A 72,089-nucleotide genomic window follows, 5' to 3' on the forward strand; every position below is an offset into this window, starting at 1 on the left:
GCGCGTCATAAGGACCTCCATCCACAAATTACATTACATTTCAGCTCTCATGGGCATTATGCATCCTTCTTATTCCATGTTTTCTTCAGGGTAATCTGTAGGATCAATATGAGATTGGTCGGGGTCCGACCTTCAGCTCCTCTAACAATCAGCTGTCATTTGGTCCTTCAGCGGCCGGATGTGAGTTATGTATGTAGAGGAATACATTGTGTAGTGGCCGCTGCTGAGTACTGCTGTTTATATTCCATTTGGCCACTACCGGAGGAGATAGCAACAGATTAGTGGGGGTGCTGGGTATCGGACCGGCTCCGATCTCATATTGATGACCTATCCCAAGGATAGGTCATCAATATGTCAGTCCCATGCAACATCCCCCTTTTAGTGGTTCATTGACAGATTAGTAGACAATGTTCACTGTGTCTTAAAACAATGGGGACTTTAACTGATGTGGATCAATAATGACATGGGATTACTTGATAAAACTTTATCTATATGACTATAAGGTCAGGGTCACAAGGAGAACCTTTGAGTCAGTTGGTGATCCTTGTATGTGGCTTTAGTACATACACCTGGTTGATAAATAGCAGTGCTATCTGACACTGAATAACCCCTATTGCTGACTGTATAAACTAGAGTCCCCCATACATGATAGATGGCCAACGATAGTCCTGCCGACAGCTATTGCCACTGACTCCCCCATACACGGGAGCTCTCGGCTCGGCTCCTGTGTTCTCCATAGGTGGCCGCTGTCTGACTCCTCTAGCAATGAACCTATAATGAGAATAAAAACACAGGGCACTCCATAATACAGAAATCCTTAATAAAGTGAAGATAGTGAGGTCTGACAGAAAGGGCACATGGTGGTACGCTCACCTTGGAGGGATGTGCAAATACCAGACACAACCCTGTTTCAAATCCAGAAAGGGAAGGAATCAGCTGCGGCTTGCGCCAGGTGATGGACCGATCCGGAAACCAAAATGTGTCGGAAAAAATGTTTTAAAAATTGAAATAAAAAAATGGGGTGATAAAAGTGCTGCTGAGTGCAACAGACAGGCAGGTAACACCTTCATAAGAATTTATTCAAAGAATAAGGGCTACACATTTCAACATCGGACAGATGTCTTCCTCAGGCTAGGCATACTCCTCCTAGCAGCAGCTTAACTCACCAAAAACAAAAGTATCAGCAATCCGAAATCTGACACTCTGGATTCTTATTGCCCTCGACATTATCTGTTGGGGAGAAGTCGGGAAGCCCCCATACACACGATTTTGTCAAAATCCTAGGCATTTCTAATGTGTATGGGGATAACCACATGTCTGTGGTTAAGGGAATCGGATCCAACCTACCCATGTTAAGGTTGCTCCAAAAGTTTTTGGCAGCTATTTATCCCCCCACCTTCATTGAAATATATTGCCTATTACTAGCATAAAAATGAACCTGAAAAATGGAAAATAAGTAAATGTAAAGAAAATACTCGATAAGAAAACAGGAAGAATACCTTTTTCATTACTTTTTCTTTATTACCTTTTTTAATATTTATTAATTCATTTCTAGGTTTAGCTTACACTCTGAATCTCCTTGTCTTCAATGATAGTGGACAGCTACACAGATCTTTTATATTCTGATTTAGATATATTATCGTGCAGCATTCAGAATTCTAAAATATATAACTCAATTTTCTCCTTCCCCCATGACGGCTCCATGGAGAGAGGGGATCCGCCCTTCAAGGACAGATAAAAAGGGCGGCACCTCTCTCCCGCATCAGTTGGTTTCCTGTCCTTGACGGGGACCTACAGAAAGAAGAAGAAGGAAAGAAAGAAAGGAAAAAGAAAGAAAGATAAAAGATGGACTTACCGGGCCCGGCCAGACCAGTTCAGGCATCGGGGGTTCCCTGCCTTGGCTGGTGCGGTGTCCTGTAGTGCCACCGCTGGGGTCAGTGGGCCTCTAGGGTGGCTGGGAGGCGCAGCGCAGGAGTAGACTGGAGCCGCCGCGTTCTCCAGTGGTGTCGGGGCCCAGGTGGGGAGTATGCCTGGGCTTCCGGGCCCAGGTCAGAGAGTATGCCTGGGCTTCCGGGGCCCAGGTCAGTGAGTATGCCTGGGCTTCCGGGGCCCAGGTCAGTGAGTATGCCTGGGCTTCCGGGGGCCATTGCGGAAGCGCGCGCGCCGAACGCCTCCCCGGTGTCTGGGGAGTCGGCGTGTCTGGGCGCATGCGCTCGCTGACACCTTCCCTCTGACGCGAGCCGCAATGTACCACTGGGTGTCGGTGGTCTGGGCGCGAGCGCACCGGAAGTGACACACACCGCGGTGCCCTCTGGGAGCGGCGCGTTTGAACGCGCGCGCAGGAACCGGGATGCCCAGCAAAAGAAAGCGTTAGGGGGAGGGATGGACTCCCCTGTGGGGGGGGCATCCCCCATGCTGGAAGGTGCACAGGTGGACAAGCCATGTGAGGGGGGCGGAGCCCTATAGGGGTTAAATTGCCGGGAATGTACAAGGGAAGTGCTTCCTGGCACACTCTGGCACCTTTTTGGCTATGAGCGAGCAGGAGCTACAGGAAGTGCATACCCTGCACCCCCACTCACCACCACCTCCACAACATGGGAAGCGTACGAAAGGACCCACCAGTGACCGCCAACACAGCCAAGGTGACGGTGGAAGCGGGCGGTCTGGCAGGTCTTCGCAACGCGACAAGGACTCCAGCGTGGCGTCAACCTCGAGGAAAGACACAGCTACTGGAACGGGTTCCTCCTCAAATCCGGTATTTCCTCTTACAGCGGGACGGTAAGTGATCTTCGTGAAAGCTCACTTGTAACTTGGGACCCCCCCCTCTCTTTTCTTCTCTCATCAGGGAAGGAGAGTACGGGCAAGTCCAAACACAGGACCTGCGCGCTTTGCGCAGAGGATCTGCCCACCACGTGGCAAAAAAGACTATGCAACTCGTGCATTGAACAAACAATCTGCGAGGAGACCCCTAAGTTTGCCTCAGAGCTCAGATCCCTGATTAAATCCCAGGTTGAGGATACCTTCAAGTCCCTGCAGAAGTGGGGGAAGAAACAAGAAAAAAACAGGAACCTATCCCCTGTATCAGGATCTAGCAGTTCGGACGGGGAGGTGGTAGACTCAGATTCATCCTGCTTATCTTCGTCCTCGTCATCTTCTGAGGGTGGGGATCGTAGCTGTTTCCCTATAGAGGGTACGGATAATTTAATTGAGGCAGTTAGGTCCACTATGGGGTTGGTAGATCCTCGCCCTAAGAAATCAATCCAGGATATGATGTTTAGTGGCCTGGAACAAAAGAAAAGGAGATCTTTCCCTCTTAATGATAAAGTCCACTCCCTTATTAAGAGGGAATGGAAAAAGCCAGAAAGGAAGGGCTTGTTGTCACCTAAGAGAAAATACCCCTTCAAAGACCCGGTATACTCCTTCTGGGGGAAGGCGCCAAAGTTAGATGTAGCAATAGCTAAAGCCTCTAAAAAATTTTCCCTGCCATTTGAAGACATGGGGGTGCTAAAAGACCCAATGAACAAAAAAGTGGACTCCTTCCTGAAAGGAGCTTGGGAGGCGGCAGGAGGAGGGTTAAAACCCGCAGTGGCAGCCACATGCACAGCCAGATCTTTAATGGTCTGGCTAGATCAGCTAGAAGCGCAACCTAAAAAAAAAACGTCAAGGGATAACATACTAGGCTCCATCCCAGTAATGAAGGGCGCAGCATCTTTTTTGGCTGATGCATCAGCCGATTCCATCAGGCTGGCAGCCAGTGTTGCGAGTTTTTCTAACGCAGCCAGGCGGGCCCTCTGGCTTAAATGCTGGCCGGGTGACCACCAAACAAAATCTAGGCTGTGTTTCATTCCTTGCGAGGGTGAGTTCCTATTCGGATCTACTCTGGATGATATCTTTGACAAAGCCGGGGATAACAAGAAACGCTTCCCGGTCCTCTCCGGTACTTCATACAGGAAGTCCTTTCGGAGCAGGAAATTTCTGCGCAGAAAATCCCCCAAAGACCAGGATAGGTAGGAGGAAAAAGGCCAAAGGGTTTATGTTTAACAGGCCCCCCTGCGACAACAGGAAACCCGCCCAATGGGAGTCAGCCCCAGGTGGGGGGGGGGAATTCTTCATTTCCTCCCAGCCTGGGAAAAATATCGAACAGTTTTTGGATTTTAGACCTGATAAAAACAGGACTAAAATTCCAGTTTCACTCCATTCCCCGTCCGAACTTCGTCAAAACCCCCATGAGGTCATCAGGGGTAGAACAACTAGCACTAGAACAAGAGATTCTAGGCCTAATGGGGAAAGCAGCCCTTCAGGAAGTCCCTGCACAGGAGGAAGGCAAAGGATTCTACTCCCCACTGTTCCTCAGGGAAAAAACAGACGGGACATTCAGGACAATTGTAAACCTGAAAAAATTGAACAAATTTCTAAAGGTGCAATCCTTCAAGATGGAGTCAATAAAATCGTCAGTGAAATTGTTGTTCCCAGACTGTTTTATGGCCGTCCTGGATCTCAAGGATGCCTATTATCACATCCCCATACACAGAGACTACCGGAAATTCCTGAGAGTAGCGATATTGCTAAAAGGTATAGTCAAACACTACCAATATATGGCCCTTTACTTCAGTCTAGCGATAGCCCCAAGGGTTTTCACAAAAATAGTGGCAGAGGTAATGGCCCATCTGAGGGAGCAAAACATCCTGATCACCCCGTACCTGGACGATCTGCTAATAATAGGCAACTCGTTCAACCATTGCAAGGACCATCTAGCAAGGGTCATGGGTTCCTTGACGAATTTAGGCTGGCTTCTGAACCTAAAAAAGTCCAAGTTGGAGCCGGATCAAGTACAAGAGTATTTAGGTATCCTATCAGATTTGAGGAATTAGAAATGCCGTCTCCCAGCAGGGAACATCCAGAATATGATAGCCCGGATATCTCATGTGAAAGACCATCCCTCTATGACTCTGCGGGGAGCAATGTCCCTTCTAGGTTCCATGACTGCCTGCATCCCGGGGGTCCGCTGGGCTCAGTTGCACACCAGGGACTTGCAATGGGAAATCTTGGGGGCAGAAAAGTCACTAAAAGGGCGCTTAGAAGGTCGGCTAATTTTGTCATCAAAAACCTTGCTTTCCCTAACATGGTGGACGGAGGTGGACAATTTAACCAGAGGCGTTCCATGGACAATCTCAGTGTCGCAGGTCCTAACTACAGATGCAAGCCCCAGGGGATGGGGGGCTCACCTAAACGACCAAATAGCTCAGGAGGTCTGGTCAGAGGATTTGGAAGGGGTATCTTCCAACATGAAGGAACTTCTGGCAGTAAAATTCGCTCTCTCAAAATTCCTAAACACCCTACGGGAACACCATGTAAGAGTTTTATCAGACAACAGGGTAGTAGTGGCATACTTAAATCGCCAGGGGGGGACCCGGTCCCATTCTCCACTACAGGTGTCAAAATCCATCCTCCAGGTAGCAGAGAACAATCTAGAGTCCCTGTCTGCAATCCACATAAAAGGAACAGAAAATATCACAGCAGACTTTCTGAGCAGGACCCAGCTGAGACAGGGCGAATGGGAGCTGAATCAGTTGGTGTTCAACCAAATCACTGAGTTTTGGGGGAACCCTTCCATAGACCTATTCGCCAACTGGCAGAACAAAAAAGTGGACATATTCTGCTCAATCAACCCCAAGGGGAACCCAGTGGCATTAGATGCCTTCTCAATTCCATGGAACCACCAGCTAGCCTATGCCTTTCCTCCGATCACTCTGATTCCGGCGGTTCTGAGGAAAGTCAGGGAAGACAAGGCAAACATAATTCTGATAGCCCCCTTCTGGCCAAAGAGGCCCTGGTTTTCCTGGCTGAGGATAATGTCCACTTCCGACCCCTGGGTTCTTCCGGAGATTCCGGATCTCCTTTTCCAGGGACCGGTCCTCCACCCTCAGGTAGCAAATCTACATTTGACAGCCTGGATTTTGAGAGGGTGCTCTTAAGGGATAGAGGGTTTTCCCCGAATTTAATCTCCACTCTACTACAGAGTAGGAAACCCGTAACCACCAGACTTTACAGTAAAACCTGGAAAAAATTCCTCTCATTTGCGGGTTCGAAGGTACTAGGGGAGGCCCCCATTACTTCCATCTTAGAGTTCCTGCAAAAGGGGTTGGAGCGGGGTCTGGCCACAAGCACTCTAAAGGTTCAGGTTGCGGCACTAGGAGCCCTATACAACTGCGACCTGGCCAAAAATAGGTGGATTTCTAGGTTCATCAAGGCATCACACAGGTCTAGGCCCATCCCCTCCCGGAATACTCCTCCTTGGGACTTAAATTTAGTTCTTTCAGCCCTAACCAAACATCCCTTTGAACCTTTAGCGAATGCATCTCTAAAAATCCTATCTCTTAAGACGTCTCTCCTAGTAGCCCTCACATCGGCACGTAGAGTTAGCGACATACAAGCCTTATCAGCAGGGCCCCCCTTTATGCAAATTCTAGAGGACAGGGTGACACTTCGGACTGACCCAGCATACCTTCCTAAGGTGGGATCACACTTCCACAGATCGCAGGAGGTCACCCTCCCTTCCTTTTCCTCAAATCCTAAAAACAGGGGGGAAGAAGACCTATACACCTTAGACGTCAGAAGGTGCATTATCCAGTACTTAGAGGCCACACGGGAGTATAGGAAGGACAGGTCTCTCTTTGTGTGCTTCCAGGGACCTCGGAAGGGACAGAAAGCTTCCAAGGGCACACTGGCAAGGCGGATAAGGGACGCCATCTCCCTGGCATACTCATTAAGCGGGGAGACCGCCCCAGAGGATTTAAAGGCTCATTCGACTAGGGCAGTGGCAGCCTCCTGGGCGGAGAAAGCCGGTGCTTCAGTTGAACAGATATGTAGAGCTGCAACCTGGTCTTCCCCTTCTACATTCTTTAAGCACTACCGGCTGGATCTAACCTTTTCTTCAGACCTTACCTTTGGTAGAAGGGTTCTGGAAGCGGTGGTCCCTCCCTAAACGACACTTCTCTGCAATTCTCTCCGTGGTGCCGTCATGGGGGAAGGAGAAAGACGTAGTTACTTACCGGTAACGGGATTTCTCAGAGCCCATGACGGCACCTGTACATTCCCTCCCTTCACGCATGGGTGTGCACATTTATTTATTACCTATGTTTAGTCACAGGGTGTGTCTGGTAAGCTCCTTAAAAATGTTAAAATTTGTGTTACTAACCTGGGGGTCCTCTCTGTGCTCTGTAAACAACTGATGCGGGAGAGAGGTGCCCCCCTTTTTATCTGTAGGTTTCCTGTCCTTGAAGGGCGGATCCCCTCTCTCCGTGGTGCCGTCATGGGCTCTGAGAAATCCCGTTACCGGTAAGTAACTACGTCTTTTTTTTACATTTATTAACAATTTCTGTTATTTTTTTCTTTCTAATAGGGTTATTTCTTTGATTGGTTCCAATGTATTTTTTTTTTTTTTAAATTTCAACAACTTTTATTTTGTTTTTAGGAAAATTAATTAACCATTTCATGCTAGAAAATGTATTGTGTCATCTCAGGCTTAAGATAGCTTTCAGCTGAATGATCTTAAAACTGATAGTTATCATTCCTGACTCCTCTATACACCAGAATGCTTGGTTTGCCCGAGCACATTTGTGTTCTTTATGACAGAGAACAAATGGATCAGTCATTGAAAATCCAACATGTTGGATCCTTCGCTCCCCAGACGTCATTTTTCAGGGGAGCATTAGGAGACACCCATATACATTAGACTCTCGTTAGATGTCACTGATATCGGTGAGTTTGGCCGACTAACTTTTGTCGAACGTGTATGGGGGACATTACTTACTGGTAAGCAAATGATGCAAATGATTTTAAAATGTTCTCCCCTTTGTTATTAAGTTCTCTATATTTCAGGTCAAGGTCAGCACCAGGTAAAGTTGGGAAGATGCCAGGAACTCCGAGGCTTGACGGTATGGGGGTACGGTGATCTGGGCACACAGGCATACCAACTCTAGTCAAGCAAAGAAAAGGTGAACACAGAATATGCTGTGACTTTGTTACATACTGTCTGTATATAATATATTTTTTATTTTACCTGTTTAGTATTCTTGAGTGTCACAGGCCTTCTGGATAATAATCCCCAATGCACCTCGGCTAGACGGCAGCTCGCGGTACACTATACTGAAGTCCACCGCGATCTGCCGGCAAGGGAAGACAAGCACACCGGGGGCCATCAGAAGGTAAATATAATATTTATTATTTATTTTATTCTTTTTTTTACAGGTTCTATGGTACCCGGGTCCGGAGGAGAGTCTCCTCCCCTCCAGACCCGGGTACCATCCGCACATTGAAACGCATGGATTCCGCATGTACAGATGCAGTGATGCGGATTCCATGCGTTCCAATGCAAGTCAATGGCAGCGAAAATGCAGCGCTTCCGCAAAATAATTGGTAGTGCTGCGTTTTTTTCCGCAATGATAACCCGCAGCGGAAATTTCCACAGCATGTGCACAGCAGATGCGGATTATCATTGGGGAACATGGCAGACCTTCTACCAAGCGTCTTTTAAGAGTTTCTGCGTCGGAATTGCCGCTGCGGAAACGCTTAAAAAGCGCATAGTGGGCACACAGCCTTATTCTGTACAGAGGCTCCAGTAAGCGTATATTCTTCAGGCTCACTTTTTTTAAAGCCAAAAGATTTGTGTAAGAGAAACTTGTGTGCTGTTTGATCCCTTCTTTTATTGATCAATGTTGCTTCTTTTTCAGCAGTCTCAAAGAATTCTGTGATCTTGCAAAGGTGAACAACATCTTGTCATATTGAGTTTGGTAAGTATTTGGGGATATTTTTAGATGCCTCTATAGGTTGCTTCAAAATCTGATACCCATGGAAGAAACCAGGCCACTTAGATTTTCTTTTGTTGTAGATTGTGAAAGCGAATGTTTAAGGAGGATTTTACTGCTGAAGATAGTGGTATAGTTATATAGGTTCTAATACAACAATAAAAATGATACCTGTCTTTTAGTAATCCGAAATGTCAACGCTGAGAAATCGAGCTTAAGCCACAGGCAAATTAGACTGTAAGTGCAATGGGGGCGTGGTGATGTAGTGAATGCACTGACACGCCCCCAATGCACTTCTAGACTAAGTTACATGCAGTTTCAAAGGTTGATTTCTCAGCACTCTCACATCGGATTGCTAGGTGTCATTTTTAGGCCACGGCCCCACTATCAGTATTTGGTCAGTATTCGGTCAGTATTTTTTCTCTGGAGTGGGAGCCAAAACCAGGAGTGGGTGATAAATGCAGAATTGGTGACTTGTTTCTATTATACCTTTTCTCTAATTGTTCCTCACCTGGTTTTGGCTCCCACTCCTGAGAAAAAAATACTGACCGAATACTGATAGTGGGGTGGTGGCCTTATTGTTGTACTAGGACCTATAAGGCTATGCCACTAGTTTCATCCTCCTGATGGGTTCTCTTGAAGTCTTAAGAATTGGCTTTAAAGAGGTGACATAGATTGAATGCAAGTGCAACAAATAACTTTTTGAGTTACTTGGAGTATTCGACTTTAAAGTATAACCATTGTTTTAATTTTTATTTTTATAAATCAATAGTATATATGAAAACAAGCAACTTTGTAATATATTTTATCAAGGGAATCTGCTTCTTTCTCCTTCTGGATTAATTTTCCACTCTCTATTCTAGGGTAAAAGCTGTATTCAGTGAAGACAGATTTTCCCATTATTTAGATAGGAGATGACAGTTGGTGCTCATAAGATTCTTTGAAGAGGGGAGGGGGAAGAAGGAAGGAGGAGCTAAAGGCAGACACAGACATTCCACTGCAAGTTCTTCTGAAATGACAGTTACACTTTATTTTTTTTACCATAGATTTAAAGTATAACTGTCATTCCAGGAGAACTTGCAGCATAATGTCTGTGTCTGTCTCTAGCTTCTGCCTCTCCTCTCTCCATAGAATTTTATGAGCACCAAAGGCCATCTCTTATCTCAGTAATGGGAAAATCTGTGTTCGCTTAATACAGATTTTACCAGTAAATTGAGAATATTGAGGGCAAAAGATCAGGCCAGGAGGAGAAAGAAGCAAATTTTTTTGGATAAGATATATTAGAAGGCTGCTTATTTTTATGTGTACTATTTGATTTATAAAATAAAAATGAAAACGATGGTTAGTCCAAGGGTTGTTTACTTTATGTCATCTATAAGGCATATAAAATAGATATGTCATAACAGACATAGAATATCCAAACTGATCCTAAGAACACAACATTTCTGTGTATCTTTGGCCTTTTGCTCTCCATTTTGAGTAATAGCAGACAAGTATTTTCTGAGCGCTGGGCCAACTTTTCTCGCAGTACATTATCTCTGTATGTGAATGCGGAGCATAGACTAGTTACTTCCACTGGAATCTAACCCTTGTGGTAGGATTGCTATATGGAAAATGTATAGTAGTGTTGTATGACTGGCAGCATAGCACGGTCCCCAACCTGTTCCACAACCATTGTGCAAAGTGTATAACTTTTGCATGTATTACTGTAAATTAATTGCCCACAAAGCCAAGGTTTAAAAATAGGATGACAGAACAGTTTAAAATATATATATATATCTAAGTCTAAGTCATTGTAGTATGGCAACAGCTGGGGGATACAGGTTAGGAGTCACTCATGTATAGCACTGAAGAGCTTATTTTAGACTTTGATGACACCAATGTCCAATACCTGTATGATGGGACGGCTTGTAAACTGTGCCATGCACATGTGTGAATATTATTATTTTTTCGTTATTTTCCATGTTGCATCATAGATCTATATCTATGATACTTGTGTTCATCTGTCGAACAACACATGGAAGATAAAGGAGTAACAAAGGCTGCAAGTCAGTAGCCGCTACTATGTGGAAATTATATTGCAACGGCAAATCTAGCACTTACAAAACTTGTTACTCATGGAGTCGTCACTTGCCATAATATGTCATGGCATAAATGCCGGTGTTCCCTAAATCCGGCATAGTTTTTCTTTTGTTCCTGCTCCTCTCTGTTCCTTAGATATGGCCTCCTCTTCCCTGTATATAAATCTAGTCTGTTTAGCCAAGCGGGCGTGATTATCAGTAAGACTTCCATAAAGAAGAGTTGGGGAGCTCGCCCACTTGTCTAAAAAGACTAAGGAAGAGAAGGCCATATTTCTCTCATTAGTAGATACCTATTAGGGGGGGTAATCCAGCACCTTTCCCTACTACATGAGAAGATGAGAGCGGCTGCTGACATTGCCATTTGCCATGTATTGATTGGTGTCAGGCACATGTCCTACTCTAATGTGACAGAAGCACGGGATCTGGCAAGCAGCTGACAGGCGCCACATCAGCAGTGCCTCGCCTACCGATACAGAAGGGAGAGGTGCTGAAAAAGACTCTCCTTTTTTATTGCGCTTTCCATATAAAAAAAATTTCAAAACCCATTGCCTCTTTGGATAAAGTTGTACACCTGGTATTGATGTTTCCATGAGTGTGATTAATTAGTAGAAAGAAAAACAAATTCCCTTGTGTTTTTGTATCAATCAAAAGACATTAATACAAGTGATGGCGTTATAACCATGTCAATAAATATGTCCATAAACAAATACATAAATTCCCATCAGCCTCCCCTTTCCCTCCCACCAAACACACATTGCATACCCTCCATTACCACCCGTTACCCATCCTTCGCCCCACTCCCTTTATGCACTTAGATTGAATAAAAAAGAGACATCCCAGAAATTCTCACGCACCCCGTCCTCCCCACCCACACCCACCCGCCAAGTCCTTTCGTCAGTGACATCTCTATAAAAGGGACATTTCTTTGTTTTAAAAAAGAAAGCTATGGTCTTTCAATTCGATGTTTTTGTGTTTTCCCTCGTAGCATGGTCCATCAGAACGATTCCTTCATCATCGGCATGCCGCGTTGGCCTCTTAAATCCACCACGATCGATCTCCCAATCACTGAGGTTAATGTGAGGTTGGGAGTGAAATGGTTTCCCTTTTTTTTCACATCACACAGTAAGGCTCCCTGGGTAACAAGGCTTTCGTCCTCCAGCAGGGGATGTGGAGCTGCAGACAACTTTTCAGGTCTTTATTGAGTAGGAAACACATTATAGGGTTTACCCCAGCCTGAGTGAAAGTCATCCACACCGCGGTGGACAAGTAGCGATGAGGGATGCTACAGGTTTTGACAAACACCCTCCAGTAACAGGCCACAATATAGGGTGACCAAAGCACCAAAAAGCTCAGGGTTATTCCATAAAACATCCGACCCAACCTCTTCTCACTTTTAAATTCATCCATCCCCAATAGACGCCTGTTGGCAGTGTGGGTGTTTTGACGTATACCCAGTAAAGTTGGTGGCATTGGCCCCCTTCCAAATCCAGCAATCCAGTTGGCAGCAGCCTGCCCTGTAGCTCCTGGCCCGTGGAATGTCCAGTTTTGGCTGATGGCTGGCACCATCTGCACAGGCTTCATTTTACGATGGCGGTACTCAAAGAGGAGTAGTTTGGCATAGACAATATGAGTGGCAACGATGAGTACCGCCAGCATGAGCATAAATCCAAGGGTATCATTCGCTTTGAAGTATCGATGCTCAAATATGCACTGGTCCTCTTCACGGATAAATTTGTAAGTGCCCACGTCAAAGACTGGTGGAAAGGCCATAGCGACTGAAAGTGTCCAGACCATGCAGATAACTGCAATGCACGTCCAAAGGGTCATTCTCTTGGAATAGAATCGGTGATGGGCAATGGCCATGTAGCGTGTAACACTGATGCAGAAAAGCATGAATGAGGCATGAAAGCAAAAAAGGACGGCCATGAATGCCACAACCTTGCAGCTTAATAGGCTGTAGGCCCAGGCTGAACCGTTGCGGATGGAAAGTAGGACAAATGGAAAACAGGCAGATGATCTGACGGCATCAGCAAGACAGAGATCCAACAAGAAGTAGTAAGGAGCCTTGTGCAAGGAGCGGTCTTTTAGCACTAGCAGTGAAACCAGTAGGTTGCCCGCCAGACTGGCACATATAATGAAACCCAGTAACACTAGTTTGAGATGGGTAGAGATTGCTGTTGACTGGGTAAGAGAGCCAGACAGCTCCTCAGACTCACTGCCATTAGCCATGTTGGAGGCCGGCTCCAACTAGCCTTTGGTCAGCACCTCCTTCTCCTTCTGTGATGCTCCATTTCCAATAAGTGTGACTTTTTGAGGGGCCAGGCTTGATGGATATTTAGGTGGCAGGGTGAGAAACAGATATGGAGGGGAGAAGGTGCGAAAAGGATTGTATGGGAAGACCGAAATGTGGATATGACTGTTCAACGTGTGGTAATTTAATGACAGAACAATGGAGGAACAAAATTAGGAACGGGGGCAAGAGAGGAGAAAAGAATGGTTATTAATATATCACAACATTCAAAAACAAAGAAAAACATTGGTTAAATACATTGGTTATAAAACATGAAGCACAAGTCAAAAAATGTGTTGTGTAAGTTACATCTGCAGTATTAAACACCAAGACCTACTTAATAATAGCTGCCTTATGAGGAGCACCTGGTCTATACACTTTGGGAGTGGTGGCCCATTTTTCTCCTCAATGCAATTTCTGTCTTATTTACCGTTAGGTTGTACGCCCGGTTTATTTTTCTTTAGGGCTGCCCTAATGGGGTTGATTGAGTGTGGTGCTGCTTTCCAGGAGGTATCAGGAGGATTATGTGACACACAAGAGATTTTCCTGCTCTTTTAGTGGTCTTCCTCTTCTTATCAGAGCCTTCTGAATAGTTCAGAACAGTTTGCAAATTTGGCCCCACAAGCCTCCTATGTGGCAGCCCCTCCCCCGAAAGCCAGGCCTTCCATCTGACTGGTAACTGACTCTTAAGTTCTGCTTATATCTTTTGTACCACTACTAGTGTGTTTGCATCTCTGACCATTATGTATGTATAACCCTTATGTATATAGTGTAATGTTCAGTGTGCCCTTACGGCAATTAAATATATAATTTAACCTTGGGCTGCTCATTTATCTCGATCCACAAACTCTCGCATCCGTTGTTCGGTCCGATGAACACACTACCGGGCTGATTGCTAGCCCAATATAAGTCCGTTATATCTAATAGAAACTGGTGGCTGCTCTCCCAGGCCGACAAGGTTCTGCTTCACTGGAGCTAGTGAAGGAGCCTCTCAGCCCTGGTGCCTTCCTGTACCCGTGTGGACAGGGGGTGTCTGTGTAGAACTGTACCAATCTGACCTTACATGTCCTCGAGGGAGTGCGGGACGTCACATTGGTGCAAAGCGCAGATCCGTATCACGTGATCCGTCTGATGTAATAGTGATGTAAGGTGGGTGGCGGGGTGTGGATCCATCACATTGGTGGCAGCGGTGGGATTCTATGGGGTCTCTCTGCTGCCATTTCATCACAGATGGACTCAAATTCTCAGAGGTGATGGAATCCAGGTGCACTGCTAGTGGTGGAGAAGAATTCCTAGTGCTAGGGAAGTTAGCAAGAGGAATGCTCTACCTATACCGAGAACCAGGGCTGAAGTTATGTCTGGTACCTGTGGGAAAGACCAGAACTTGTTTAGCCCTATCCTATATGCCTGATTGTAAAGACTGCAAACTGTCAAGTAAAAGTTTGAATGTTTTTACGAATTCTGTCTCCCCTGGATTGTTTGCTACAAAGGTTCTGGAAGAGGAAAGCCTGGAGCCAATGGAGGCCTATAGGCCAAAAGTAAATGTGATGCACCCCACCCACAGCAGCACATCGAGACTGGGACAAATTTTGTCTATAGGGTACCGGAGCGAGCAGAAGCAGCAGCTTGCCCACTACTACCTCACTCAGGCACCTTACAGTATGGGAGCAGATTTATTTATTTTAATAAGGTGTTTTATGTGCCATACTAATTCTCCATTATAATCTGCAGTGTCACCTATGCAAAATGAGGCTGTCTAGTCCATTGGGGTGTTACTTCTCCCAGACTAGTCCTTCTAATCATTCTTCCCTGGGCATGATTGACAGTCGGCATAACGGTGCCATCATGCTGGCGATTCTATTAAGAATGTCCATTACTCTCAAGGATTAGAAGACTGCAGACTTGTGAATCCTCACAGTTCGCACTGTCAGGATCCTCCGTTCTGGGAGCAGCAGGCATGTGACCGCAAGAATGCAATTTGTATAGAGGCGGTCACGTGCTGATTAGACATTTGCAGCCTTATGCCATGCAAGTGAATTGAGCGAAGCAGGACACGTCTAGTAGGAATGTGGATGAAAATACGCAAATTACAATGAACGCCTACTCCCGGCACCAGAGGATCCTCACAGCGCGCAGTAAGTCTGCAGTCACATAAAGAGACTGCAGGGTTGTATCCCAAAGCCAGACTTTAGGAATATGAGCTACTACTATTTTGTGATTTCATTGAAACAATTCATGTGAATTAAACGTTTGATGGATTATTTCTCAATAAACAAAACAAATTAAACGTTTGATGGATTTCTATCGGGCTGACTGGCTGGGTAAATAAAAGGAGCAGCTACGCCGGATATCCTCACCACTTTATTTTGAGATCCTGGTAATCTGCTTTTCTTTAAATCCTTTCACCTTCGCTACAGCACTAAGATCACAGCACTATTACAGATGTCTGCATTTTACCAGGCTGCTTGTCATGAAAGTTGAAATGGATTTTAATTGATGGGTGGGACGTTCACAGACAAATTTTAGCATGCAATGTTCATAAATACAGGACGGGACTGCGGACATCGACATGCAGGAATGCAAAGGGTTGAGGGTTTATTCTCTTGCAGTGATCCCCAAACTGTGCGCCAAAATGTGCATGGTGGTGCGGTGCATAGCCATTGTTTGTACCAATCTCCATTCTATAGAGATTCTCTGGATCATTAAGAAAAGAGTAGTTTTCAACATTATTCATACCATAGAAGAAAAACATTGAGCTGATGGAAGCCTGATGGCTCATTATAAGTAAATGAAATACATCAGTCTTCAATGGGATCTGGTTGAAAAAGGATGTGTCAGAGCTGTCATAGCGCCATTGAATAGACTCCATACTAATGTGAAGGTGACATTGACTTCACCTGACTATTTTATTAGTATTAGTCCAATTACAAATCAGCTCAATTCACAATTGTGAAATCTGAGGTTGTTCTGTGCTGGGATGTCACAATACTTTATTTGCGATCTGCAAAAAATCTGCCAGATGTGCAGGTACATTAAAGAGAACATGTGAGCTCTCCTGTTAGGGCGCAGTCAGACTGCTGTATTACTTGCACGAGGATCACATTGCAATGCACGGCCTGGCTGGCGGCTGCATAGAAATACACGCTATCATGCTCGGGTCAAGAGACCCGTCGGCCAGTCCATGCACTGTGATGCGATCCTCGCAGGAGTAATACAGCAGTCTGACTGCGCCCTAGAGCTACGATTGCATGATGAGTTTTTGGTGAGTTTTTGACGCTGTGTATGTTAGAAAAAATGCAAGTAACATATTTTACTTAATGGGTGCAGAAATGCTGCAGAAAATCTACAACATCAAAAGCTCACCAAAAAGCTCATCGTTGGAACGTAGCCTTAGATATAGCAAATACATGCATTCCTCCAAAAATAATAGTGCTTAGAAATCGGCGTTGTGCTGTCCCTCCTTTATTTTGCCTGAAATGTGTGAATAAATTGACCAGACAGGGCTCTAAGAAAAGATAATGGGGGGGCAGCACTGCTGTTTCATGGGGGAATAGGAGTATTTACTAAATCAGGCATGTCAGGAGAGATGGAAGGCCTTTTTAATGAGTTGTTTAGCTTTAAAAAAAAACAAAAATATAATATTTATATAGTTTTAACATAGAGAAGGGGGAAAACTTTTAAGCCTATATACTTGCCAGAATTCCCCCGAATTGAAAGTTATCCCCAATCCATAGAATAAGGGATAACTCACTGATCACTGGGGTCCGATTGATCCGATGGATCCCAAAAGCTAGGCTCTGTTGAGCCCTTTCTTAATTCAATCACAACTCCCTTTATCGACAAAAATAGTAGAGAGCTGTGCTTAGCGTTCTCCGGCAGTCCCAAAAACAATGAATGGAGAGGGTGTCGAGTCTGCTTATTCTCTGGATCGCTCAGGGTCCCAACAGTCGGAATCCAATCAGTAATTTATCACCTGCCCCATCGTATTTTAATCCTATGAAAACTCTCAATTGTGGAGCTACCAAGATGGCCCTAACTTGAGAAATCAGTACCAGTTCTAGTTCCTGCCACTTTCAGCTTTGTTTTAACACAGGATAGACTTTCCTGTGCTGACCCTTTACGTGTCTGGAAAAGAGGCTGACTGGTTTATTATAATAGCTAAGCCAGCCCCCTTCTCTGTCATGGCAGATGCTGAAATACAAATGGGGGATGACTTAGCCCCCTTCACACACAACTCTCGTGTGGACCCAGGAAAATCTCTCCTGAGTCAAAACAAAGCCAAAAGTGGAGGGGCCAGTGCTGAAATCTTGAGATTGGGGCAACTTTCTTCATTTTAATATATCAGAGTTTGGTCCTTTTTTCCACATTACACACATTAAAGCAATTTATTTTAAGCTTGACTGCTCCTTTCATCGAGTATTTGTAATTTTAGAAAAATTAACAGCCAAGAAGGAGCATGTTTTATGAGTCCTGGTCAAGGCGGCTTCTGGTAAAGTCTGGAATGAAAAAAGGTAGCCATCAGATAACACATACGAGAAGGAAGCGAGGCACCAAATCATATTGTCTCTTTCTTATACCATGTGTACCTCTGAATCGCTCCATGTCTTGCTCCATGTTACGGATCATTTTCTCCCGCACTTGGTTTTTGAGAATTATCACATTCTTTATTATGTAGCTGACAACGCTGGTTAGAAAAGAATCACTTGACCTTTTCTTCTGTACAAGTCTTATGGCGCTATTATTTTTGGAATAGTTAGGCTGTAAAAGAGGTCTAATGCAATTCACATTCCTCGGATATTTCGTTTTTATTCTTGGATATATTTTTTTGTGTAGAATTGTAAATTTACAACATTGTCGTCAATCTACTTATACAAATATATAATTTGTATTTGATTGGATCTTGTCTAAAAATGTTAGATTCAGGCCGCTTTCACACGTCCGAGATTAATGGTCCGTGTATGGAGCGTGATTACAAGATCAGCCGAGTTCCTCTAACCTAAACTCAAGAGCTTCATATACAGTCAGGGGCGTAACTACCGCAGTTGTAGCAGTTGCCACCGCAACCAGGCCTAACAGGTGAGGGGCCCACTGACGTCAACAAGTACTGGCGGCGCAGTGTATTGTGGCGCAGAGACCAGTTGGGTTCGTGCATGGCAGTACACGCTGCCGACCAATCGGAGGCCAGCAGCTGACATCGGCGTGCACATGACTGGTGGCGCATGCCAGGGACGTCATGCGCTCCTGTCGTTTGCATGCTGAAGTCAACTGTCGGCTTCAGAAGAGGACGCCGCTCAGCTGCGGAGCAGATGGGAGCTGAGTATTTCTTTTTTTTTTCAAATCAGTGAGTATATGGTGGCCATACTACTACATGGATGACTATGGGCTGTGCATTATACTATATAAAGGACTATGGGCTGTGCATTATACTATATAAAGGACTATGGGCTGTGCATTATATCATATGAAGGATATGGGCTGTGCATTATACTAATATAGAAGACTATGGCTTGTGCATTATACTATATGAAGGACTATGGGCTGTGCATTATGTTATATGAAGGATATGGGCTGTGCATTATACTAATTTGGAGGACTATGGGCTGTGCATTATATATGGAGGTGCATTATATTATATGCAGGATGATGGGGGTGCATTATACTGTATGGAAGACTACAAGGGTGCATTATACTATATGGCGGACTATGGGGGTGCATTATATTATAGGGAGGACTATGAGCTGTGCATTATACTATATGGAGAACTATGGGCTGTGCATTATATTATATGAAGGACTATGGGGGGTGCATTATGCTGTATGGAAGACTATGGGGGTGCATTATACTATATGGAGGACTATGGGGATGCATTATATTATAGGGAGGACTATGGGCTGTCCATTATACTATATTGAGGACTATGGGGAATGCATTATACTTCTGCTATGGGGCCCCATGACTTCTATGTACGCCCCTGGTGAGTATAATGGTTTATTTTTTTCTATACATTAAAGAACAGCGACAGAATGGGGGACATATACCAGGATGTGGGATATATATACCAGGATGGGGCTCAGGATAAGTGACATATACCAGGATGGGGGATATAGATACCAGGATGGGGCCAGAATTAGGAACATAAATACCAGGATGGAGGGCATATGTGTATACCAGGATGAGGGACATATATACCAGGATGGAGGACATATATATATATATATATATATGCATATATATATATATATATATATATATATATATATATATATATATATATATTGTAAGGCAGCACTAGTCATCATAATGGGGGATACTCGCTTCGCTGCGACAATCAATGCACACGTGCAATGTGTAATGTCTTTCCGTTTTTAAACAATGCTGCAGTTTATTGCACTTCATAAACCGCATATGACCGGGTCCAACTCAGTGGCACGCCGACACACATATATATAATATTCACGAGCCAAGTGACACACCGGCCCACTTGCTCCAGGTACAGCCTTCAGCAAGGTAATAACATAGCAATGTCCCTATTAATGTCCATATAACACAGGGTATTACCTTTGCCGGGTTTAGCTGTCTCAGTCCATTACTCCGCCACCCCTGTGGCTTTGCGGCTTCCCAGGTGGGGGTCTCCAGCCGTCGTTCCCTCAAAGGCCACTGACATCCACACAGGATCCAGGCTCTGCCTTTCAGGACTCTTCCTCAAACCTCTGCCTTCCAAGGCCACTAGCATCCACACAGGATCCAGGCTCTGCCTTTCAGGCACCAGGCTTCACTCGACCTCACTAGGCCTCACACAGTCGGTGTCCCACACACACGGGAACAGGCCTTACGCCTCTCTCACAGAACACAACTGTCTCCCATCAAGCAGGGTTTATATATGCATCCCGTGCACACACACACATACTGACAGGACCTTGCTGATGTCACAGTCATGTGATCAGACAGACATTCTGTGCGCGCAGGACCTGTGCTATGTCTCAGTCATGTGACCACTCACCTGAGGGGGAAGGTACATGGTCAGGTAAAACACATCCTGGACCATTACCGTAATGCCAGCAAGTCACTGCATTACAATATATATATATATATATATATATATATATATACATATATATATATATATATACATATATATATATATATATATATAGTATATATAAATATATATATATATATACATATATATATATATGCTGTATTTTCCCAAACCTTCTTACATATGAAAAAAATAGTAGAAACAGCACTCCATAGATAGATGATTTATTAGCTCAGCAAGAGCTGTGGCAATGTTTCGGCTGAATACAGCCTTATTCCAGCAAAAAAAGGCAGTATTCAGCCGAAACGTTGCCACAGCTCTTGCTGAGCTAATAAATCATCTATCTATGGAGTGCTGTTTCTACTATTTTTTTCTTATATATACATATATATATCAGGATGGGGGATATATATACCAGGATGGGGCTCAGGATAAGGGACATATACCAGGATGGGGGATATAAATACCAGGATGGAGGGCATATATATTTACCAGGATGAAGAGGAACATATATACCGGGATGGTGGGCATATGTATATACCAGGATGAGGGACATATATACCAGGATGGAGGACATATATATATGTATATATATATATATATCAGGATGGAAGCTCCCCGGTCCAAATCTTGCATCGGGGCCCATCAAACTCTAGTTACGCCACTGTATACAATATGCCTATTATGGGACTGTTGAGTTTGGGTCAGGAGACCCATGGCCAGTCTGGAATGTCCACATCCGGACCGTGAAGCTCGGACGTGTGAAACCAACCTTTGAGTACATGTATTTACACTGTTATCCACCAGTTCCAAAATTTGGGCATCTATCCAAGAAGGAATGATGCTACCTAAAAGATTTTTTTTCATGATGACAACCCTTGTCTATTTGCCATATTAGGACTTAATAGATGGTACAACATCAGTTCTGGCAGCTGTTGTTGCAAAATATAAATAGCCTTTCATCTGGCTGACTGTCTGGAGATCAGTGGGATTCCCCGTAGTCAGACCCCCAGCAATCTTGCGGATATGTAAGGAGATGGACTTAATGCACATGTTCCCCCTTGAAGACACGCGTAATGTTTTAATGTGAATTGTGACATACTTAATTAGTGAAAGTGTTGTAGTTTGCCCGACAGTAGGGAGAGTTAGGGTTAATGTTTGGGACTAGCCCATAGTGAAGGGACAGAGACAGTTTCCTGTCAGGAAGCTAGATATAGCCCAGCCTGCAGCAGAAGCAGATCTATTATCTGAACAGGAAGCAGCGTTGCATGTCATGGGTGTCCCAATAGCGAGATGCAGAAAAGAGGCAAGAGAAAGTGACCGAAGGTGTGAGTGATTCTACAGACGGGACCTAGGGCAGGAAGCCTAGTTACGCAGTACCCAGCTTGCAAGTCCAGGAGGTAACGGAGCGGTTCAGTGCAGGGAACGTGAGACGAAGAGAGTGCCCCAGGTGGTAATTCCAAGGTGTCGGTCAGCAGAGAAACTGAGCAACGGTCATAGTGGCCAAGTAGCTCCCCTAAGGTTACTAGCACGTGGAAAGGCATGATGAAGTGCAGGACTCTCACTTACTGACCGTAGTACCGTTTTTTGGGGACCAATGAAGTTCCCGAATTTCGGTGTTGGGTGATGGTGAAAACTGAGGACTAAATAAGAAAGAATAGAGAAAATGTGTATGAAGATGTTCCATGTAGGAAGAGAAACGTTCACGAAGTCATGCAACTGCTGTCTGTTGTATAAAATTCCCACCAAGTTGTTGTTCAGTAAAAGACAGTTCCTTTTTAGGTGGTGGTCTCTCTCAGTGAACTTTGTAAGACTTGATCCTGGCCAGCTGATGTCACCGGTATCATGCTGCCTGCAAGGGCGTAGCGTCCCCATAGACAAAGTTCACACACCCAGCCAGGACCCCCATCTACATGTAACGTGCTGGTGTCACCTACGGCTACCGCCCTACGCCATGTTACAGATAGGTGGTAAAAGTATTGGAAAAAACCCTTTAAAGAAGACAGTGGACAGTTTTTGCTCTTATTTTATTCTTTCTGCTCCCCTGATGATGATGGTTTTTGTTTTATCTTAAATAAACCATACGGTTCCAGAGATATGTTTTTAAAATTAGTTCTAATTCTAAGGGAATTTTGCTGAGCAGCCTAAAGTCACGCCCCAGAGGATCCTATGAGCAGCGCCCCTTTGATAACACAGAAAGTAGCACTAAATTAAAATGCCCATACGTCTGGAACTGTATGGTAGATTTAAAAAGAACAAAAAACTGAATATTCAGGGGAGCAGCAGGAATAAAAGACGAGCAAAAACTGTCCAATTTGGAATTGGAGGCAAGTCTACCTTAAGGCATTATACAGTTGTCGGGATCAACAAAATAATAAGCCAAGGGGAAAAATTGCCATAAAATAATAAAACAGCGTTACTCACTTGATAAACCTTCTGGTTCTCCTCATCTTTGTAAACTTGGCTTCAGCGATGATGTCCTGTCTACAAACTTGACCACTGTAGCCCATCAATGGCCTTAGCAGTGTGACCACTGAGGACAATGATTGGCTGTGGCAGCCACATGGCTTGATGTCTCATCATCGCTGCTGCACAGTAAACAAAGATGGTCACGGAGCACCAGATCCGTGGCACTAAATTTGCCAAGTAATATTTCTTCTGCTTTATGGCATTTTCCCCACACGGTTTTCTGTGACGATCAGTCAGAAAAAAAATAGTGACTTGTTCCATCGCAAGCAATTTTACAAACTGCATTGTTTATGGGCAAAAATAACCTATTGAAAGACCAGAAACTTGTTTTTTTTGTGTATTTACTGTATATGAGCTGTAGCAACTCTTTACAGGCGCTGAGAAAACAGCAGTGCCACTCTGATACTGGCTCATCAGAGGATCTACCATTGGACCCAGCGGCTGCCTCAACCAAGGACCCCAAAGGTCCAGCAGAAGATAATAACCCTATTGGTGCAGATTCACCATTTAGGATCTATCATATGGGTTGATTTACAACTAATGCCGGACCATCGTTCGGCCATTAGCTACCTAAAATATATGAGTGACTCAACACTGTTCATACAATCTCTTGAGTGTTGGATTTTAGGAAGAATTGTTATATATCAATAGGCTAAATAATCCAATCCAAAGGATGTGATCACCATAGAACCCAAATAATAATTCCTCTCCGGACTGGTATAAATTGTACTGTATAAATGGTGATTAGGAGAAAATCCTGTTACGAATCACAGGGATTTATTTTGGGACAATTGGAACAATTTTTTCCATCAATGCATTAGTAAAATATTCATGTGTGGAATTGGCCAAATCTCCCAAAAATTATCAAGACGCACATCTGATGGCGGCCAAAATCGGAGTGACTAAGCCCAGGTTTACCGAGCCAATGAAAGCCTAAGTGGCTTTGCCTTCCTCATTATGTAATTATTTCTCCTGCTGGCTGTAAGTGGATTAAAAGAGCGTGCTATTGTCTCCTCTGAAATCCATGTGCATTGCTTCTATGTATACTGTACGCCTGCTGCATGTGATTTCTTCCAGAATAAATAGGTATTCACCTGCAATCATCGCTATAGCGAGAATTACACATTTGGAACGCGGCTTAGTGGAAAGATATTATTGTACCAAGATGGGAAGACACAGCTATGGCCTTTTCTTCGCTATTGTATTATCTCCTGCTTATTAAATTACACGTCAGTTCAGCGTCTTGGGGGCCTATATAATGACAGTAAGACTGGCCATACACATTAGGGACCTGTCAGTCAAACTCATGTTCGACCGTTCCCAATCCCTCCGATACCTCAGTGCACGTGCATCTGTTTCTTATGGGAAATCTGGTGTAAGTAGCGGCTTACTGCTCAACTAAAGAGTTGTCTCATCTTGGTAAATGGGTAAAATTGCTAAATATTTGTAAAAACAAGCAACTTTGCAATTTGCCTCTTATTAAAAATCTTTAGAACTGAGAGGATTTTTTATTCTATAGTTTACTGCTCGATGCATAGGTCTCCTAGGAAAGGAGCACAGCGCTTTCAAGCTCTTAGCTTTAGAGTTTGTAAGCGCTGCTCTGAAGCTGAATTCAATCCCCCTGAGCTCATCTAGTGCTGTAGAGCCAAAGCTGCCTCACATAGCAACACCGGAGAACGCACAGCTCGGGCCAACAGTGTAACCATTAAGCTGACCAGAACTGTCAATCTTCAAGAGTACACCACAGAAAGACGGGAGGCATGGGAGCAATATGTCCTCGAAGAAAGGAACGCGAGAACACCCTTGTAGAATCTGATTAACCGATCCTTCTCCACCCTGACATCTGCCATCGGGAGAGAGTCAGGACTCCACATGATGGACGTCTAGTCCTGCTGAAATGGGAGGGTTCGGCCATTGTTAAAAATAAATTGTTGAGCTTGAAAAGAAGTATTAAGGCTATGTTCATACATCATGGTTCTTTTGCGTCACAAATCTGCAGCAAAACCTTATCTCTCAAGGGAGGTTTGCTGCAGATTTTTCTTGCAGTTTTGGTGCGTTTTTGTTGTGTTTTTGGTGCGTTTTTTTCACTGTCCTTCTGTCTCTTTTTATGCATGTACATAAAGTTCTGTGAAAAAAAGAACCCCATTCTATTTTGGCATCAAAAGCGCTGAAACAAATTTTGATGCGTTTTTTATGCGTTTTTTCAGCGTTTTTTTCACCACCCATTACTTTCTATGGGTGTAAAAACGCTGAAAGAAGTGACCTGCTCTATTTAAAAAAAAAAAAACATTCAAAGCACAAAATCCTGAACAAAAAAACATGATGTGTGAACTAAGAATTTTGGAATCTCATAGACTTTGCTGGTACTGCAAAGGGCAGCAGAAAATTTGCATAAAAAAAGCATCAAAGAACGCTGAAAAAAACATGATGTGTGAACATTGCCTTATAGTTTATGTGTTATAGACCAGGAAGAGCTGAGCAGAATGAAATATATATGGATGCATAGGAAAATATTCAATGTAACCAGTATTTTATTCATTAATATCTCTTCTCCCTTTATGCTTAGATGTCCAGTGGGCGGTCCTAATCAGTGATCGACAGCTTTCTTGTGTAGGTACAGATACAGAAATAGCTGTCAATTAGTGATTAGAACCACCCACTGTATTCCTAAGCATAAAATAGAAGTAATCAATGAATATAATACAAGTTATGCTAAATATTTTCCTATAAACCTATATATTACTGAACTTAGCACGCCCTGGCACTTTGATTGACAGCTCACTCTGCACAGATGTGCTGCAGAGCTGACAGAAAGGCAGCAGCTCCCATGTAGATAGATAGATAGATAGATAGATAGATAGATAGATAGATAGATAGATAGATAGATAGATAGATAGATAGATAGATAGATAGAGTGGGGAAAATAAATATTTGATACGCTGCAAATTTTGCAAGTTTTCCCACCTACAAAGAATGAAGAGGTCTGTAATTTTTATCGTAGGTACACTTCAACTGTGAGAGACAGAATTTAAAAAAGAAAAACCAGAAAATCACATTGTATGATTTTTAAATAATTACATTGCATTTTATTGCATAAAATATGTATTTGATCACCTACCAATCAGTAAGAATTCTGGCTTTCCCAGACTTGTTAGTTTTTCTTTAAGAAGCCCTCCTACTCTGCACTCATTACCTGTATTAATTGCACTTGTTTGAACTCATTACCTGAATAACAGACACTTGTCCACACACTCAATCGACCTCTCCACCATGGCCAAGACCAAAGAGCTGTCTAAGGACACCAGGGACAAAATTGGAGACCTGCACAAGGCTGAGATGGGCTACAGGAAAATAGGCAATCAGCTTGTTGAGGAGCAACAACTGTTGGCACAATTATTAGAAAATGGAAGAAACACAAGATAACTGTCAGTCTTTCTCCGTCTGGAGCTCCATGCAAGATCTCGCCTCCTGCTATAAGGATGATTCAGAGAAAAGCTCAGGCATCAGCCCAGAACTACACGGGAGGACCTGGTCAATGACCTGAAGAGAGCTGGGATCGCAGTCTCAAACATTACCATTAGTAACACATTACGCCGTTATGGACTAAAATCCTGCAGGGCACGCAAGGTCCCCCTGCTCACGCCAGAACATGTCCAGGCCCGTTTGAAATTCACCATTGACCATCTGGATGATCCAGAGAAGGCATGGGAGAAGGTCATGAGGTCGGATGAGACCAAAATAGAACTTTTTGGTATCAACTCTACTCGCCATGTTTGGAAGGATGAATACAACCCCAATAACTCCTTCCCAACCGTGAAGCATGGTGGGGGAAACGTCATACTTTGGGGGTTCTTTTCTGCAAAGGGGGCAGGATGACTGCACCGTATTGAAGGGAGGATGGATGGGGTCATGTATCACAAGATTTTGGCGAACAACCTCCTTCCCTCAGTAAGAGCATTGAAGATGGGTCGTGGCTGGGTCTTCCAGCATGACAATGACCCGAAACACAAAGACAGGGCAACTAAGGAGTGGCTCCGCAAGAAGCATTTCAAGGTCCTGGAGTGGCCTAGCCAGCCTCCAGACCTGAACCCAATAGAAAATCTTTGGAGGGAGCTGAAACTTAATGTTGCCCAGTGACAGCCCCGAAACCTGAAAGATCTGGAGAAGATCTGTATGGAGGAGTGGGCCAAAATCCCTGCTGCACTGTGTGCAAACCTGGTCAAGAACTACAGGAAGTATCTGATCTCTATAATTGCAAACACAGGTTTCTGGACCAAATATTAAGTTCTGTTTTTCTATTGTATCAAATACTTATTTCATTGAATAAAATGCAAATTAATTATGTAAAAATCATAGAATGTGATTTTCTGGATTTTTTTTTAGATTCTGTCTCTCACAGGTGAAGTGTACCTACATTAAAAATTACAGACCTCTCCATTCTTTTAGGTGGGAAAACTTGCAAAATCGGCAGAGTATCAAATACTTATTTTCTCCACTGTAAATAGATCAATCTCAAATCAATCAATCTATCTATCTGAGACAGACAAATTATATAGATAGATAGATAGATAAATAGATAATGCTATAAAATTACACCAAGTACACCTAATTTTATGTATATTCCTTATTAGGAAACCGAATTGTAAAGTTAAATTATTCCAGTATCCATTCAGACATTTCCTTTCCGATGTCTTATTTCTGCAGTATTGATCGCAGCTCGCTGTTGATTGATTGCTTGGGTTATTGCACCTTTCTACTTTCTATGTATACAAGCGGCCATCTGATGCACAATGTTTGCAAATCTAGTTGAAAAAGTATCGATGTCTAAAAATCTGTGAAGTACGTGTTTTATTCCGTAGCATCATTAGTAGCATCATTACTAGCATTATTAGTGATGATGATGATATATTTTTTTGTTGACCTCATCACTATAGTTGTTATACTTTGATGCCCAAACTCTCTAACCTATAGAAGTACTTTTTATTACTTTAGATAAGTTCTAAAAATGTATTTAATTGATGATCGTAGCATTAATTTACAGTCATGATAAATTATCTTCTGTTCAGTACAAGGGAATGATTCTATCATAGATCAACTAGATTAAAGGGGTTGTCCACCTTTGGAGACAGTTGTTTTATTCATTTTTTTTTTACTTATATGCATGTATTTTGGGGTAAAAATCATTTTTGCAATTGGGTTTCATTAAAAAGTTTGCACTGTTTGGCTTTTAAAGTTTTTGCTTCACAGCACAAGCAACTTTCATGTGGTCATAAATCAGCTGCGAAGATCTCAGAAAAGACAGATAAAAGGGTTACAAACTCCCCATTGGACTGTCATAGCGGAGCTGACTGATGGATTCTCAGTTAACTCATTCTGCAGCCAGAAATATATACAGTGAAACACAGAGGATATAGAAGACAAACGGTGCAATATTTTTAATGAAACCCATTTGCAAAAATGATTTTTAGCCCCAATTACACTTGAAGTTTATAAAAACAAAAAAAATGTCCCTTATGGTGGACAACCACTTTAAATCATTTGCACTGTATTGAGATATTTGGCTACTCTTTAGATAAGATATTGGACATCCTTTGGAGTGAAGTTTGTCCCTGGAGCTCTTGGAGAATGACCAAAATCTGAGGAGCTTTATGTTTATGCAAACCCCACCCCGATTTTGCTCTGGGACAGGGCCGGCGTCAGCACCCGGCGCACCTGGGCAAGTGCCGGGGCCCTGAGCAGGCAGGGGGGCCCACTGGCGGCCGTGCACCCCGCTGGGCTATGGGCGGAGGAGAGCGGTGTCAGCGCCCGCCCTTCTCCGCCACTTGCTCAGGGCCCCAGCAGCCGGATACTTACCTCTCCCCGTGCCTCCGCAGATCCGCTGTCTTCCTGCTCTGCGCTCCCTTGACATCTCAGGTCAGAGGGCGCGGTGACGTCCTTCCACCGCGCGCTCCCCTGAGCCGTCACAGGGAGTGCAGAGCGGGACGACGCCGGCAACGCTGGAGTCCGGACCCGAGCAGCGGGCAGCAGGTGAGGAGGAGGGAGGTGAGTATTTGATTTTTTATTTTTTTTTTAATGTGGGGGGTGACATCCTGCATGGGGCATTATATAGAGAGGGGAGGGGGGGGGTAATCATCCTGCATGGGGCATTATAAAGAGAGGGGGGGTGACATCCTAGATGGGGCATTATAAAGAGAGGGGGGGTGACATCCTGCATGGGGCATTATAAAGAGAGGAGGGGGGTGACATCCTGCATGGGGCATTATAAAGAGAGGGGGGGTGACATCCTGCATGGGGCATTATAGAGAGAGGGGGTGACAGCCTGCATGGGGCCTTATAAAGAGGGGGGGTACATCAGGCATGGGGCATTATAAAGAGGGGGGGTGTGACATCCTGCATGGGGTATTATAAAGAGAGGGGGGTAATCATCCTGCATGGGGCATTATAAAGAGAGGGGGGGTGACATCCTAGATGGGGCATTATAAAGAGAGGGGGTGACATCCTGCATGGGGCATTATAAAGAGAGGAGGGGGGTGACATCCTGCATGGGGCATTATAAAGAGAGGGGGGGTGACATCCTGCATGGGGCATTATAGAGAGAGGGGGTAACAGCCTGCATGGGGCCTTATAAAGAGGGGGGGTATATTCTGCATGGGGCATTATAAAGAGAGGGGGGTGTGACATCCTGCATGGGGTATTATAAAGAGAGGGGGGTGACATCCTGCATGGGGCATTATAAAGAGGAGGGGTGACAGCCTGCATGGGGCATTATAAGGTGGGGAACAGCCTGCATGGGGCATTATAAGGGGGGGGGCAGGGCCGGCGTCAGCACCCGGGCAAGTGCCGGGGTCCTGAGCAGGCGGGGAGGCCCACTGGCAGTCGTGCACCTCGCTGGGCTATGGGCGGAGGAGAGCGGTGTCAGCGCCGGCCCTTCTCCGCCGCTTGCTCAGGGCCCGGCAGCCGGATACTTACCTCTACCCGTGCCTCCGCAGATCCGCTGTCTTCCTGCTCTGCGCTCCCTGTGACGTCTCAGGTCAGAGGGCGCAGTGACGTCTTTCCACCGCGCCCTCCCCTGAGCCGTCACAGGGAGCGCAGAGCGGGACGACGCCGGCAACGCTGGAGTCCGGACCCAAGCAGCGGGCAGCAGGTGAGGAGGAGGGAGGTGAGTATTTGATTTTTTTTTTTTTTAATGTGGGGGGTGACATCCTTCATGGGGCATTATAAAGAGAGGGGAGGGGGGGTAATCATCCTGCATGGGGCATTATAAATAGAGGGGGGGTGACATCTTAGATGGGGCATTATAAAGAGAGTGGGGGTGACATCCTGCATGAGGCATTATAAAGAGTGGAGGGGGGTGACATCCTGCATGGGGCATTATAAAGAGAGGGGGGGTGACATCCTGCATGGGGCATTATAGAGAGAGGGTGTGACAGCCTGCATGGGGCCTTATAAAGAGGGGGGGTACATCCTGCATGGGGCATTATAAAGAGAGGGGTGTGTGACATCCTGCATGGGGCATTATAAAGAGAGGTGGGGTGACATCCTGCATGGGGCATTATAAAGAGAGGGGGGGGTGACATCCTGCATGAGGCCTTATAAAGAGGGGGGGTACATCCTGCATGGGGCATTATAAAGAGGAGGGGTGACAGCCTGCATGGGGCATTATAAGGTGGGGAACAGCCTGCATGGGGCATTATAAGGGGGGGGGGGACAGACTGCATAGTGCATTATGTGGGGGGAACAGCCTGCATGGAGCATTATAAGGGGGGGGACAGCCTGTATGGGGCATTATGTGGGGGGAACAGCCTGCATGGAGCATTGTAAGGGGGGGGACAGCCTGTATGGGGCATTATGTGGGGGGTAACAGCCTGCATGGAGCATTATAAGGGGGGGGACAGCCTGTATGGGGCATTATGTGGGGGGTAACAGCCTGCATGCAGTATTAAATGGGGGCCAGTATCCTGTATGGAGCGTTATATGGGGGCAGTATCCTGTATGGAGCTTTATAAGGGGACCAGTATCCTGTATGGAGTGTTATATGGGGGCCAGTATTCTGTATGGAGCCTTATATGGGGGCCAGTATTCCGTATGGAGCCTTATATGGAGGCCAGTATTCAGTATGATGCCTTATATGGGGGCCAAGTATTCCGTATGGAGCCTTATATGGGGGCCAGTATTCCGTATGGGGCCTTATATGGGGGCCAGTATTCCGTATGGGGCCTTATATGGGGGCCAGTATTCCATATGGAGCGTTATATGGGGGCCAGTATTCCGTATGGAGCATTATATGGGGGCCAGTATCCCGCATGGAGAGATATATGGGGGCCAGTATTCCGTATGGAGCGTTATATGGGGGCCAGTATACTGTGTGGAGCGATTCGCCGGTTTCTGAGCTATTGTGGAAGTTACAATAGATATCACTCATGTAATGTAAGAAGTGAAATCTTTGCATTGTATTATATATATATATTTCTCTGCGGTATCTGTGCATCATGAATCATGGTATGTATTAAAGGGGCCCACTGAGACTCTTTCGCCCGGGGCCCAGAAAAACCTGGAGCCGGCCCTGGGGGGGGGACAACCTGCATAGTGCATTATGTGGGGGGAACAGCCTGCATGGAGCATTATAAGGGGGGGGGCAGCCTGTATGGGGCATTATGTGGGGGGAACAGCCTGCATGGAGCATTATAAGGGGGGGGGGACAGCCTGTATGGGGCATTATGTGGGGAGTAACAGCCTGCATGGAGCATTATAAGGGGGGGGGGCAGCCTGTATGGGGCATTATGTGGGGGGTAATCAGCCTGCATGCAGCATTATATGGGGGCCAGTATCCTGTATGGAGCGTTATATGGGGGCCAGTATCCTGTATGGAACTTTATAAGGGGACCAGTGTCCTGTATGGAGCATTATATGGGGGCCAGTATCCTGTATGGAGCTTTATAAGGGGACCAGTATCCTGTATGGAGCGTTATATGGGGGCCAGTATTCTGTAAGGAGCCTTATATGGGGGCCAGTATACCATATGGAGCCTTATATGGAGGCCAGTATTCAGTATGAAGCCTTATATGGGGCCAAGTATTCCGTATGGAGCCTTATATGGGGGCCAGTATTCCGTATGGGGCCTTATATGGGGGCCAGTATTCCGTATGGAGCGTTATATGGGGGCCAGTATTCTGTATGGAGCCTTATATGGGGGCCAGTATACCGTATGGAGCCTTATATGGAGGCCAGTATTCAGTATGGAGCGTTATATGGGGGCCAGTATTCCGTATGGAGCGTTATATGGGGGCCAGTATTCCGTATGGAGCATTATATGGGGGCCAGTATTCCGTATGGAGCGTTATATGGGGGCCAGTATACTGTGTGGAGCGATTTGCCGGTTTCTGAGCTATTGTGGAATTTACAATAGATATCACTCATGTAATGTAAGAAGTGAAATCTTTGCATGTACTCTATATATATATATATTTCTCTGCGGTATCTGTGCATCATGAATCGTGGTATGTATTAAAGGGGCGCACTGAGACTCTTTCGCCCGGGGCCCAGAAAAACCTGGAGCCGGCCCTGCTCTGGGCCATGTCCATGGATTGTATCAAGAAATTCAGGACAGTCCCGGAAAAATTGGGAATAGTGAGTGAGCCTGAGTGGCAAGCACAACGTGCAGCGACAAAGACGCTACACCACAACGTTGCGAGGGGTGGTGCTGGAGATACTATTTTAGGGATTGGTGCTAACATGCAGGCAGGTAGTCATTGACTGTGGGCCGTGAGTCCATACGGGTATTTTCTAGTGTTCATTGAGGGTCCGCCAGTGATGCAGTTAGGAAACAGACAGGGTCTGGACTACTATAAAGGAGAAGCCGGGCTGCAAGCAGAAGCGTGACGAATGGAAGCAGAAATGAAAAGGACGTCTGTAAAAATTCTCAGACCAAAAAGGGATGCAACCAAAGACCACCCTATAGTTTTTGAGAATTTACAACCGGTATCCGAGTGCTGCCAAATTGTAGCCCTATAGATCCCTGACATAAGTGAACCACAGGCCCATAAGTCAGACACCACAACTGCCTTACTCCCAGATGGTGACCGAGGTAAGGCCAAAGACTATTTGGCTTATTTGTTAATTTTTTTTCTTACCTACAGTGTCTCTCTGCGATAACCTCACCCAGCTGTGTGCCTCACCCAGGTTGTAGACCATTATGCTGAGCGCCTTATGACGGTAAGAGTTTTCCTGTTGCAATATAAGCTATGACTATTTCCTGTGGCCCGACCCTTGGCAACATTACACACAGTAAAAAAAAAAATCATTAAAGGGTTTTTCTCTACTTTATTAGCCCCTTAAAGCAGTTGTCAATATGAGCTAATACAGCATATGGACTTCATACAGTACTATCCGGAATACAGTTGCAATATAGTAATGTCTCCTCTCTGGCAGACCATAAATACTCCCTGCAGTGCCCAGTGAAGGTGGAAATTGTGGGCAGACACATCTTCCCCTAGTTTTAAAGATTGCCTGTCATCAAATCAAAAGTGGACAGTTTTTGGTCTTACTTTATTCTCGCTGCTCCCCTGAGTTAATTTTTTTTTCATGCACCATACGGTTCCAGAGATATAGGCCTTTTTATTTAGTGCTAATATGTATGGTCATTATCTAGGGGGCATGGCACATGGAGTAATTATGCAAAGCTGTTTAAGGACACGCCCCAGAGGATCCCTTGAGTCACGCCCCCAGAGTATGGTGCGGACCATGTAAAGTAGCACTAAATAAAAAGGCCCATAAGTCTGAAACCTTATGACAGATTTAAATAAAACAAACAGCAGAATACTTGGGGGAGCGACGGGAATAAAATAAGAACAAAAACTGGCTAATTTTGCCCTGGTGACAAGTCCTCTTCTTCAGCTTTTTTCCGGGTTTTAAAAAAAGTCTGATCCCTTTTTGGTTATGGTAAAACTATACAAATATTTTATTTAATATGTTGGCGTTATTAGGGCTCCAATGCCATAAAACTGCAGAACTACTGAGTTTTACTCCTTAAGTAGTGGTAGTGTAATCTTGCTTTTAAATAAGGGTGAAAGTTTTAAAGGGGATGTGTTGCTACATTCTATATATGAGAGAAAATACTCTGTTCAGGACCCTCATCTCTTGGACACATTTGAGAGCAGTTATGAAGGTTGCTTTCACTCCGGAAGGACCCATCTTGTCCTGCATTTCTCAGACAGCCCAATGATTTGCATGAACGCTGTGTAATGCTTCATCTCCCCTGTGGTGGCGCTGCAGGGAAATTGAACACTCACTGTAATGTTTTAACAGATTACCATTGATTGCTGAAGATCACAACAGGGGGTGGGGTGGGGACATTTTCTGATCAGTTTATTGTCATGGGACCCTACTAAGAAGTAGGTTCAAGTTTTTTTTCAAGATTCTTGGGCCATTTTTGGTTTGTGTGTCAGTTTTTACAATCTTTGTTGCATCCATTTTTCTCATAAAAATATATATTTTTTAGCTTCTCCTACTTACTAAACGGTGAAATACAGACAGCAATCGACGGCCACCATGTGTCATGATTTTTGCATGAGGCTTTCGACTTCCATTGGCAAAGTTTGATCCGCAATATGGATCTAATTAGGATGTGTCTCCATGTTCATTTTCTTGTTTTATTTGCTGATGCATCTGTAACACAGGTACTTTAGATGCAGAGACACGGAAACACAGAGCAGCCAGTACAGGGTTAATAAACAAGTGGGATTTACTGTAACAGGGTCAATCTCCATGCAGGGAGTAACAGGGGAAATATGGGGAAATATGGGGACAATAAGGGGAGTAGCAGGTAACAGAGTATAAACGACAATTCACAGTTTAGCTAGATGTAGCAGAGTCGACACGGTTGTAATTGGCAGTTTTACACTTAGCTGACTCTTGTTCCCAACAAGGCAGATGCCGGCTGATGCCGGTGTTTTCTTCTGGCTTCCCCGCCTAAACAATGCTCCGTCTTCTGGCGGCAGTGGGCGGTCTCCGGCTTGACCCACTGAGCCCCTAGTCCATAACACTGCACCTCACTTGCTCGGCTCTACGTCTTCTGGCGGCAGCGGGCGGTCTCCGGTTTGACCCACTGAGCCCCTAGTCCATAACACTGCACCTCACTTGCTCGGCTCCACGGACCCTGTGTCTCTTCTTCCTCTAGTCGGGCTTGACTCTCACTGTCAACTGCCTGCTTTCCCGCGCAAAACTCCTTTTTCTCCCTCTTCCTAGACACGCTTCCTGCTCCCCGGTCACCTGACTCCTGAGCTTTGGCTCTGGACACGCCCCCAGCTTCCCGGTCACCTGACTCCTGTGTTCACAGTCTGTCTTCCCCCTGCAACCAGAGACACGGCCCCGGCAGTTCCGGATCCCTTGTTCTGAAAGTACTTACACCCTGGTATTCCCCCTTACACTCCCACTCTCCTTTAACTCGCCATTCCACGGGCGAGAGTTCCTTCACCAAACGTTCACATTCTTGGACTTCCTGAACGATATGTTGCCATATAAATTGATCTTGTTCGTAACGGTGAGGAGGCACTCCTGCTGTTGTCCGTTCTGACCGGCGTAACTCAGTTTGACCGATGGGGGGTGCAGGGACACTTGGATTCCCAATCTCCGCCTGCCCGGTGGCTTCAACCGATGGTGTTCCCTCGCCGCCTGCACTGGGACTGCAGGTAATCGAGTGCTGTGGCTCGGAGGTAGAATCAACAATTCTTCTTCATCCACATCGTGGCTTGGGGCAACTGTGACAGGACCCTCTCTAGAAGCAGGTGATCCTTCTTCATCTTCGTCATCTTTAGACAGACAGGGCCGCAGCATACTACGGTGAACCACTCTGGTAGGGGCTCCTTCAGCCCCCTTGGGTTGAACTTCATACACAGGTCCTTCAGCGCCAACCCTGCACTTCACTCGGTGCGGGGTCCATTCCCACTGCCTACTCAATTTGCCTCGGGGCCGCCTGTCTCGAACCAACACCCACTCCCCGGGCCTCAGAGCTGTCCCTCGAAGAGGCAATGTCTCATGATGTTTGAGCTCCCAAAACTTTTGTTGTACCAACCGTCGGAGGGACTGCAGTCGATGCCGGTGTTCCCGGACCCAGGAATACACCCCCGTCCGTGGGTAGTCCTCCTCGGGGTCCAGCTCTAACTCGGTAATCTCTCGCCCCTTTCGCCCGAACAGTAAGGTATAAGGAGTGAACCCCATCGTACTATTCACTCGGTTGTTGTAGACCCACACCAGCTCGGCAACAAACTCAGGCCACCGTACCTTCCGATCTTCCTCCAACGTGCGGAGCATTTGGATCAGTGTCCGATTAAAGCGTTCACAGGCCCCATTTCCTTGAGGGTGGTAAGGAGTAGTCCATGACTTCTCAATCCTGTACAACCGGTGCAGCTCTTCCATCACCCGGCCCTGGAAGCAGGCGCCTTGATCGGAATGGATCCTCTTTGGGCAGCGGTACACCCGAATGAAGTCTCGGCAGATGGCCTGCGCAGCAGATTCGGAGGTCTGGTCTCTGGTCGGGGTCACCACCGCAAGCTTTGAGAAATGGTCTGTCATCACTAGGCAGTGTTCATACCCGAGATGTGCCGGTCCAACAGTCAAATAGTCGATCATCAACACCTCCAAGGGGCAGAAGTCACAATGGTTTGTATGGGGACCCGCTGCTCTGGGGGCTTAACCAGTTCACAGCTCCGACATCTTCGACAAGTGTCTTCTATTATTGCTCGCAGTCGGGGGTGGTACACCAGCCTCTGCAACCACTGAAATGTCTTCTCTGGTCCGAAGTGAGCTTCTCATTCATGAGCCTCCTTAGCCACTACTCCGACCAACTTCTCTGGGATCACCACTTGCCAAGTGATCCCGAACTCTCGCAGTAGCTGTACCCGTCGGTACAGCAGCCTATCTCACAAACAAAGTCTCTCCCATTGTCCCAACATTTTCAGGGCCCCTGGGGACAGGGTACTCCTCTCCTTTCGACTGGGGACCTGTCTCAAAGCCACCCATTGACATAATTGGGCGACTTCTTTGTCAGTCTGTTGAAGTCGGACTCAGTTGTCTCTTGGCTGCCCTAGCACTTGTTCTTCTGACGTCTCTCCTATCTGTCCCTGCGCCGCGACCAGCGGTCCCACGAAACTTCGGAAGCTAGGGACCTCATCCACCTCCAAATCTTCATCGCGGTCATGATCAGTCCGTTTATATGTCACTCTGGAGAGGGCGTTGGCGTGAGTATTCTCTGCCTTAGAACGGTAGGCGATCTTATACCGGTACCTGGCCATGCGGGCCACCCATCGCTGCTCCAGGGCCCCCAATTTCGCATTCTCCAGGTGAGCCAGCGAGTTGTTATCTGTTCTCACCAGTACTTCGGACCCAGACAAATACTCTGCAAACTTTTCAGTCAGTGCCCAAACAAGGGCCAGCAACTCTAATTTGAAAGAGCTATAATTATCTGGGTTCCTCTCAGAGTCGTGAAGGAAGTGACTGGCGTACGCAATCACGCGCTCTTTCTCCTCCTGTACTTGGGATAACACGGCTCCCGGACCATGTAGGCTCCCATCAGTGTGGAGTATGAATGGTTGGGAGAAATCCGCATAGGCAAGTATTGGGGCCTCGGTCAGGGCCATTTTTAGGGCACGGAAGGCCTCTTCCTGGCTGCTTCCCCACCGAATCGCCTGATTCTTGGAGCCCGCCGGCACTCCCTTAAGTAGCTCCAGCAATGGGTTGGCTATGCGGGTGAAGTTCTTCAGGAATCTTCGGTAGTATCCGGCAAGTCCCAGGAAGGCCCGAACATCCTTCACTATCTTCGGGGTAGGCCACTCCTCTACGGCGGCCACCTTTTCCCGGGTGGGCCTGACTCCTTCACCGGACACAGTATGACCGAGATATTCGATCGGTTTGCGGAACAGGTGGCACTTCTGGGGCTTCACCTTTAGGCCATGACTCTGTAGGCGACTCAGTACTTGCTCCAGTCGCTGGAGGTGCTCCTCGAAGGTGGCGGCATAGACAATTATGTCGTCAAGATAAATCAGTGTCGCCTCGAAGTTCAAATCGCCAAGGCACCTCTCCATCAGACGCTGGAATGTCCTGGGGGCGTTAGTCAGGCCGAAGGGCATCCGATTGAACACGAACAGTCCCATGGGTAATATGAATGCCGTCTTCGCAGGGTCATGTTCGGCCACGGGCACTTGCAAATACCCGCTGGCCAGATCCAAGGAGGAGAAGTATCTTGCCTTCCCTAAGGCCGACAGGGACTCTTCGATTCGGGGTAGTGGGTAAGAGTCTCGTACTGTACAGGCATTCAGTCGTCTATAGTCCACACAGAACCGCAGGGTCCCATCTTTCTTCCTGACCAGGACAATTGGGGCTGCCCACGGACTCTGACTCTCCCGTATCACACCATTCTGTAACAAATGGGCTAGCATTTCCTTGACATCTTTATACATCTGGGGAGGTATCTGCCGGTATCTCTCCCGCACTGGGGCAGCGCTCCCCGTGGGAATCTCGTGGGTAATAGCTTCGGTGCAACCAAAATCATTCTCATGGCAAGCAAAGACTTCCTGGTACCGCTCCAGTACCTACTCAACCTGCTGCACCTGTCGAGGTGAAAGTCCCGTCAATTCAGCCCGCATTCGTTCTAGGATTCTTCGTCCCCCCTTCGCACTAGCACGGTGGGATTCCGGCGGCACGGTGACCGCCAGAGTCCAGTGGTCTCCTCGTACAGCGGACATCTGTACCACATCAGGTCGCACCAACTTCTCTGGCATTCCCAGAATCTGGGCTATTTCCGCCCTGGGAGGGAGTGTGAGATCACCTTCGCCCAGATTAACGCACCGCACTATAACATTGCCACCCTGGACGGTGGCCAGTGTCCGAGCCACCAGGAGTCCAGGGGGTACTTTGTCCATCGATGTTGGTTCTATCTGATTTTCGATCCCCTCAAGAGGTGTGCAGGCCCGAGCGGGTAACGTGAGTACAGTTTGTCCTGGCGGTAAGGTGAGCGCCGTAGCTGCTTGTACTATTATTTTCCCCAGGACCTTCCCTTCACTCGACGTCTCCTGAGCCTGGGCGGCTCGGATTAATTGTTGAAAAACCCTCCTTGGGGGGGTTTGTGGGTCCCACCGGTCTAGAGGAATCTCCTTCGGCTCACTAATCAGGATTTGCCCGATCTCTTTCAGCCCATTCATTCCGAGGGTCACCGGGGGTCCACTTCCGGTTTCCCCTGCGACCAAGACGACCCCTTTTTTTCCCACATCTTTTCCATACACTCAAATCTTCATCCATACCACACCTGCAACCGGGATGGGTAATTGATTAGCTGCCGTGAGTCTAATTACTGGTCCCCATTCAGGCCGCGCTATCTCTGGAAATTGCTGTTGAAAATAGGCTTCTGTCATCGTAGTCACCTGGGATCCCCTGTCAATCAGGCAGTGAACAGCCCGACTGCTTATTTCAGCCCAGACAGTCGGGCTAGTGGAAACTAGGTCCTTGGGACTTCCTCTTTTTCTTTCCCCTTCCTTAGGCTCCGGGCTGGGTCCCCCAAACACGGAACCCGTTAGTTTAACGGCTGTCGCGACAGGGGCCGCCCTCGGCTTGCACAGCCCCTGGCGAAATGTCCTGCGCCTCCGCACTTCCAGCAAGTCGTGTCTCTGTCTGTGTAGGGCTGCCTCACTTCTCTATGGAACTCTTCTGCAGGGCAGGGCCTGAATTCAATTCTTTCCCTAACTGGGGCAATCGATCCGGGTATCTCTCGGTGCAGGGGTCTTCTTGAGACTGGACCATTCACCCCGCATTTCCTGTATCTCCTTTCGCATCTCTCGAGCCCATTCCAGTTCAGCTGCAGGCAAGGTGGGTACCTCATTACTCCGGACCATCCCTGCCAGAGCCGTCACCCCCATCTCCTGCTCTCTCACACGTGCCTCCGCCCCCACTTCTAGAAAAGTCATACGTAGGTTGGCGCGCAGGCGCTCCCTGAGGCCTGCTTCAGCTGCACATCCCTGAGGCCTGCCACAAATTGGTCCCTTAAGATCACGTCAGGGGGGCCCATTCCCAAATTCCCCATGTCTTTTCTAGTGATATAGGCATGCACCATCTGTAATGCATTAACATACTGCGTCACAGTCTCCCCCTCCTGCTGCACTTGGTGAAACAGCCGTATCCTCAGCTCTCCTACATTGTTGGGATCCCCATGCATCTCCTCCAATATCCGCACCACTTTTTCTACAGTATCCCGGTCATGGGGAGGGCGGTACATCACGGAGTGCTGGGCCTGCCGTCTAGGGCCAGTAAGGCTATTTCGGCTTACATAGATGGGGTCATCGGCTGCATACGTAACATACTCCTGACTCTCTCAACCCAGTCCCACAGCATCATGTTGTCCCTGGTGAACTTTGGGAGATTGCTGAGCATGGCCCCCAGCGGCAAGCTAGATCCAGGGGCTCCCAGGAGGGACTGATCTGCAGTGTCTGTGTCTAAAGACTGCATCCTGCCGACTATGCCAAATGTAACACAGGTACTTTAGATGCAGTGACACAGAAACACAGAGCAGCTAGTACAGGGTTAATAAATAAGGGGGATTTACTGTAACAGGGTCAATCTCCACGCAGGGAGTAACAGGAGAAATATGGGGACAACAGACTATAAACGACAATTCACAGTTTCGCTAGATGTAGCAGAGTCGACACGGTTGTAATCGGCAGTTTTACACTTAGCTGACTCTAGTTCTCAACAAGGCAGATGCCGGCTGATGCCGGTGTTTTCTTCTGGCTTCCCCGCCTAAACAATGCTCCGTCTTCTGGCGGTAGCGGTCGGTCTCCGGTTTGACCTGCTGAGCCCCTAGTCCATAACACTGCACCTCACTTGCTCGACTCCACGTCTTCTGGCGGCAGCGGATGATCTCCGGTTTGACCCGCTGAGCCCCTAGTCCATAGCACTGCACCTCACTTGCTCGGCTCCACGGACCCTGCGTCTCTTCTCCCTCTAGTCGGGCTTGACTCCCACTGTCAACTGCCTGCTTTCCCGCGCAAAACTCCTTTTTCTCCCTCTTCCTAGACACGCCTTCAGCTCCATGGTCACCTGACACCTGAGCTCTGGCTCTAGACACGCCCACAGCTTCCCGGTCACCTGACTCCTGTGCTCGCAGTCTGTCTTCTCCCTGCAACCAGAGGCACAGCCCCGGTAGTTCCGGATCCCTTGTTCTGAAAGTACTTACACCCCGGTCTTCCCCCTTACACATCGGTCCACAAAAACAAAGCGCATGTGAAAAGGAACCTTGATTGTAATGAGTCCATGATCTGTCTGTAAAAATAACATCTATAGCACACGTACCAAAAAAACTGAAGCATGAAAGGGCCCTTAAAGGGTTGTCTAATTATTTTTTTTATTACTTAAAAGCATGTATTTGGGGCTAAAAATCATTTTTACAATTGGGTTTCATTTAAAATTTTGCAACATTTGACTTTTAGTTTCCCTGCACATTCAACTTTGATGGTCATAAATCAGCTGAGAGCAGCCAGAGTACAGTGCTAATCAGAGGCTATAGAAGGCAAACATGCAAAATTTTTGATGAAACCCAATTGCAAAATTGATTTTTAGTCCCAAAAACTTGCATCTAATTAAGAAAAAATGTCCTCATGTGACGACGGTGGGTGTGGATCCATTGCGCCACTGGCCAGGTTTATCCTGGAGGGGCGTAACTAAGTAACTACCTGGTCTTCACTAGAGCCTCTGAAGGTGAGGATAGGCTTGGGCCGTTGGTGCCACTCTAGGGCAGTCCCCGAACCTGCATCAGCTGACCAATGTGCCAGATGCATGAATGCGAAGATAGAAACTTGGTCAGACAGTCCGAGGACGGGGTGTGCACCACAGGCTCAAAATACGAAGCCGGGGTCAGGAGCGGAGAGATCAGATCAAAAAAGTAAATAAGCCGGTAACAGGAGAGTTAAAACAATAATGCACCAAGACAGGGAACTAGAAAGAAACTGCAACTAAAACCTAAGCTAGGGCAAGGTGTGGAGGGTGGGGCTGCTTAATATTACCACTGGTAGCAGGGGATAGGATAGGATAGGATAGGAAAGCAATACTCTGCAGAACACAGTGGTTTTAAATTCCTGCAGAGTCTGGCCATGACTCCCTATAGCCAGGTGGAGACTCTCCAGCTACAGGAGGATGTAGAAGTGCTGGAAGTGTTGCATAAGGCAGCTCAGCGAGATGGTCTGACACTTGGAGTAGCAGAGTAGTGAGCAGTGAGTAGGAAGGCGCTTTCAACCTGTGCGAATCACCGGCATGACACCCCTAAAAATTGACAGCCACTTTAAGGATAGTGATGACTTCAGATCCAATGATATATTGGAATTGTATGCTGGAAAAAAATCTGGAATATTTAAATTTCATAATTATCAGAAGGCAGAGAAGGAAGGGATATTACTATATAAGTAATTAATAAGTTTGCACTTGCTTTTTGCTAATTAGTAAGCTCACACTTATCACTTTGCTTGGTCTTGCCTACATTAATTATCAAGTCTTACAAATCAGGGTGTTTCTGAAGGAAAATGTACTTACAGTCTGATTATGGAGGTCGAACACGGTGCGATGTGTGGGAAGTGAGTAGGGCTGACCTATTTTTTTTCTTTAAAGAAGATTAGTCACCATAAGTGTTTATGAATAGCAATTATTGTGTATGGTATAAGTCAGATCTCCCCAACCGCAGTGAAAAGCTGTATATGGATCCAGAACCTTATGTCCAATTTATTCATCTACATGATAGATCCCCATTCTATGGTGGCCCTCATATTCTAATTCACCTTTATCTTCCAGGTTCCTGAAACTTAAAGGGATAATCCTTATGTTCAAAATGGGTATTATCGGATAGTGCTTGTAAATACGAGCATTTTTGCAATTTACTGCTTATTAAAATTTTCAGTTGTTCTTGAGATATTAACACTTTTCTTTTGTTTACAGCTCGTTGCCTTGGAGACCAACCACTGTTGCTAGACAGCAAAACATGCACAGGACTTACAAGCTCTTTTTTGTTGAGCTTTTACGCACTGTTTTGAAACTAGTCGGGATCGCTGGCAGTGATTACAAGCTAAACAGCAGCAGTGGTCGGTCTCCTACGCAACGAGCTGTCAACAAAAGAAAGGTGCTAATATCTCAAGAACAGCTGCAATTTTTAAGAGAGAATTTAGCAAATGGTGCCCGGATGTTCAGAGATTGAAACCTGCCACTGACTACTCAGCAGAAAAGGACCTGACACTAGGTCAAATTGGGCCATTTTTTGCTCTTATTTTATTCCATCTGACCCCCTGAGTATTCCGTTATTTTCTTTATTAAAATCTGCCATACCGTTCCAGAGAAATGGGCCTTTTTATCTAGTGCTAATTTTTAGATATTTACCAAAAAGGCATGTCTCACATGATCCTCTGGGGCGTGTCTCACATGATCCTCTGGGGCGTATCTCACAGGATCCTCTGGGGCGTGCCTCGCAGGATCCTCTGGGGCGTGTCTCACAGGATCCTCTGGGGCGTGTCTCACAGGACCCTCTGGGGCGTGACTCGCAGGATCCTCTGGGGCGTGTCTCACAGGATCCTCTGGGGTGTGTCTCACAGGACCCTCTGGGGCGTGTCTCTCAGGATCCTCTGGGGCGTGTCTCACAGGATCCTCTTGGGCGTGTCTTTAGCCTGCTCTTCATAATTACCCTTTTAGCACTGCTCCCTTGACAAAGACCATAAACATTTGCACTAAATTATAAGGCCGATATCTTTGGAACCGTATGGCAGATTTTCAAAAAGAAAAAAGGAGAATATTCATAGGAACAGCAGGAATATAAGAAAAGCAAAAACTGACAACATTCGACCTATCAACATATCCTCATTAAGGTAGTTCCTTAACCATCATGCACACAAGCCCAAAGAGAAGAGAAGTAAATGACTTGATAAAGTCTAGACATCCCGGCCACTGATTCCTTGTAATTATTAATTTCTATACGAGGCTCGTTTATGTGATTTTTTTTTATTGGGCAATTGAAGCTACTGGACCCCAATGGAAAATCTGTACAAAGGGTCCTCAAGCTACTATATATAATGGGACAAACCATGTGTGCAACTTCTGTAGTGGCATATGGGCTCAGTATGAATGAGGCAGCCCACCACCACATTCAAAGTAGATTTTTACTACCCATCAGATTGCATATAGCAACTTTGGCACACACATGGCAGGAGGAACTCTCCCCAGACTTACTCCGGGAATATTACATTATTTTTAACTTGGACCAGTATCTATTATACTTGCTAACATCCTGCATGTGCCATTAATAATATCTGTATTCCTTTTACATGGCACTGAAGCCTCTGGTCCTTTCAGACACCAGGGCCTTTGTGTGACATCTGCCTATGCACTACCTATAGCCATTTTCCTATAGGCAATTATTAATATGTAATAGTTCCGCTAAGCTGATAGGTAGCACTGCTATCCCATTATAGCAGGTCTCCTCAGGGCCTCTGTCTCTACATTATGCTGCTCTCACATTAGGTGGCAAATAACTAATGACAAATTCCCTTTAAAGGTGTTTTCTAGTAATAATTATTTAGGTCCATTGCCTTTCACTTCTTAAAAATAACAAATTCAGCAGAAACTCACCCACCCATGCTCCAGCACTGTGTCTCCACCACTGCTCCAGTCTTTGTTGACACACTTCAGAAGGTGACGTCACGGCTACAGTGAACGTGACCGCTGTAGCCCATCAGTGCCCTCCCCATCAGCTGAGCCCAGTAACTGGCTGCAGTGGTCACATGTGCTGTAGTAGTAACGTCACCGCTGAAGCCTGTCACCAAAGATTGGAGAAGCAGCGCTGGAGCAGGAAAGGGTGAGTAACAGCAGAGTTTATTTTTAAGGAGCACAAGTTCCTGGTTCCCCAAAAAATCATTTACAGAACAAAAAGTTTAAAGTAGTGGACAACCGCTTTAAAGTGTTTTTTTTTTTAAAGTTGTGCCCCTTTATCCCGCATAAATAAATGGCCACGTGTCACGGGTGTGTCGCCACGAAGATCGTCACGAGTACACAGCCTGACTTCTCGCAGATGACTTGTTGGTGCTTTGTGTTTTTTGGCAGTGAGGGAGTTAATTCTCTCTCTCTCTGTGCTAGACGAGGTCCAGCCTCGCCCAGCTGCAATCAATACTTCTGTAGTGAGACTCCTTCAAATGCCTGCTGGTCTGTTTGGGAAGTGTCGGTGAAAGCATTTCATTCAGACTTACAGAGCGGATCGTGGTGTTTGGAGTTTCTGAGATAAGTGTATTTGGAGTGTCTTTTCCCTTCCTCGCTTTATCATTTATCTCCTTTCCCGTTGGTGTTCCCTCTGTTGTAGTTGTGTAGTTGTTGTATGCAAGGTGGTTTTGGTTTTTCCCTTGTACTGTCTCGTTCGTCTAAGTACTGTGTGTGGGCATATTATTACTTGTCCCCTTTTGTTGTGATCGGGGTCCTTCTCAGGACTAGATTACTTAGGTGCAGGGATCCTCAGGAGGTAGGGGTTACGCTGGCGGCCTGGACCTCTGTACCTTTAACAGTACCTCCAGGTTGAGGGATTAGCCAGGGCCCCAGCTTAGGGTCAGCTTAGGCCCCCTACCTCCAGTATACAGAGACAGCGTGACACCACGTTAGGAGCCACCGCCTCAGCAAGCAGGGGTTTTAGTCACACCATGACCTTGGAGGTCTTAAAGGTGCCTTCAGCTCATTTGAGGAGACCAATACTTTTACGGGTCTTCCGTTACAGTTGGGGGCCCTATTGGAGATTTTGCATTGAAGGCCATGATCCTCAAATTACGCCTCTGCATACTGGAATAACACAATTATATTGTGATTATTAAAAATATATATTTTATAGAAATATCATTGATGTACCGCCCTGAACATCATAATAAATCTCATGACATGATCTACTAATATACACTCCTCAACACTGAAATTGTAACCCAAGATGGAAAAGTTGTGGAATTATGGAAATCCCAGGATGGATAGATGTGTTACTGATGTGCAAATGATGAAAAAAATGAAAATATTTTAAAAACATCTCGATTTTTTCAGTCTGGAGTATGAGTGCCATGTGCAGAAATCTCGCCACTTACAGCATTCTCTGCGGTGAGATTATTAATGGTCATCTGAGGAAGGTTCTGCTACACTGAATGCACTTGGGTAAATCATCAAGATCCACTGCTGGCAGCTCCTTTTAAAATTGACAACCAATGTGCTTGATGGGAGACAAGTCTGGAGACACTGCAGCCACAGTAGCACGTTTAGGCCACAAAGGCGGCTTACAGTTGCACGAGCAAAATGCGACCAGGTGTCATGTTGAAAAATGGCTTTTGGGACACTTAAGAGACACAGCCATATTACTGGTTCCACAACCAAATCAACGTAATGCCGAGGTGTTAGTGTACCTGGAAGAAAGTCCAGAGGGGTCTAGGTATCGTACATTATGTCACCCCACACCATAATCTTGGTAGTAGCACTGATGTGACGTTCCTTCGTGACGGCCTGTTTATGGCATTACCCAGGTGGTCTCTAGATGGAGAATGGAATGGAACAATGGATGCTGGAATGGAGGTCTATCCTCATCAATAAGTCCCCCTTTTGTCTAGGATGCAATAATAGCTGGAATCAGTCTGGAGACCCTGTGAGCAATGCCATGAAGAAGCCTTCATGAGGGAACATCACACTAGTCCTAATCATGGGATTATGGTGTGGGGTGACAATGCCAGGCTACATATTTTGCTAGTGTGAGCAGCCTGTATGGCCGTGCTACCATGGCCTGCAGTGTCTCCGGACTTGTTTCCAATCAAACACATCTTGGGTCGGCAATTCCACAGGGAGCTGCCAGCAGCGGATCTTGATGATTTTCACATCCAGTTGCATTCAGCGTCGCAGGAGTGTGCAGGGATTTCTGCACCTGGTGGTCAAACTTGACATTGAAGGGATTGAGATGTTTTGAAAATTTTGTTTCCATTCTTTCATCATTTGCAGGTCTATCCATCCTGTGATGTCCAGAATTCCACCACTTTTCCTTCTTGGTGTTGCAATTTCAATATTGAGGAGTGTAGTTTATAATATAAATGTGTATTCATCTGTCAGAACTGGAAATATGTATGATAAAGTGGCAGCAGGACCGCTACCAACACCTGGCAAACCCGGGTAAGTGCTGGGGCCCACGGTGCCTGGAGGACCCACTCTGCCCAGGTTTCAATACTCGACATTCACCCTACATGTACAGAGGATGTGCGCATTGCATGTATAGAGGATATGAGCCTATTCCATAATGTACGGGTGCTGGGTGCTCCAGGTGCAGCAGTTTAACAGCTTATATGCTGCGGTCAGTTCTGACAGCGGTATTTACGAGGTTGGAAATGGAGGAAGGTGTCCCTTTTGTTGACCATTGGCCCACCCTGCAACATGATTACTGGGTGTTGATGGCAGTGTCATGGCAGTCATGGTGACTATCAACAACCCCCATGTGCAGCACGGTGGCTCAGTGGTTAGCACTGTTGCCTTGCAGCACTGGGGTCCTGGGTTCAAATCCCACCAAGGACAACATCTGCAAGGAGTTTGTATGTTCTCCCAGTGTTTGTGTGGGTTTCCTCCAGGTTCTCCAGTTTCCTCCCACACTGCAAAAAAAATACTGTTAGGGAATGTAGATTGTGAGCCCCAATGGGGACAGTGCCAATAATGTCTGTAAATTGTCTGAATTGTAAAGTGCTGCAGAATATGTTGGTGCTATATAAATAAAAAGATTATTATTGCTATTTGTACACCTATGGAGCCAATATCATAGAAGATAGGTAAATTTATAGTACACTGCAGTATGTAAAAAAATGTAAATACCGTATATAATTATATGTATATATAAGATTTCAGATCCCCCATTAACTAAAACAAAAAAATATATAAAAATGTATATATTTGGTATTGCCACGTACGTAACTGTCCAAACTAATAAAATAATAATATTTATCCAGGACAGTGAACACGAAAACGAAAAAAAAACGAAATGTCAGAATCGCTATTTTTTGCTCTCTTTGCCTCCAAAAAAAATGATAAAAAGAGATTGAAAGTGAAAAGTTGGGACTCTGTCGCCCACGGTCCTGCGCAAACCTGGAGAGGACCCTGAGTGTAAGATTTATTTTTTCCTTGGGGTTTCTGCCAGGGATTCCGCATAAAAGTTACTAGCTGTTAACAGGGAACACTAGTTTGTAGTTAAAATGCACAGTTAATGAAGATATGTTAGGCTTTCAGTTAAGAGGGCGTTTATTGAGGTTAACAAAGAGGAAGCAAAAGGAAAACCAATTTTATATATGACGATAATCAGCCGTAGGGATGAGCGGCCCATCGGTCAGTTCACCCTGCGGCATAATGCCTGGCATATGTTATGTGGCCTATGCCCCCTTAGTCTTAGCAAAAGTTTGGAACAAAGAGCTGCCAGATGCGTCGCTAGCAACCCCAGGCCTAAAGGGTTAATCGCTACACTGGGTGGCATAGTAATGCATTATAGGCTGATGTTGCTTACCCAGATGATGGCACGTATACCGGCATCAGGGGTGCTGCACACAGAGGTTTACGTACATGCTATCATTCACACTGGAGGCCTCCATTCTGCACCCGGAGGACAATTCTACCGTTTTATTCGCCAGCGAGGCTGCTCCACATTGCAGGCCTCCTGGCATAGAAAGGGTGAAGTCTATCTAGTGCAGTATCCAGACGGCCATCTACACAATCAGAAGCATTTTTTTATTAGGTGATTATGATCTCGTTCCTATGTAATCCTGCCCCGGAGAGACAAATACGGGCGAGACGGAGACAAGACTACAGAATGGATAATAAAGCAGATGAGAGACATGGCTGGGGATACACCGGTGGGGGAGGGGGACGCAGGCATACAAAGCGATGCTGGGATGGGGACAATAGCTGGAAATGCAGGAGATGGAGGCATCACGTCGATCTTACAATATGTAGTCAGATTGATGGGTTTAGGCTATGGACGGGCACACGGACGGGAGCAGCCTGTCCCTCCTTTCCCCCTTTTTTGGTACGGCAGAACATCACGGGAACCATTCCCATCCTTACCTGTTCGCTTGCTGGGTCTTAATGTTACCCCAGCCGGAGACTGTAGATGGAGGGGCACCGGGAAGCTGTAGATTCGGGGTGCCCGTCTGATTTTTCCTTCCAGGCCACTCCAGCAAAAAGGAACCAGCCATCTTCTACATGGTGGGGAGGGGGAGGCAGGGAGCGAAGGATGGAGATGAAGAAAGGGGGGCTGACGGGGACAGGGAAGAGGTATCCGCCTCTTGTTGCTATGGATACGGGAGCCGGATGACTTGTCGGCTCCGGATGTTCGCAGGGATACAGCCCCATCCCTCCCCTGCACTGGTCTGACATCATTTAGGCAAAGAAAGCTTCACTCGGTCCCCGGCATACAAGATGTCTCGCTCCATGGACGGCGTTGTAGGAAGACGCGTAAATTATGTGCACGGATCCTCCAAGGATCCATCATTCAAGGGACATTTTTCGTGATACTCGTTAACTGCCAAAATCTACACAAGCAAATCCCCGCAGAGCATCGCTGCTCACCTTTTCCACACAAATTTCAGTCCATGGTTTGGAAACGACACTTGTGTTCACCTGCCGGAGACGTCTACAGTCGCTGCTGTGCTGCGTGGTCTTTTCTTTGCTCGGACTCTCGGGGGGTCATGTTACGATGATGGATTTTGGATCTGGGCAGCTGCATAGGTCTCCCTCAGAACAGCGACAACTTTTTTAGAACGATCTAAGGGCTTGTTCACATGTAGCGTATTTGATGCCTTTTTTTTTTTTGCCCGATAATTTTTAGCATAAAAAATGCAGCATTTTACAGAAGCAGCCAAATGAATGAGATGTATAAAATCTCACGCCCATGTTGCACATTGTGTCCTTACATTTTTGTTTTCCCCAAGACACAGCATATCAATTCTATCAGCATATTTGTGGCGTCCTTACTGCATTTTTTATGAAGACCTTAGAAAAAACACAGATAAAAGCATGAAAAATGCATGCAAACTCTTATGTTGTTGCATTTTTGCCCTTAAAAACTCAGGGATATCCAGTGAAGGAAGAGTGATACAATAACAATTCACAAATCTCCAAGGAAGAACGCATCAAAAAATTCATCAAAATGTGTAAAAAATGCATCTAAACTGTTTGTAATGTACGCAGCCTTTTTCCTGCCAATACTGTGCTTATTTTATGCAGAAATAAAAAAAAATACAGAAAATGCTACATCTGAACATACCTTATAGGTATGTTCACACAGAGCTTTCGAACATAGATTTTAACTCAGAATACTGCGTATTTCACATCAAAATGTGGCTGAAAAATATCTATGGTTTATAGCCACTTTTCCAGATAGTTTTGTCACTTTGTTGAAGTGTTCTCTGGGCAGATTTTCCTTGCAAATCTGCAGCAGAAACCCAAGGTTACCTTGAATTTCTGCCACTGATTCCGAAGCAGATTTTTTTCAACTGGTATTTACCCACAACTTAAAAGGCACCGATCATGTAATACCAGGGCTGTGGAGTCAGTAATCCAAACCTCCGACTCCAACTCCGACTCCTCAATTTCCATGACACCAACTCCACGACTCCGACTCCAACTCCCTCATACAGGGCTCATGTTTAAGTGATAAATTTACAGTAGCACAGATTCATAGGACAGACATTTATAGGACATTTCATAACTTTCCCAAATTCTTATGAAAGAAATATTACCCACAAATTGCATTGAACTTCTGTACCCAATTTATTATATATTTTAGGAGCTGGTGTCAGTCCATTTTATACTGACTGATTCCGACTCCACCAAAATGGACACGGACTCCGACTCCATGACTCCGACTCCACAGCGCTGTGTAGTACAGTTATTTTATATGTTTTTTTGTGACTGCTAGGTGCTGCCTATTGGTGGGGATCAGGTACTGAGACCCCCACTGATCAGTCGAAACGCCGTTCTGAAGTGCACAGCTCCTACATTATCTGCACACAGAGCGGTGCTCATTGGGGAGCTGCAAACTTCAGAGTGGAGTTTTGACCGATCAGTGGGGGTCTCAGAACCTGGACCCTACTGATTGGCAGCACATAGCAGCCCCTATATGTAAAAAAAAATTATATTTATTGTATAGATCATGAAAAATCACCAATATTTACCATTTCCATGCAAAAATTACCCAGTAAGAAGTATAGCTTACATAGTTTTTTTTTACTAATTGTATGGTTTATTTTTAGTTTTTATCATGATCTTTAATTAAAACTGCAAATGAGAAATCTTGCAATACTCACACCGACCACAGGGGCTTTTTAGACTCTAACTTCCTGCTGTTTCAGGAAATTCACTGAACATTAGCAGCAATGAACAGACCCCTGTCTTTTGTATTGAAGCATTTAATGAGCATGTGCAGAGGTCATTGTGAAGGAAGGGGGAGCAGGTCAGCTGTGACATCACCCATTATGATTGGTGGATCCTGTGTTATCAGCCATTGTAATCCTGCGTCTACTGATAAGGAGCCTGCCGTAAACACTTCCTGAAAGGACAGGAGATATGAATTTAAAATAACCCCTGTGGCCAATGTGAAAATTGCAGGATGATTCTTCTTTTTTCTTATGAAAAAAATGCCAATTTTTTTTTAAACTCCATGTAACAAAAAAAATCAAAAAACCATTTAAACAGTGGCCAGGGTGAGAATGCAAGGTTATAGAATTTTTTTTTCTCAACTATGAATAGTGACATAAAAAAAAATAAGCACCAATTCTTCAAAAATATGTTAAACATATAAAATTGATTTACATCATTGGTCATTTTCTTATGACACATTCCCTTTTAAGGCCTCATGTTATATATATTTTTTCTATCAGATACATTCAGGAAAACTAAACTTCCCTTCATCATTTGCAATATGTCACCGCCCAGCACTTTCTCTATTGCACATCACTCGCCCCCTGGACCGTGGGGCACGCAGAACCGGGCAATAGGGAGACGCTGGGAGTAGTAGTGGCGGCCCGGTCCCGCGGCTCAGGGTGGTCAGGCCAATGGTAGTCTGCTACGAGTTTCAAATAATGTCCGACTACGCCACCCGTGGATTGCGGTTATTAGGAACCGCCGCTGCAAGGCAGTCCGCTGGGGCCGATGACGTGTGCAGCTGGGATGGTGTGACTCCCCACGGGAAGAGTGCGGCCCCAGGGCAGAGTAGTGAATGGTGAGAGTGATGATAGTGCGAGTCCCGGTGCTGATAGTGCTGGAGGCGCGAAGGAGCACACAGACAACAAGTTACAGTCCAGGGTCTTTACTCACAGTTCGTTTGTTCCGGGTCACTTCTGTCAGCAGTGACCGCCCGAGCCGTGCTGCGTCCACCAGGTGAGGGGCTCGGTCAACTCCCAGGCAGCTCAGGAGCATGGCACAGGACCCCCTTTAATCCTTTCTCTGGCCTGCCTCACCAGTGACCCACTTTTGTCCAGCTGCCGCGGACTTGTGCGGTTAAACGTGGGCCCCGTCCTCCGCTGTCCTATATGGTGCCTTCCTAGCAGGTTTGATGAGGTGTCGCACCAATAGATGATCACGACGACCGGTCTTTGGCTGAGGGTTGTTTCTCCTCCACCAACTTGGGATCCGGTACCCTTAATCTGCCTGACCCTGCACCCTGGATTCTCGTGGGTTCTTAGGGTCCCTTCCACCTTCTTGTTCCTGAGCCCTTCTGTTTCTCTGTCTCTCCTTCTTTGCAGTTCCTGTTCTGTTCCTTTCTGTTCCTTTCTCTTGGAGCTGAGATGAGCCAGAATCTCAGCTCCCCTTCACCTCCTCCTCGGCCTCTCACTAGGCCCTCCTGGAGTAGAGCTCCTACAGAGCCTCTACTCCCTGTCTTCTCCTCTGGCTGAACGAACCTAGATCTAAGATGGTGCCCACCTTTTATACCTCCCTCTAGCCATGAGCCCAGGTGACCAGCAACCAATGGGCTCCTACCTACGCTCAGGAACCGCCCCCTATCTGCCCCTACAGCACTGGGTGTTCCACCCCTCCCTCCCCACTCCAGCAGGGACATGGTCGGTCGTGCCTGCACTTCTGTCTAGTGGGAGCACCGTTGAGCTGTCCCTCGGAAATGGGGTGTGTGTGCTGCATGCAGCTAACTGAGCCCTGGTCCATACTCCATCCTTACCTGGGAGTGGAATATCACACCTCTGGCAGAGGTGCAATACCCCTGTAGCGGCCGAACCCTCGGGGCGCTACACACACAGGTAACATTGTATCCAATTATTGAAATACAATAAGAAGCCACAGTTAGGACTGACTCGTACTACAGTCTGCCTGACAGTGTCACACAGAACGGTGACAGCTCCACGCTTGTTCACACATAATTACACGAAAACCTAAACCAAATCCAACATTTTACACCAGAAAGCGGAGGAATGGCACAACCAAAATAGTAAATGCTTAAAGGGTTTGACCCATCTGGATAACAAGATCCCTGAAGGGGGATATTCTGGTGATCAGCTGGTTGACGGACGTTCTGTAGCTGAATTTCCAGCAAGAAGAATGTGCTATGATATGGTGGCGGCCATTTATGATGATCTCATTTGGTCACTTATCGCTGCTGCCTATTTATACCTGATTTTTAATGTCGGTGTGAGTGTATCTGGACTACTCCGGGACCACAAGGGTTGCCAACCACCTTTTTATTTTTTTCTGGACTCCTGAGCCCAAAACAACAGACAACCCCACATTTTTACGGACACACGCAAAAGACTAAACCCAACAGACCTTTATCAGGCCGATTATCACATAGTCATTTTTATATACAGACATCAGGCTTCTTAACCCTCCTTATATACAGACAGCAGGCATCTCACGTACTCCTTATATACAGACAGCAGGCTTCTCACCCCTCCTTATATACAGGCAGCAGGCTTCTCACCCCTCCTTATATACAGGCAGCAGGCTTCTCACCCCTCCTTATATACAGACAGCAGGCTTCTCACCCCTCCTTATATACAGACTGCAGGCTTCTCACCCCTCCTTATATACAGACAGCAGGCTTCTCACCTTCTCCTTATATACAGACAGCAGGCTTCTCATCCCTCCTTATATACAGACAGCAGGCATCTCACCCCTCCTTATATACAGACAGCAGGCTTCTCACCCCTCCTTATATACAGACAGCAGGCATCTCACCCCTCCTTATATACAGACAGCAGGCTTCTCACCCCTCCTTATATACAGACAGCAGGCTTCTCATCCCTCCTTATATACAGACTGCAGGCTTCTCACCCCTCCTTATATACAGACAGCAGGCTTCTCACCCCTCCTTATATACAGACAGCAGGCATCTCACCCCTCCTTATATACAGACAGCAGGCTTCTCACCCCTCCTTATATACAGACAGCAGGCATCTCACCCCTCCTTATATACAGACAGCAGGCTTCTCACCCCTCCTTATATACAGACAGCAGGCATCTCACCCCTCCTTATATACAGACAGCAGGCTTCTCACCCCTCCTTATATACAGACAGCAGGCTTCTCACCCCTCCTTATATACAGGCAGCAGGCTTCTCACCCCTCCTTATATACAGACAGCAGGCTTCTCATCCCTCCTTATATACAGACAGCAGGCATCTCACCCCTCCTTATATACAGACAGCAGGCTTCTCACCCCTCCTTATATACAGACTGCAGGCTTCTCACCCCTCCTTATATACAGACAGCAGGCTTCTCACCCCTCCTTATATACAGACAGCAGGCATCTCACCCCTCCTTATATACAGACAGCAGGCTTCTCACCCCTCCTTATATACAGACAGCAGGCTTCTCACCCCTCCTTATATACAGACTGCAGGCTTCTCCTCCCTCCTTATATACAGACAGCAGGCTTCTCCTCCCTCCTTATATACAGACAGCAGGCTTCTCCTCCCTCCTTATATACAGACTGCAGGCTTCTCATCCCTCCTTATATACAGACAGCAGGCTTCTCATCCCTCCTTATATACAGACAGCAGGCATCTCACCCCTCCTTATATACAGACAGCAGGCTTCTCACCCCTCCTTATATACAGACAGCAGGCATCTCACCCCTCCTTATATACAGACAGCAGGCATCTCACCCCTCCTTATATACACACAGCAGGCTTCTCACCCCTCCTTATATACAGACAGCAGGCTTCTCCTACCTCCTTATATACAGACAGCAGGCTTCTCCTCCCTCCTTATATGCAGACAGCAGGCTTCTCATCCCTCCTTATATACAGACAGCAGGCATCTCACCCCTCCTTATATACAGACAGCAGGCTTCTCACCCCTCCTTATATACAGACAGCAGGCATCTCACCCCTCCTTATATTCAGACAGCAGGCTTCTCACCCCTCCTTATATACAGACTGCAGGCTTCTCACCCCTCCTTATATACAGACTGCAGGTTTCTCACCCCTCCTTATATACAGACAGCAGGCTTCTCATCCCTCCTTATATACAGACTGCAGGCTTCTCACCCCTCCTTATATACAGACTGCAGGCTTCTCACCCCTCCTTATATACAGATAGCAGGCTTCTCACCTACTCCTTATATACAGACAGCAGGCTTCTCATCCCTCCTTATATACAGACAGCAGGCTTCTCACCCCTCCTTATATACAGACAGCAGGCTTCTCACCCCTCCTTATATACAGACAGCAGGCTTCTCATCCCTCCTTATATACAGACAGCAGGCTTCTCACCCCTCCTTATATACAGACAGCAGGCTTCTCACCCCTCCTTATATACATACAGCAGGCTTCTCACCCCTCCTTATATACAGACAGCAGGCTTGTCACCCCTCCTTATATACAGACAGCAGGCTTCTCACCCCTCCTTATATACATACAGCAGGCTTCTCACCCCTCCTTATATACAGACTGCAGGCTTCTCACCCCTCCTTATATACAGACAGCAGGCTTCTCACCCCTCCTTATATACAGACTGCAGGCTTCTCACCCCTCCTTATATACAGATAGCAGGCTTCTCATCCCTCTTTATATACAGACAGCAGGCTTCTCACCCCTCCTTATATACAGACTGCAGGCTTCTCACCCCTCCTTATATACAGATAGCAGGCTTCTCATCCCTCTTTATATACAGACAGCAGGCTTCTCACCCCTCCTTATATACAGACAGCAGGCTTCTCACCCCTCCTTATATACAGACTGCAGGCTTCTCACCCCTCCTTATATACAGACTGCAGGCTTCTCACCCCTCCTTATATACAGACTGCAGGCTTCTCATCCCTCCTTATATACAGACAGCAGACTTCTCATCCCTCCTTATATACAGACTGCAGGCTTCTCATCCCTCCTTATATACATACAGCAGGCTTCTCACCCCTCCTTATATACAGACTGCAGGCTTCTCATCCCTCCTTATATACAGACAGCAGACTTCTCATCCCTCCTTATATACAGACTGCAGGCTTCTCACCCCTCCTTATATACAGACAGCAGGCTTCTCATCCCTCCTTATATACAGACTGCAGGCTTCTCATCCCTCCTTATATACATACAGCAGGCTTCTCACCCCTCCTTATATACATACAGCAGGCTTCTCACCCCTCCTTATATACAGACAGCAGGCTTCTCATCCCTCCTTATATACAGACTGCAGGCTTCTCACCCCTCCTTATATACAGACAGCAGGCTTCTCACCCCTCCTTATATACAGACAGCAGGCTTCTCACCCCTCCTTATATACAGACAGCAGGCTTCTCATCCCTCCTTATATACATACAGCAGGCTTCTCACCCCTCCTTATATACAGACAGCAGGCTTCTCACCCCTCCTTATATACAGACAGCAGGCTTCTCACCCCTCCTTATATACAGACAGCAGGCTTCTCACCCCTCCTTATATACAGACAGCAGGCTTCTCATCCCTCCTTATATACAGACTGCAGGCTTCTCACCCCTCCTTATATACATACAGCAGGCTTCTCATCCCTCCTTATATACATACAGCAGGCTTCTCATCCCTCCTTATATACATACAGCAGGCTTCTCACCCCTCCTTATATACAGACAGCAGGCTTCTCATCCCTCCTTATATACAGATAGCAGGCTTCTCACCCCTCCTTATATACATATAGCAGGCTTCTCACCCCTCCTTATATACAGACAGCAGGTATCTCACCCCTCCTTATATACAGACAGCAGGCTTCTCACCTTCTCCTTATATACAGATAGCAGGCTTCTCACCCCTCCTTATATACAGACAGCAGGCTTCTTAACCCTCCTTATATACAGGCAGCAGGCTTCTCACCTTCTCCTTATATACAGACAGCAAGCTTCTCACCTTCTCCTTATATACAGACAGCAGGCTTCTCAACCCTCCTTATATACAGACAGCAGGCTTCTCACCCCTCCTTATATACAGACAGCAGGCTTCTTACCCCTCCTTATATACAGACAGCAGGTTTCTCACCCCTCCTTATGTACAGACAGCAGGCTTCTCATCCCTCCTTATATACAGACAGCAGGCTTCTCACCCCTCCTTATGTACAGACAGCAGACTTATCACCCCTCCTTATATACAGACATCAGGCTTCTTAACCCTTCTTATACACAGACAGCAGGCTTCCCACCCCTCCTTATATACAGACAGCAGGCTTCTCATCCCTCCTTATATACAGATAGCAGGCATCTCACCTACTCCTTATACACAGACAGCAGGCTTCTTAACCCTCCTTATATACAGACAGCAGGCTTCTCACCCCTCCTTATATACAGACAGCAGGCATCTCACCCCTCCTTATATACAGACAGCAGGCTTCTCATCCCTCCTTATATACAGACAGCAGGCTTCTCACCCCTCCTTATGTACAGACAGCAGGCTTCTCACCACTCCTTACATAGAGACATCAGGCTTCTTAACCCTTCTTATACACAGACAGCAGGCTTCCCACCCCTCCTTATATACAGACAGCAGGATTCTCATCCCTCCTTATATACATACAGCAGGCATCTCACCCCTCCTTATATACAGGCAGCAGGCTTCCCACCCCTCCTTATATACAGGCAGCAGGCTTCTCATCCCTCCTTATATACATACAGCAGGCATCTCACCCCTCCTTATATAGAGACAGCAGGCTTCTCACCCCTCCTTATATAGAGACAGCAGGCTTCTCATCCCTCCTTATATACAGACAGCAGGCTTCTCATCCCTCCTTATATACAGACAGCAGGCTTCTCCTCCCTCCTTATATACAGACAGCAGGCTTCTCACCCCTCCTTATATACAGGCAGCAGACTTCTCGCCTTCTCCTTATATACAGGCAGCAGGCTTCTCACCCCTCCTTATATACAGACAGCAGTCTTCTCGCCTTCTCCTTATATACAGACAGCAGGCTTCTCACCTTCTCCTTATATACAGGCAGCAGGCTTCTCACCCCTCCTTATATACAGACAGCAGGCTTCTCACCTTCTCCTTATATACAGACAGCAGGCTTCTCACCTTCTCCTTATATACAGACAGCAGGCTTCTCACCTTCTCCTTATATACAGACAGCAGGCTTCTCACCCCTCCTCATATACAGACAGCAGGCTTCTCACCCCTCCTTATATACAGACAGCAGGCTTCTCACCCCTCCTTATATACATACAGCAGGCTTCTCACCTTCTCCTTATATACAGACAGCAGGCTTCTCCTCCCTCCTTATATACAGACAGCAGGCTTCTCCTCCCTCCTTATATACAGACAGCAGGCTTCTCACCTTCTCCTTATATACAGGCAGCAGGTTCTCACCCCTCCTTATATACAGACAGCAGGCTTCTCACCCCTCCTTATATACATACAGCAGGCTTCTCATCCCTCCTTATATACAGACAGCAGGCTTCTCACCTTCTCCTTATATGCAGACAGCAGGCTTCTCACCCCTCCTTATATACAGACAGCAGGCTTCTCATCCCTTCTTATATACAGGCAGCAGGCTTCTCATCCCTCCTTATATACAGACAGCAGGCTTCTCACCTTCTCCTTATATACAGACAGCAGGCTTCTCATCCCTCCTTATATACAGACAGCAGGCTTCTCCTCCCTCCTTATATACAGACAGCAGGCTTCTCATCCCTCCTTATGTACAGACAGCAGGCTTCTCATCCCTCCTTATATACAGGCAGCAGGCTTCTCACCTTCTCCTTATATACAGACAGCAGGCTTCTCACCTTCTCCTTATATACAGACAGCAGGCTTCTTATCCCTCCTTATATACAGACAGCAGGGTTCTCATCCCTCCTTATATACAGACTGTAGGCTTCTCCTCCCTCCTTATATACAGACAGCAGGCTTCTCACCCCTCCTTATATACAGACAGCAGGCTTCTCACCCCTCCTTATATACAGACAGCAGGCTTCTCACCTTCTCCTTATATACAGACAGCAGGCTTCTCACCTTCTCCTTATATACAGACAGCAGGCTTCTCATCCCTCCTTATATACAGACAGCAGGCTTCTCACCTTCTCCTTATATACAGACAGCAGGCTTCTCACCCCTCCTTATATACAGACAGCAGGCTTCTCACCTTCTCCTTATATACCGACAGCAGGCTTCTCTTCCCTCCTTATATACAGACAGCAGGCTTCTCACCCTTCCTTATATACAGACAGCAGGCTTCTCACCCCTCCTTATATACATACAGCAGGCTTCTCATCCCTCCTTATATACAGACAGCAGGCTTCTCACCTTCTCCTTATATACAGACAGCAGGCTTCTCACCCCTCCTTATATACATACAGCAGGCTTCTCCTCCCTCCTTATATACAGACAGCAGGCTTCTCACCTTCTCCTTATATACAGACAGCAGGTTTCTCATCCCTCCTCATATACAGACAGCAGGCTTCTCACCCCTCCTTATATACAGGCAGCAGGCTTCTCACCCCTCCTTATATACAGACAGCAGGCTTCTCACCTTCTCCTTATATACAGACAGCAGGCTTCTCACCCCTCCTTATATACAGACAGCAGGCTTCTCACCCCTCCTTATATACAGACAGCAGGCTTCTCACCCCTCCTTATATACATACAGCAGGCTTCTCACCTTCTCCTTATATACAGACAGCAGGCTTCTCCTCCCTCCTTATATACAGACAGCAGGCTTCTCCTCCCTCCTTATATACAGACAGCAGGCTTCTCACCTTCTCCTTATATACAGGCAGTAGGCTTCTCACCCCTCCTTATATACAGACAGCAGGCTTCTCACCCCTCCTTATATACATACAGCAGGCTTCTCATCCCTCCTTATATACAGACAGCAGGCTTCTCATCCCTCCTTATATACAGACAGCAGGCTTCTCCTCCCTTCTTATATACAGACAGCAGGCTTCTCATCCCTCCTTATGTACAGACAGCAGGCTTCTCATCCCTCCTTATATACAGGCAGCAGGCTTCTCACCTTCCCCTTATATACAGACAGCAGGATTCTCACCTTCTCCTTATATACAGACAGCAGGCTTCTCATCCCTCCTTATATACAGACAGCAGGGTTCTCATCCCTCCTTATATACAGACTGTAGGCTTCTCCTCCCTCCTTATATACAGACAGCAGGCTTCTCACCCCTCCTTATATACAGACAGCAGGCTTCTCACCCCTCCTTATATACAGACAGCAGGCTTCTCACCTTCTCCTTATATACAGACAGCAGGCTTCTCACCTTCTCCTTATATACAGACAGCAGGCTTCTCATCCCTCCTTATATACAGACAGCAGGCTTCTCACCTTCTCCTTATATACAGACAGCAGGCTTCTCACCCCTCCTTATATACAGACAGCAGGCTTCTCACCCCTCCTTATATACAGACAGCAGGCTTCTCACCCCTCCTTATATACAGACAGCAGGCATCTCACCCCTCCTTATATACAGACAGCAGGCTTCTCACCCCTCCTTATATACCGACAGCAGGCTTCTCATCCCTCCTTATATACAGACAGCAGGCTTCTTACCCTTCCTTATATACAGACAGCAGGCTTCTCACCCCTCCTTATATACATACAGCAGGCTTCTCACCCCTCCTTATATACAGACAGCAGGCTTCTCACCCCTCCTTATATACAGACAGCAGGCTTCTCACCTTCTCCTTATATACCGACAGCAGGCTTCTCATCCCTCCTTATATACAGACAGCAGGCTTCTTACCCTTCCTTATATACAGACAGCAGGCTTCTCACCCCTCCTTATATACATACAGCAGGCTTCTCACCCCTCCTTATATACATACAGCAGGCTTCTCACCCCTCCTTATATACATACAGCAGGCTTCTCATCCCTCCTTATATACAGACAGCAGGCTTCTCACCTTCTCCTTATATACAGACAGCAGGCTTCTCACCCCTCCTTATATACATACAGCAGGCTTCTCCTCCCTCCTTATATACAGACAGCAGGCTTCTCCTCCCTCCTTATATACAGACAGCAGGCTTCTCACCTTCTCCTTATATACAGACAGCAGGTTTCTCATCCGTCCTTATATACAGACAGCAGGCTTCTCACCCCTCCTTATATACAGACAGCAGGCTTCTCTTCCCTCCTTATATACAGACAGCAGGCTTCTCCTCCCTCCTTATATACAGACAGCAGGCTTCTCACCTTCTCCTTATATACAGACAGCAGGCTTCTCATCCCTCCTTATATACAGACAGCAGGCTTCTCACCCCTCCTTATATATGTAGCACCCTGAGGATTCGGCTGCTACAGGGGTATTGCACCTCAGCCAGAGGTGTGATATTCCACTCCCGGGTAAGGATGGAGTGTGGAACTGAGGTCAGTAGGCTGCATGCACTACACACATCCCATTTCCGGGGGACAGACCAATGGTACTCCCACTAGAGAAATGTGCAGGTACGACAGTGTCTGTCCCTGGCTGGAGTGGGAGGGGGTTGGAACATCCCAGTAGTGTAGGGGCAGATAGGGGGAGCAGTCTGGGTAAAGCTAGGAGCTCATTGGGTGCTGGTCACCTGAGCTCACACATAGAGGGAGTATATAAGGTGGGAACCATCTTAGATCAGGGTCTTTGTAGAGGTTTGGTCAGTCTGTCAGAGTTGAGTCAGAGAAGCAGAGCAGCTCAGCCAGCTCCAAGGCCCAGAGAGAAGATAGGAGAAAGAAGGACCCAGAGGGGGAGAAGAGAGAACTCCAAGAACCCAAGATTAGATCAGAGGGTGAAGAGTTAGCACAAGGGTACCGGATCCCAAGCTGGTGGAGGGCACTAATCCTCAGCCAGAGACCGGAGGTCGTGGGCAGGATCTGCCACGACCACCCACTAAATCCACCCGGAAGGCAGACCAGGAATAGGGTCAGGGAACCCAGAGACAAGGGTTTACCAACAAGAGGCCCGAGGGAGCCGGACTTAGGTGGATCCCTGGTGGGGAAGGCCAGAGAGAAGGACAAGTCAGAAAGGGAGCTCAGGACCACGCTCCAGAATCACCTGGGGGTTGGCCGAGTCCAAGACCTGGTGGACGCAGCACGGCTCGGGCGGTCACTTAAGGCCAGAGTGACCACAAGAACAGCAGTAAGTAAAAACCCTGAACTGCACAGCCCGGCTCGGAGTCTTCTTAACATCCACACTGCACCACCACTACCACCATCCTCTACACCTGACCCCCTGAGGCTATACCCCTCCCGTTGGGGGTTATACTACCAGAGCTGCACAAGCACCACCAGCCTCAGCGTACCCTGCTGCAGCGGCGGCCGTATTGACCGCAAATCAACGGGTGGCGTAGTCGACACAAAGAACACTAATAACATCTGTAAGGACTGCCACACACTGAGCTTGACACCCTGGGCACGGACCGGGTCACCGCCACTCGGAGACTACAACCCCCATCTGATCCGGCTCCGGGTATTCCCCCAAACAACACTGGCCCAGGGGGCGCGTCAACTTTGGCGTAGTCGGCAGGATTACGTGCCCGCAACAACCGGGTACTGCGTTCCTGAAGAAAAGTTCACCGTTACCTTAAAAAGAAGTCTCCCGCCGGTTCCGGAGGCTCCCCGCCAACGGACCCCATCACAGGTCGTTTCCCGCCGGTTGTCCGCCATTTGCAGCTTTTTCCCGCCATCCATGGAGTTTCCCGCCACTGGGAGACGATTCCCGCCATTTCCAAAGATTTCCCGCCTTGGAAGAGCGGACGCCATTATGGGCGTGCCAGAGGGTGGCAAAAGGCCACCTCCCATCGTGGGCCAGGTCGAAGAATGGCGCCAAAAGCGGAAACCGCGCCCACCAACAGAGACTGTGATGCTGGAAGTGTCCATCAGCGTAAGAGAACTGCCCCTGGAACTGACAATCACAAAGTTGCCCCGGGACCACCTTCAATGTGGGCGGAGACAGAACAAGAGAGCAAAGATGGGTGTCGCCTGGAGCAGTCTGGAGAGAGCGCACCCGGAGACAAGAAGTCTGGAGAAGAGTCCAGAGAAAGCCTACCCGGAGATGGAGGGAGAGTCAGGCAGCACCGACCCAGTGGTCAGGAGCCTGCTACAAGCCACAACTCCACTAGGCCTAGTGGAGGTCCTGGCACAGCTCCCCCGAGACCGGGAGTGTGCACAGACTGCGCTGGAGGGCCTCGCACGGAGGATGGCCCGGGTGCAGCGAGAGACGTTGGCGGAGTGGAGCCGAGAGATGGCCCAGCAGACCGAAACCCGACAGCGGAGCACGCCACCCGAGACGAGGAGACAGACCGCCTCTGAGGATGGTGCAGGAGGACTGAAGGCCGGAGACGGCGCCGAGAAGGGAGCTGAACGGACGGAGGCAGGTAAAGGGGACGTCTCTACCCCGAGCCGGGAAACCGCGTGCCTGCCCCAGCTCCCCGTCGCAGAGCCCGAAGTTCCCCCTGCCGTGCCCGTCGCTGCATCGTCACCGCCGCCGACTAGGCCTCAACCGGAAACCGCGGCCGCGACCCCTGTGACGTCACACACCTCGACCTCGAGCGTGGCCAAGCAGGAAATACCATCAGCCTGGTCGCAAGGCCTAGTACCCCCGGGCGCCGCTATTCCAACAGCGCCCCCTACCTCCGCGGAGCCACCGGCCTGGTCGCAGGGCCGAGTAACCCAGAGCGCCGCCGTTCTTACGGTGCCCTTTGCCTTTAGGGTGCCCCAAGCCTGGTCACAAGGCCTGGTCAACCCGGGCGCCGCTACCATCAACGCGCCCTCAACATCTCGAGTGCCGCACCTGGGTGAAGATCTATTCGCCCAGCATACGTGCCCGGATGGGCAGCCCATTGTATGGCCCCAGGAGTACATTCAGCTGGAACTCCAGAGAGCAAGGCCCATGTGCGAGCCCCTGATTCCGGCTCCGAAGCCTGTAAAGAGGACCTCGCCTCCGCTGGAGGAGGCACAGTTTGAGTGGGACCCCACCGGAGGAGACCTCATGGGGTTCACTCAGGAGACTCGGGCGGCCGCAGCGGAGCGTGCAGAGTGCTGCCGCCAGCAGCTCGAGGTCTTCGAGAAGGAGCGGAGAGAGAGGCGGGTCCGGGAACAGCAAGCACAGATAAGGAGCGCGGAGCAGAAAAGCCGGACCAGGAGGAACCCCCGTGCAGCTCATGGTCCCCGTACCACCGGGACTGTGATAAAATTCAACCTGCAGCATGGGTGGGGCTTCATTAGAGACCATCATACCCCCGGCGACGTCTTTGTAACCCGCAGAGACGTAGAAAGCCATCTGCCGGAGGGACACAGAGGTCGTGACCTGTATGTAGGGGACGAGGTCACCTTCACCCGGCACAAGTGTGCCAAAGGACCCTACGCCCTCCATGTGCATCGCCTGACGGAGGAGGAGCTGCGGTGTGAGGAGGAGCAAGAGGACCCGGACGGGTCTGAAACTGAAACCAACCAACAAGAAAGAGCAGGAGGACGCCGTCGTTGAAGTACGGTAGAGAGAGACTGTATAAAGTTGCCCGTCGGGGTACCAAGAACTGTTGCTGATTTAAATATGTCCCCTTTGGGACAAGAGTGAACTGTTAACCCGTGTGTCCCTAGTTCCCATTACCTGGCCGAGGACTGAGAGCGGCCATATTCCCCTTGTATATAGTTGCGCTTCCTAAGGCGCCCCCTACCGGTTTTATAGGAAACCATTTTCTTTAAGAGACTGTCGCGCTTTTCCCGGTCACAAGTTGCACCGTGGCCGGAGGAGCAAGAGTGTTTACAAGAATGTTATTTATGAAAAGTTTTATATAAAGAGTTTATTGCTGCTGATGATATATATGATGTTTTATATGTTTATATGTTTATTTTATGAAAAATAATTGTATGTTTTGGATGTTTTTGTCTTTAACAGCCCGAGGACGTGCTGTGATTTACCAGGGGGGAATGTAGCACCCTGAGGATTCGGCTGCTACAGGGGTATTGCACCTCAGCCAGAGGTGTGATATTCCACTCCCGGGTAAGGATGGAGTGTGGAACTGAGCTCAGTAGGCTGCATGCACTACACACATCCCATTTCCGGGGGACAGACCAATGGTACTCCCACTAGAGAAATGTGCAGGTACGACAGTGTCTGTCTCTGGCTGGAGTGGGAGGGGGTTGGAACATCCCAGTAGTGTAGGGGCAGATAGGGGGAGCAGTCTGGGTAAAGCTAGGAGCTCATTGGGTGCTGGTCACCTGAGCTCACACATAGAGGGAGTATATAAGGTGGGAACCATCTTAGATCAGGGTCTTTGTAGAGGTTTGGTCAGTCTGTCAGAGTTGAGTCAGAGAAGCAGAGCAGCTCAGCCAGCTCCAAGGCCCAGAGAGAAGAGAGGAGAAAGAAGGACCCAGAGGGGGAGAAGAGAGAACTCCAAGAACCCAAGATTAGATCAGAGGGTGAAGAGTTGGCACAAGGGTACCGGATCCCAAGCTGGTGGAGGGCACTAATCCTCAGCCAGAGACCGGAGGTCGTGGGCAGGATCTGCCACGACCACCCACTAAATCCACCCGGAAGGCAGACCAGGAATAGGGTCAGGGAACCCAGAGACAAGGGTTTACCAACAAGAGGCCCGAGGGAGCCGGACTTAGGTGGATCCCTGGTGGGGAAGGCCAGAGAGAAGGACAAGTCAGAAAGGGAGCTCAGGACCACGCTCCAGAATCACCTGGGGGTTGGCCGAGTCCAAGACCTGGTGGACGCAGCACGGCTCGGGCGGTCACTTAAGGCCAGAGTGACCACAAGAACAGCAGTAAGTAAAAACCCTGAACTGCACAGCCCGGCTCGGAGTCTTCTTAACATCCACACTGCACCACCACTACCACCATCCTCTACACCTGACCCCCTGAGGCTATACCCCTCCCGTTGGGGGTTATACTACCAGAGCTGCACAAGCACCACCAGCCTCAGCGGACCCTGCTGCAGCGGCGGCCGTATTGACCGCAAATCAACGGGTGGCGTAGTCGACACAAAGAACACTAATAACATCTGTAAGGACTGCCACACACTGAGCTTGACACCCTGGGCACGGACCGGGTCACCGCCACTCGGAGACTACAACCCCCATCTGATCCGGCTCCGGGTATTCCCCCAAACAACACTGGCCCAGGGGGCGCGTCAACTTTGGCGTAGTCGGCAGGATTACGTGCCCGCAACAACCGGGTACTGCGTGCCTGAAGAAAAGTTCACCGTTACCTTAAAAAGAAGTCTCCCGCCGGTTCCGGAGGCTCCCCGCCAACGGACCCCATCACAGGTCGTTTCCCGCCGGTTGTCCGCCATTTGCAGCTTTTTCCCGCCATCCATGGAGTTTCCCGCCACTGGGAGACGATTCCCGCCATTTCCAAAGATTTCCCGCCTTGGAAGAGCGGACGCCATTATGGGCGTGCCAGAGGGTGGCAAAAGGCCACCTCCCATCGTGGGCCAGGTCGAAGAATGGTGCCAAAAGCGGAAACCGCGCCCACCAACAGAGACTGTGATGCTGGAAGTGTCCATCAGCGTAAGAGAACTGCCCCTGGAACTGACAATCACAAAGTTGCCCCGGGACCACCTTCAATGTGGGCGGAGACAGAACAAGAGAGCAAAGATGGGTGTCGCCTGGAGCAGTCTGGAGAGAGCGCACCCGGAGACAAGAAGTCTGGAGAAGAGTCCAGAGAAAGCCTACCCGGAGATGGAGGGAGAGTCAGGCAGCACCGACCCAGTGGTCAGGAGCCTGCTACAAGCCACAACTCCACTAGGCCTAGTGGAGGTCCTGGCACAGCTCCCCCGAGACCGGGAGTGTGCACAGACTGCGCTGGAGGGCCTCGCACGGAGGATGGCCCGGGTGCAGCGAGAGACGTTGGCGGAGTGGAGCCGAGAGATGGCCCAGCAGACCGAAACCCGACAGCGGAGCACGCCACCCGAGACGAGGAGACAGACCGCCTCTGAGGATGGTGCAGGAGGACTGAAGGCCGGAGACGGCGCCGAGAAGGGAGCTGAACGGACGGAGGCAGGTAAAGGGGACGTCTCTACCCCGAGCCGGGAAACCGCGTGCCTGCCCCAGCTCCCCGTCGCAGAGCCCGAAGTTCCCCCTGCTGTGCCCGTCGCTGCATCGTCACCGCCGCCGACTAGGCCTCAACCGGAAACCGCGGCCGCGACCCCTGTGACGTCACACGCCTCGACCTCGAGCGTGGCCAAGCAGGAAATACCATCAGCCTGGTCGCAAGGCCTAGTACCCCCGGGCGCCGCTATTCCAACAGCGCCCCCTACCTCCGCGGAGCCACCGGCCTGGTCGCAGGGCCGAGTAACCCAGGGCGCCGCCGTTCTTACGGTGCCCTTTGCCTTTAGGGTGCCCCAAGCCTGGTCACAAGGCCTGGTCAACCCGGGCGCCGCTACCATCAACGCGCCCTCAACATCTCGAGTGCCGCACCTGGGTGAAGATCTATTCGCCCAGCATACGTGCCCGGATGGGCAGCCCTTTGTATGGCCCCAGGAGTACATTCAGCTGGAACTCCAGAGAGCAAGGCCCATGTGCGAGCCCCTGATTCCGGCTCCGAAGCCTGTAAAGAGGACCTCGCCTCCGCTGGAGGAGGCACAGTTTGAGTGGGACCCCACCGGAGGAGACCTCATGGGGTTCACTCAGGAGACTCGGGCGGCCGCAGCGGAGCGTGCAGAGTGCTGCCGCCAGCAGCTCGAGGTCTTCGAGAAGGAGCGGAGAGAGAGGCGGGTCCGGGAACAGCAAGCACAGATAAGGAGCGCGGAGCAGAAGAGCCGGACCAGGAGGAACCCCCGTGCAGCTCATGGTCCCCGTACCACCGGGACTGTGATAAAATTCAACCTGCAGCATGGGTGGGGCTTCATTAGAGACCATCATACCCCCGGCGACGTCTTTGTAACCCGCAGAGACGTAGAAAGCCATCTGCCGGAGGGACACAGAGGTCGTGACCTGTATGTAGGGGACGAGGTCACCTTCACCCGGCACAAGTGTGCCAAAGGACCCTACGCCCTCCATGTGCATCGCCTGACGGAGGAGGAGCTGCGGTGTGAGGAGGAGCAAGAGGACCCGGACGGGTCTGAAACTGAAACCAACCAACAAGAAAGAGCAGGAGGACGCCGTCGTTGAAGTACGGTAGAGAGAGACTGTATAAAGTTGCCCGTCGGGGTACCAAGAACTGTTGCTGATTTAAATATGTCCCCGTTGGGACAAGAGTGAACTGTTAACCCGTGTGTCCCTAGTTCCCATTACCTGGCCGAGGACTGAGAGCGGCCATATTCCCCTTGTATATAGTTGCGCTTCCTAAGGCGCCCCCTACCGGTTTTATAGGAAACCATTTTCTTTAAGAGACTGTCGCGCTTTTCCCGGTCACAAGTTGCACCGTGGCCGGAGGAGCAAGAGTGTTTACAAGAATGTTATTTATGAAAAGTTTTATATAAAGAGTTTATTGCTGCTGATGATATATATGATGTTTTATATGTTTATATGTTTATGTTTATGAAAAATAATTGTATGTTTTGGATGTTTTTATCTTTAACAGCCCGAGGACGTGCTGTGATTTACCAGGGGGGAATGTAGCACCCTGAGGATTCGGCTGCTACAGGGGTATTGCACCTCAGCCAGAGGTGTGATATTCCACTCCCGGGTAAGGATGGAGTGTGGAACTGAGCTCAGTAGGCTGCATGCACTACACACATCCCATTTCCGGGGGACAGACCAATGGTACTCCCACTAGAGAAATGTGCAGGTACGACAGTGTCTGTCCCTGGCTGGAGTGGGAGGGGGTTGGAACATCCCAGTAGTGTAGGGGCAGATAGGGGGAGCAGTCTGGGTAAAGCTAGGAGCTCATTGGGTGCTGGTCACCTGAGCTCACACATAGAGGGAGTATATAAGGTGGGAACCATCTTAGATCAGGGTCTTTGTAGAGGTTTGGTCAGTCTGTCAGAGTTGAGTCAGAGAAGTGACGCGCCCCCTGGGCCAGTGTTGTTGGGGATACCCGGAGCCGGATCAGATGGGGGTTGTAGTCTCCGAGTGGCTGTGACCCGGTCCGTGCCCAGGGTGTCAAGCTCAGTGTGTGGCAGTCCTTACTGATGTTACTAAAGTTCTTTATGTCGACTACGCCACCCGTTGAATTGCGGTCACTACGGCCGCCGCTGCAGCAGGGTCCGCTGAGGCTGATGGTGTTTGTGCAGCTTAGGTGGTATAACCCCCAACGGGAAGGGTATAGCCTCAGGGGGTCAGGTGCAGAGGATGGTGGTTGTGGAAGTGCAGGGAAGATGGTAATGAGAGTCAGAGTCGGGTTGTGCAGTTCAGGGTTCTTTACTTACTGCTGTTCTTGTACCGGTCACTCCGGCCTTGGGTGACCACCCGAGCCGTGCTGCGTCCACCAGGTCCTGGACTCGACCAACCCCCAAGTAGTTCTGGAGCGTGGTTCTGAGCTCCCTTTCTGTCCTGTCCTCATCTCTGGCCTTCCCCACCAGGGATCCACCTAAGTCCGGCTCCCTCGGGCCTCTTGGTGGGTAAACCCTTGCCTCTGGGTTCCCTGACCCTATGCGTGGTCTGCCTTCCGGGTGGATTTGGTGGGTGGCCGTGGCAGATGCTGCCCACGGCCTCCGGTCTCTGGCTGAGGTATGCTGTAGCCCCCACCAGTTTGGGATCCGGTACCCTGTTGCCAACTCTTCACCCTGTGGTTGTATTTGGGCTCTCAGAGTTCCTTCTTTCTCCCCCTCTGGGTCTTTCGTTCTCTCCTCTCTCACTCTGGGCCTGGGGCTGCTCTGCTCCTCTGCTTTCTTCCACTGCTCTGCAAAGTCTTCACTACAACAGGCTGACTGGCTGCTGTCTGCCTGTCTGACCGACCCTGATCTTAGATGGTTCCCACCTTTTATACTCCCTCTATGTGTGAGCTCAGGTGACCAGCACCCAATGAGCTCCTAGCACTACCCAGACTGCTCCCCCTATCTGCCCCTACACTACTGGGATGGTCCACCCCCCTCCCACTCCAGCCAAGGACAGACTCGGTCGTACCTGCACATTTCTAAGTGGGAGTACCGTTGGTCTGCCCTCCGGAAATGGGATGTGTGTAGTGCATGCAGCTAACTGAGCTCAGTTCCACACTCCATCCTTACCCGGGAGTGGAATACCACACCTCTGGCTGAGGTGCAATACCCCTGTAGCAGCCGAATCCTCAGGGCGCTACATTCCCCCCTGGTAAATCACAGCACGTCCTCGGGCTGTAAGATATAAACACCAAAACATACAATTTTTTTATATAAACATAATAAAACATATAAAACAACATATATTAGCAGCATCATAAAACTTTTCATATTAAACTTTCTCGTAGTCGTTTCTTGCTCCTAGCTCCTCCGGTCACGGTGCAACTTGTGACCGGGTAAAGTGCGACAGTCTCTCTTGGAATCAAACAGTTTCCTATAAAACCGGAAGGGGGCGCTTTAGGAAGTGCAACTATATACAAGGGGATATGGCCGCTCTCAGTCCTCGGCCAGGTATTAGGGAGGATTGACCGTTCTCAGTCCTCGGTCAGTGGGAATAGGGACACACGGGTTAACAGTTCAGTTCTCTGGTCCCAACGGGGACTATATTAGCAGCAACGGTTCACTGTGCCCCGACGGGCAACTATATACAGTCTCTATACTACCGTACTCAACGACGGCGTCCTCCTGCTCTTTCTTTGTGATTGGTTCCAGGTTCTGGTTCAGACCCGTTCGGGTCCTCTTGCTCCTCCTCACACCGCAGCTCCTCCTCCGTCAGGCGATGCACATGGAGGGCGTAGGGTCCTTTGGCACACTTGTGCCGGGTGAAGGTGACCTCGTCCCCTAAATACAGGTCACGACCTCTGTGTCCCTCCGGTAGGTGGGACTCAACGTCTCTCCTGGTCACGAAGACGTCGCCTGGGGTGCGGTGATCCCTGATGAAACCCCACCCATGCTGCAGATTGAACTTTATCACAGTCCCGATGGTACGGGGACCATGCGCTGCACGGGGGTTTCTCCTGGTCCGGCTCTTCTGCTCCGCGCTCCTTATTTGGGCTTGTTGTTCCCGGACCCGCCTCTCTCTCCGCTCCCTCTCAAAGACCTCGAGCTGCTGGCGGCAGCACTCTGCACGCTCCGCTGCGGCTGCCCGAGTCTCCTGAGTGAACCCCATGAGGTCTTCTCCGGTGGGATCCCACTCAAACTGGGTCTCTTCTAGCGGGGGCGAGATCCTCTTCATGGGCTTTGGAGCCGGGATCAGGGGTTCGCACATGGCCCTTGCTTTTTGCAGCTCCAGCTGGATGTATTCCTGGGGCCATACGAAGGGCTGCCCATCCGGGCACGTATGCTGGGCGAACAAGTCCTCACCCAGGTGCGGTACTTTAGGTGTTATGGGCGCCGTGGTGGTAGCGGCGCCCGGGTTAACCAGGCCTTGCGACCAGGCCTGGGGCACCTTGAAAGTAAAGGGCACCGTAAGAACGGCGGCGCCCTGTGTTACTTGGCCCTGCGACCAGGCCGGGGGCTCCGCGGAGGTAGGGGGCGCTGTTGGTATTGCGTCGCCCGGGGGTACTAGGCCTTGCGACCAGGCCGATGGTACTTCCTGCTTGGTCACGCTCGGGGTCGAGGCGTGTGACGTCACAGGGGTCGCGGCCGCGGTTTCCGGTTGAGGCCTAGTCGGCGGCGGTGACGATGCAGCGACGGGCACGGCAGGGGGAATTTCGGGCTCTGCGACGGGGAGCTGGGGCAGGTACGCGGTTTCCCGGCTCGGGGTAGTGACGTCCCCTTTACCTGCCTCCAGTCGTTCGGCTCCCTTCTCGGCGCCGTCTCCGGCCTTCAGTCCTCCTGCGCCATCCTCAGAGGCGGTCTGTCTCCTCATCTCGGGTGGCGTGCTCCGCTGACGAGTCTCGGTCTGCTGGGCCATCTCTCGGCTCCACTCCGCCAACGTCTCTCGTTGCACCCGGGCCATCCTCCGTGCGAGGCCCTCCAG

At 47.9% G+C, this 72,089-nt stretch overlaps 1 protein-coding gene across 1 annotated transcript; it reads right to left on the reverse strand.

Annotated features, from left to right (window-relative positions):
* Positions 1 to 10,097: 10,097 nt before the first annotated feature.
* GPR173 (G protein-coupled receptor 173) lies at positions 10,098 to 49,032 on the reverse strand. Its single transcript, XM_073639970.1, has 2 exons — positions 48,799 to 49,032; positions 10,098 to 13,304 (listed from the first exon to the last, which is right to left on the reverse strand). The coding sequence occupies exon 2, from the start codon at positions 13,115 to 13,117 to the stop codon at positions 11,999 to 12,001; it is 1,119 nt and encodes a 372-aa protein (XP_073496071.1). The 5' UTR covers positions 13,118 to 13,304; positions 48,799 to 49,032; the 3' UTR covers positions 10,098 to 11,998.
* Positions 49,033 to 72,089: the final 23,057 nt, after the last annotated feature.

The sequence above is a fragment of the Phyllobates terribilis genome, unplaced genomic scaffold (genome assembly GCF_046119375.1).
Source record: "Phyllobates terribilis strain yellow unplaced genomic scaffold, ASM4611937v1 Scaffold_7__3_contigs__length_470593459, whole genome shotgun sequence".
Taxonomy (NCBI): Eukaryota; Metazoa; Chordata; class Amphibia; order Anura; family Dendrobatidae; genus Phyllobates; species Phyllobates terribilis.

Coding starts and splice junctions, on each gene's coding strand:
- GPR173 (XM_073639970.1), bottom strand. CDS start 13,117: ATGGCTAATGGCAGTGAGTCTGAGGAGCTGTCTGGCTCTCTTACCCAG.